The 69,740-nt window shown below is 49.5% G+C and overlaps 2 protein-coding genes and 1 long non-coding RNA gene across 24 annotated transcripts; 1 reads left to right on the forward strand and 2 right to left on the reverse strand.

The window, feature by feature from the left end:
- Positions 1–2,559: 2,559 nt before the first annotated feature.
- On the reverse strand, positions 2,560–16,039 carry LOC103788969 (uncharacterized). Its single transcript, XR_615052.5, has 3 exons — positions 15,686–16,039; positions 9,616–9,719; positions 2,560–2,982 (listed from the first exon to the last, which is right to left on the reverse strand). It is a non-coding gene; the product is annotated as an uncharacterized LOC103788969 (long non-coding RNA).
- On the forward strand, positions 15,672–25,525 carry ZNF687 (zinc finger protein 687). 8 transcript variants are annotated; one of them, XM_035279609.3, is made up of 10 exons: positions 15,917–16,222; positions 19,808–19,885; positions 19,986–22,114; positions 22,233–22,411; positions 22,790–22,966; positions 23,076–23,238; positions 23,369–23,698; positions 23,813–23,925; positions 24,118–24,259; positions 24,398–25,525. In XM_035279609.3, the coding sequence occupies exons 1-10, from the start codon at positions 16,213–16,215 to the stop codon at positions 24,890–24,892; spliced, it is 3,816 nt and encodes a 1,271-aa protein (XP_035135500.1). In that variant the 5' UTR covers positions 15,917–16,212; the 3' UTR covers positions 24,893–25,525. The 8 variants fall into 8 exon arrangements, with proteins under 8 accessions (XP_017821750.1, XP_035135500.1, XP_035135502.1 ...); XM_035279611.3 differs by lacking the exon at positions 15,917–16,222 and adding an exon at positions 16,435–16,556; XM_035279610.3 differs by lacking the exon at positions 15,917–16,222 and adding an exon at positions 16,670–17,265.
- Positions 25,526–25,746: 221 nt separating this feature from the next.
- Positions 25,747–59,369, reverse strand: PI4KB (phosphatidylinositol 4-kinase beta). Of its 15 annotated transcripts, XM_035279614.3 has the most exons (15): positions 59,204–59,369; positions 58,077–58,187; positions 56,346–56,524; positions 47,018–47,954; positions 41,363–41,407; positions 38,735–38,962; positions 37,606–37,833; positions 35,195–35,304; positions 34,503–34,607; positions 33,712–33,835; positions 31,631–31,896; positions 27,939–28,071; positions 27,559–27,679; positions 26,983–27,045; positions 25,747–26,614 (listed from the first exon to the last, which is right to left on the reverse strand). In XM_035279614.3, exons 4-15 carry the CDS (start codon positions 47,924–47,926, stop codon positions 26,433–26,435), a joined length of 2,514 nt encoding a protein of 837 aa, XP_035135505.1. In that variant the 5' UTR covers positions 47,927–47,954; positions 56,346–56,524; positions 58,077–58,187; positions 59,204–59,369; the 3' UTR covers positions 25,747–26,432. The 15 variants fall into 15 exon arrangements, with proteins under 15 accessions (XP_035135505.1, XP_035135504.1, XP_078211739.1 ...); XM_035279613.3 differs by lacking the exon at positions 58,077–58,187; XM_078355613.1 differs by lacking the exon at positions 41,363–41,407.
- Between the last annotated feature and the right edge of the window lie 10,371 nt (positions 59,370–69,740).

Consider the following 69,740-nt stretch of genomic DNA (forward strand, 5'->3'; position numbering starts at 1 on the left):
ATTTGGTTTTCCATTTATCAAACCAGATCTCTCATTTGCTCTCGTCTTCTCTTTGTCCTTTTGCTTTTTTATGTCTTTTTTTTTTTTTTTTTTTGAGACAGGGTCTCACTTTGTTGCCTAGGCTGGAGCACAGTTTCGTGATCATGGCTCACTGCAGCCCTGGCCTCCCAGGCTCAGGTGATCCTCCCACCGTAGCCTCCCCAGTAGCTGGGATTGTAGGCACGTGCCACCATGCCTGACCTTTTTCACTTCTTTACTCTCAATTTGATGTGGTTTCTAGGGTGAGCAGAGAGAAGCTCAATTCACTACCTGTAACTAGCAGCTCCTCTGTTAAGTTCAGTTACCTAATTCCTCTAACTCATAAGGTGGTTGTGGAAATCAAAGGTGGTATGTATGTGTAACAAGATGTTGAAAGGCTCTTCTGGTTGTGTTGGAGTTTGAGCTGAGTCTTAAGGACAGAAGTGCATACAGGTGCCCCCGCATTGTAGAAAAATACTTCTCTGGCCATGCAAAGGACAGCACAACTCTTCCAGCTGCCATGGCCCCCACTGCCACCTGCAGCCTCTGTGAGATGACACATTTGACACAGGAAAGAGCACTCTTATGGAACTGGAGCTGTTGTTGGTGCTGACCTGTCTGGAGTGCTTCGATATTCCTGCTTTCTCGTTCTTTAGGGATGAGGGGAAGTTGCAGGATAAGGTACGACTGTACCAGTAGATTGGTAGTGCCTGTAAGAAACTGAGATGGGCATCTGAGTCCTTGGCTGGATGTTTCCTGGGTGGCAGAACTCCTGACCCAGCATCGTCAAAGACCACAAACAAGTCACTGAACGAGCGTTCTGGAAGAGCCTGACATGAACTTACTGGTATTTGGGAGATGTAAGTGAACCTAGAGACAAATGTCTGCTGACAGCTTGGTGACTGTGGGAGGTTGGCTGGAGCCCAGACCTGGAATGGTGGCACTAGTGGGTAGGCTTTACTTTTAGCACCTGGCATGCTAAGAATGTGGGAGTTTCCCATGGGCCAAGAGGATAGCATGGAAAGTACCCAAGCTTGAGCCATCCAGATGGAACCTGCCCAAGAGGAGTTCCTGCAGGGCAAGAAGATGCCAATGGTAAGATGCCATGGGGCAAAAGGGCAGAGTACTGTGCAAGAGGTCGACTGGAGAGTGCACTGCAGATGCCAGAGAAAGGGGCAGTGGAGAGGTCCCTGTAGGAGACCTGGGGAACCTCAACTATGCCCCACCCAAGAGAAGGCCAGCATTTAGGTACCATGTCACACAGAGGGCTCCGTGAGCCCCTGTCATGTAAAATTGACTCCTTTCCTTCCTCGTACCATCTCAACTCTGGAGAAGCCAGAGGCAGGAGGGGAAGGGAGGGTGAAAGAAGAGCAACAGGCCGAATGCAGTGGCTCATGCCTGTAATCCTAGCACTTTGGGATGCCAAGGCGGGCAGATCATCTGAGGTCAGGAGTTCGAGGCCAGCCTGGCCAACATGGTGAAACCCCTTCTCTACTATAAATATAAAAATTAGTCAGGTTTGGTGGTGGGCACCTGTAGTCCCAGCTACTTGGGAGGGTGAGGCAGGAGAATTGCTTGAATCTGGGAGGCAGTGGTACAGTGAACCAAGATCACACCACCGCACTCCAGCCTGGGTGACAGGGAGATTCTGTCTCAAAAAAAAAAAAAAAGATAAGGATTCTTTTATTAAGGTGAAGCAAGAACGGCAGGGAACAAACCTCTTGAACACAAAACTGAGGAAGAAAGTGGCTTTTTATTTGGCTGGGAGCTGAGAGGGGCTACAGCCTCATTCACTGAGCTCCCCAAACTGTAGCTTCTCTCCCTTTTTTTTTTTTTTGAGATGGAGTTTCGCTCTTGTTACCCAGACTGGAGTGCAATGGCATGATCTCGGCTCACCACAACCTCCGCTAATTAGCTAACCATGCCCAGCTAATTTTTGTATTTTTAGTAGAGACGGGGTTTCACCATGTTGACCAGGATGGTCTCGATCTCTTGACCTCGTGATCCACCCACCTCGGCCTCCCAAAGTGCTGGGATTACAGGCATGAGCCACTGCGCCCGGCCTTCTCTCCCTTTTTATAGGCTTACAACGATAAAGGGGAAACTGAGGCAGAACTATGTCATTGTCCATTTGCTGGATGTCCAACCTCACAATCTTTGGCTTCATTGATTTGCTAATTCATATGCAGCATGAGCGGGGACCAGCAGTGGAGGGGGCTTATAGAGACAAGACAAAAGCAACAAGCTGTTTGTTGGCAGAGGTGTTTCCAGGAGGCAGCCTGGTCCGTGGAGACCCACCTGGGGGTGTGACCCAGTGCCGGGCTCCAGCCGGCAGGGATAACATTCATTTGCAGCTCTTCGAAGGTTAACAAATAGCAGAGACGCTGGGAACTGAAAAGGAGTTATTTTCCCAGCTCTTTGGTATTTTATTTTATTTATTTTTTCCTTTAGCCTCCTTCCCATCTGGAAGCCGGGGAGGGAGGAGGTGAAATAGAAGGAGGTGAGGAAGTCTCCCCTCTCAAAGGAAGAAGAGAATGGCTTTTCTTAGGTAACTACCAGACTCTGGAGCAGCACATCCCGTCAGCCACTCAAGGTCTCTCTATTAGTTCCTCACGCGGCTATTTGTGGTTCCGCAACCCATAAACCGAAGACACGTTATCAGCTCTCAGCACACCTGATGCACAGTAGGACGACCACAGTCCAAAGCACAGGAGACAGCCCATGGAGAGGTGGGGTCTGCGTTCCGTCCTTGGACCTCAAGGTGCCTGCAGTTGGTTGACCGAGTGTGGCAGAAGGGATGCTTTGTAACTTCTGAGGTTAGGGCCTGAAAGGTGATGCAGCTTCTGCCCTGTTTTCTGGAACAATTAGGACAGCTCAGCACTCCAGCTGCCCTAAAGCTATCATCTTGTGAGGAAGCCCAAATCAGCCGCATTCGGGGAACGGGGAAGTGGCCATTAAGTAGCCCTGAGAATATACAAAAAGAGTGAGATCCATTTGACAACAAACCAGTAAAAAAAAAGAAAAAATGCTAACACCTCTTTTGGCCTTAGCCCACTTGCACCTAGGTGAATGAGAAAAAAAAAAAATAAGATCCAGTCAGTCACTACCTGCTCCGGCTTCAGTCACTGCCTGCCTACGATCCCTGGGGCCAGATGCCTGGGGCCAGAGTGCCCAGTCAAGCCCTTTGGATCCATGGAAACAATAAGCATAATAAAATAATTGTTATTTAAGCCACCAAATTTTGGGGTGATGCATTACACAGCATTAGATCACCAGAACAACAGTTTGTAGCAAATCTGGGGGTGGGGGCGAGGATGACTTGCCCTGACAGAGGGGTGAATTGCTGGGTGAGTCTACCTGGTTTCCGCTGGTTCTACCCCTGGGAAAATCTCCGTTCTTCAGGGCCCTGGCTCTGCCCTCAGGTTGTTCCTTGTCCCTCAGCCCTCATGGCCCATCTGAGGAGGTTTCTGTGGTTAACACTTTCGTTAAAGGCTACACACTATTGGCAGCCACTTTAGAGGGATGCATTTGGAATCCAAAATGTTTTCGTTTTGTGTGACAGGTGTGGGGTTTTTTTTGTTAGTTTGTTTTGGTAACATAATTTCCTGAAATTGTAGCCATCCTGTCAACTCTCAAGCATGAGTTACTATAGCCAAAGGTCTTACATATATTATTAAGCCTAAAAACTCTCATATTTTGCATATTGGCCTCTGTGTTCTGATGATCGCCCCCTAAATCTCGGATTAAGGTAGATTGAAGGGGAAAACGACCGTGTTAATCTGATCTTTGCTGGTTGACTTGCACCATCGCAGTGACAAAACTTTTTAAAAATATTTGAGGTGGGGTCTTGCTTTGCTGCCCAGACTGGCCATGAACTCAAGGAGATTGGAATAATCTTCCCATCTCAGCATCAGCTACTAGCCACCATGCCCATCAGTCACAATGCTCTGAACAGAAGCAGCTTGAGAACTGTTTGGGACCACAGTGTTATCTCCTGCTGTTCAGCAGTTACCATCTTAATCGCTTCAGTTCCAGTTAAACAGTTGGCTTTTTCAAGCCAGCAGTCTCCAAATAATCAAACTCTCAGTCAGCTTTTCTATTATTGCTTTTTTGGGGTCTGGACCCTAGGCAGAGAGTGTATTCTTTGCTAGAGTCATATGTGTTATTTCCTCTTTTTTTTTTTGAGACAGGGTCTGGAGTGCAGTGGTGTGATCCTGGCTGACTCCAACCTCTGCCTTAGGGGTTCAAGTAATCCTCCCACCTCAGCCTCCTGAATAGCTGGGAGGACAGGCACGAGACACCACATCCAGCTAATTTTTGTGTTTTTTGTAGATATGGGGTTTGCCATGTTGCCCAGGCTGGTCTCAAACCCCTGGGTTCAAGTGATCTGCCTGCTTCAGCCTCCCAAAATTCTGGGATTACAGGCGTGAGCCACTGCGTCCAGCCTTAATGGCTTTCTGTGGCACAACAGGGAACTATCTGGCTAAGTGCCTCACAGGTACTAATGGTTACCAGCTTTCCAGCCTGCAGTGAGTATATCCTTCCTAATAACTGCCTAACCCACTTCTCCTAAGCCAATGCTACTTTTTTTTTTTTTTGAAACAGGGTCTCACTTTGTTGCCCAGGCTGGAAAGCAGTGGCACAATCCTGGCTTACTATATCCTCTGCCTCCCAGGTTCAAGTGATCCTCCTGCCTCAGCCACCCAAGTGGCTGGCATGTGTCACCATGGCCAGCTAATTTTTCTATTTTTTAGTAGAGACAGGGTTTCGCCACATTGCCCAGGCTGGTCTCGAACTCCTGAGCTCAAGTGATCCGCCCACCTCTGCCTCCCAAAGTGCTGGAATTACAGACATGAGCCACACGCCTGACCTCTATTTTATTTTTTTCAGATAGGGTCTCACTCTGCCCCGGGGCTGGAGTACAGTGGCATGATCACAGCTTACTGCAACCTTGACCTCCCGGGCTTAAGCAGTCCTCCTACCTCAGCCTCCCAAGTAGCTGAGACCCACAGGCATACACCACCATGCCTGGCTTATTGATTTCCTGTTTGTTTGCTTGCTTGATTGATTGACAGAATCTAGCTCTGTTGCCTAGGCTGGAGTGCAGAGGCGAGATCTCAGCTCACTGCAACCTTTGCCTCCCAGGTTCAAGAGATTCTCCTGCCTCAGCCTCCTGAGTAGCTGGGATTACAGTGCCTGCCACCACACCCAACTAATTTTTTTTTTTTTAGTAGAGATGGGGTTTCATTGTGTTAGGCAGTTAGGCAGGCTGGTCTTTAAATCCTCACTTGGTGATCTGGGCACCTTGGCATCTCAAAGTGCTAGGATTATAAGCATGAGCCACCATATCCAGCCTTTTTTTTTTTTTTTTTTTTTTTTGAGGCCGAGTCTCACTCTGTCACCCAGGCTGGAGTACAGTGGCCAATATCCACTCACTGCAACCTCTGGCTCCCAGGTTTAAGCCATTCTTCTGCTTCAACCTCCCAAGTAGCTGGGACTACCAGCATTCACCACCATGCCCAGCTAATTTTTGTGTTTTTAGTCAAGACGGGGTTTTACCACATTGGCCAAGATGGTCTCAATCTCTTGACCTTGTGATCCACCTGTCTTGGCCTCTCAAAGTGCTGGATTACAGGCAAGAGCCACTACGTCCAGCCTACTTTCTTGACTTCTTTTGAACTGTTTTAGTTTTTTTCCCCCCTTTCATTCCTTTTTTTTTCCTGTCTACGTGTTTGAAATTAACTTCTATTCTGTTAGTATTTAAACTAAAAATTTTAGCATGAACATTGAATTTATTTTTATTTTTAAAGTTTTAACTTTTTAAAAATTTGGCTGGGTATGGTGGCTCATGCCTGTAATCCCAGCACTTTGGGAGGCCAAGGCGGGTGGATCACTTGAGATTAGGAGTTCGAGACCAGCCTGGCCAAAATGGAGAAACTTTGTCTCTACTAAAAATACAAAAATTGGCCAGGTACAGTGGCTCACGCCTGTAATCCCAGCACTTTGGGAGGCTAAGGTAGGTGGATCACCTGAGGTGAGGAGTTTGAGACCAGCCTGAACACAGTGAAACCCCATCTCTACTTAAAATACAAAAAATTAGCTGGGCACGGTGGTGCGTGCCTGTAATCCCAGCTACTCGGGAGGCTGAGGCAAGAGAATTGCCTGAACCCAGGAGGCGGAGGTTGCGGTGAGCCGAGATCGCGCCATTGCACTCCAGCCTGGGTAACAAGAGCAAAACTCTGTCTCAAAAAAAAAAAAAAAAAAAAATAGGCTGGGCATGATGGCTCACACCTGTAATCCCAGCACTTTGGGAGGCTAAGGTGGGTGGATCGTGAGGTCAGGCGTTCAAGACCAGTCTGGCCAACATAGTGAAATCCCGTCTCTACTAAAAAATACAAAAAAATTAGCCGGGCATGGTAGCACATGCCTGTAGTCCTAGCTACTCGGGAGGCTGAGGCAGCAGAATTGCTTGGACCCGGAAGTGAAAGTTTCATCGAGCCAAGATTGCGCCACTGCACTCCAGCTTGGGCAACAGAGTGAGACTTTGTCTCAAAAACACAAAAACAAAAATTAGCCTGGTGGGCCGGGTGTGGTAGCTCACTCCTGTAATCCCAGCACTTTGGGAGGCAGAGGCAGGCAGATCACGAGGTCAAGAGATTGAGACCATCCTGGCCAACATAGTGAAACCCCGTCTCTACTAAAAATCTAAAAATTAGCTAGGTGTTGTGGCATGCACCTGTAGTCCCAGCTACTTGGGAGGCTGAGGCAGGGGAATCACTTGAACTTGGGAGGTGGAGGTTGCAGTGAGCCAAGATTACACCACTGTACTCAAGCCTGGCGACAGACTCCATCTCAAAAAAAAAGAAAATTAGCTTGGTGTGGTGTCGAATGCCTGTAATCCCATGGGAGGCTGAGGCAGGAGAATCACTTGAAACCAGGAGGCAGAGGTTGCAGTGAGCAGAGATCACACCATTGCACTCCAGCCTGGGCAACAAGAGCAAAATTCCATCTCAAAAACAAAAAAAAAACAAAGAAGGAACAAATAAATCTGTACCTGGTTGTAATCCATTGGTTGTAAACATTACTGCACTTGGACCAACCTTAACTTTTTACTTTATATCTTTTGCATTGATTTCTAGCAGTGGAATGGATATGAGGGCTCCCCTGCTCCATCTTCTCATTCTCCTTCACTCATTTCCCTCATATAATTATATGAAAATGTGGGTTAAGGGACTATTCAGAATTTACATTCTCTTGATTATATAAATGAGTCACAGATGAGTCACTATGATGCTTTTCCTTCCTTGAAATGCTTTTTTGGGCTGCGTGTGGTGGCTCAAGTCTGTAATCCCAGCACTTTGGGAGGCTGAGGCGAGTGGATCACTTGAGGGGAGTTTAAGACCAGCCTGGGAATGGGGAGGCGGGGGCGTAAAAAGACCAGCCTGGCCAACATGGTGAAACCCTGTCTCTACTAAAAATATAAAAACTAGCTGGGCGTGGTGGTGGGTGCCTCTGCCACCTCCGCCTCCCGGGTTCAAGTGATTCTCCTGCCTCAGTTTCAGGAGTAGCTGGGATTGCAGGCACGCACCACCACCATGCCAGCTAATTTTTGTATTTTTAGTAGAGATGGGGTTTCACCATATTGGTCAGGCTGGTCTCGAACTCCTGACCTTGTGATCTGCCTGCCTCGCCACCCAAAGTGCTGGATTACAGGCGTGAGCCACTGCTCCTGGCCATCCAAGCCTCTAATTTTCTTTGAGAAGGTTATTCTAGCCCAATCTGCCCAGCTAATTTTTGTATTTTTTAGTAGAGATGGGGTTTCACTCTATATTGGTCAGGCTGGTGTTGAACTCTTGACCTCAAGTAATCTCCCCAACTTGGCCTCCCAAAGTGTTGGGGTTACAGGTGTGAGCCACCAGGCCTGGCCAGATACTTTCACTAGTGTCTCATATAAGCAATGTTGATTTAGCTTTACCCACAAATTTGCTAATTTTCTTCACACCAATTATTGCCTCACAAACCTTCATTCTGGGATAATTTTATTTTTCTAGAAGTAAATCCTATAGTTCTTTTATAGTTTTTTGTTTTTGTTTTTATTTCTTTTTTTGAGACAGAGTCTGTCACCGGGGCTGGAGCACAGTGGCTCACTGTCATCTGCAACCTCCACCTCCTGGGTTCAAGCTATTCTCCTGCCTCAGTCTCCTGAGTAGTTGGGAACTACAAGTGTGCACCACCACACACAGCTAATTTTTTTTTGTATTTTTAGTAGAGATGGGGTTTCGCCATGTTGGCCAGGCTGGTCTCAGACTCCTGGCCTCTAGTGATCCACCTGCCTCAGCCTCCCAAAAGTGCTGGGATTACAGGTGTGAGCCACCACACCACGCCTAAATCCTATAGTTTTTTAAGTGAAGATATGCTGGTAGTAAACTTTCTCAGCTTTTGTTTGTGTAAAATCTCCTTGTTTCATCTTCATGTATAAATATACTAGATACGGAATTCTGAATTGGTGAATATATTCTCCTAGCACATTGATGATATCATTTTACTGTTGGTTTTTCACTGTTGCTGTACAGAAGTCAGATATCAACCTAACTGCTATTTCTTGTTTTTTTTTTTTTGAGATGGAGTCTCGCTGTGTCACCAGGCTGGAGTGCAGTGGCTTGATCTCAGCTCACTGCAACCTCCACTTCCCAGGTTCAAGCAATTTTCCTGCCTCAGCCTCCCGAGTAGGTGGGACTACAGGTGTGTGCCACCACGCCTGGCTAATTTTTGTATTTTTAGTAGAGATGAGGTTTCGCCATGTTGCCCCGGCTGGTCTCAAACTCCTAACCTCAGGTGATCCACCCACCTCAGCCTCCCAAAGTGCTGGGATTACAGGAGTGAGCCACCTTGCCCAGCCTCTAATTGCTATTTCTTTGTAAGTCTTTTTTTTCCCCAGATGACGGATGATTATAATATCTTATTTTTGTTTCTGATGTTCTACATTTTCAGTATAATGTGTCTGGGTATAGATTTCTTTTCTTTTCTTTTCTTTCTTTTTTTTTTTTTTTTTTGAGAGGGAGTTTCGCTCGTTACCCAGGCTGGAGTGCAATGGCGTGATCTCAGCTCACCACAACCTCCGCCTCCTGGGATCAGGCAATTCTCTTGCCTCAGCCTCCTGAGTAGCTGGGATTACAGGCACACGCCACCATGCCCAGCTAATTTTTTATCTTTTTAGTAGAGATGGGGTTTCACCATGTTGACCAGGATGGTCTCGATCTCTTGACCTCGTGATCCACCTGCCTCAGCCTCCCAAAGTGCTGGGATTACAGGCGTGAGCCACCAGGCTGGGCCTAGATTTATTTTCATATGTCATGCTTGGGCTTTGTTGGGATTCCTGAAACTGAGGATTAATGTCTCATCAATTTCAGAGTACCATTAGCCACTAACTCTTTTTTAAGAATTGGAGTCTCTATTGCCCAGGCTGGAGCACAGTGATGCCATCATGGTTCACTGCAGCCTCCAACTCCTGGGCTCAGCCTCTCGAGTAGCTGAGATTACAGGCATATGCCACTGTGCTCTCTGCCTTTTTCTCTTTTGAAGTAATGTCAAACTTACATAAAAGTTGCGAGTGTAGTCCAAAACACTTTTTTTCCCTGAATCATGAGGGTAAGTTGCCAACTTAATTGCTGGTTATCCCTGAATACTTTAGTGTACGTTTCCTAGAAAAAAAGACATTCCATTACATAACTAGAAGACAATCCTACAAATCAGAAAATTAACAGTTAATTTATTAACATCTAATCCTCAGATTTACCAACTAGAATCTCATGTTGCATTTAGTTGTCATGTCTTTCTAAGCTCCTTTAGCCCAGAAGAGTTTCTGATCTTTCCTTGATTTTTATGACCCTGACATTTTATTTATTTATTTATCTATCTATCTATTTATTTATTTATTTTTGAGACAGAGTCTTCCTCTGTTGCCCAGGCTGGAGAGCCCATCTCGGCTCACTGAAACCTCCTAGGTTCAAGCGATTCTCTTGCCACAGCCTCCCGAGTAGCTGGGATTAGAGGCACCTGCCATTATACAGGCTATTTTCTGTATTTTTAGCAGAGTCAGGGTTTCACCATGTTGGCCAGGCTGGTCTTGAACTCCTGACCTCGGGCAATCCACCTGTGTCAGCCTCCCAAGGTTCTGGGATTATAGGCATGAGCCACCTCGCCCAGCCAGACCCTGACACTTTAGAACATTACGGGCCAGTTATTTATGTATGTATTTGTTTGTTTGTTTACAACAGAGTCCTGCTCTGTGACCCAGACTGGAGTGTAGTGGCATCATCTTGGTTCACTGCAACCCCTGCCTCCTGGGTTCACACAATTCTCCTGGCTCAGCCTTTTGAATATCTGGGACTACAGGCGTGTGCCACCACGCTCATCTAATTTTTGTATTTTTAGTAAAGACGGGTTTTCACCATGTTGTTCAGGCTGGTCTCGAACTCCTGACCTCAAGTGATCTGCCTGCCTTGGCCTCCCAGAGTGCTGGGATTACAGGTATAAGTCACCATGGCTGGCCCAGGCCAGTTATTTTGAATTGCCCCTCAATCTGGATTTGTCTGATGTTGGATTCAGGTTATGCATCGTTGGCAGGGATAGCACAGTGATGCTGTGTGTTATTCTCGTTACGCTGTATCAGATGGCACACAGTTTTAATTTGCCTCATCTTTTCATAATAATAAGGGTTGAGTGGGCAGGGTACAGATAAAATAATATTGGCCCTGATTTGATCATTGCTGGAGCTGGCTGAGGATTACCTGGAGGTTCATTTTACTTTTCTGTTTATGTGTTTGAAATTTTTCAGAATATTGAAACATTTTTTTAAAATTGGAAGCAAAGATATTTAAAATATCTTACCTAGCATATTAAGACACACTGGTATAGGATAGAATATATTTGCTGGGAAGAAAGAAAAAAGAAAGACACATTGGTGCCAAGTGGGATTTCAATGATGTTCCAGTTACTGTAATGCTGGGAAGAGATGATTTTTTTTTGAGACAGAGTCTCACTCAGCTGCCAAGGTTGGAGTGCAATGGCGTATTCTCAGCTCACTGCAACCTCCACTTCTCAGGTTCAAGCGATTCTCCTGCCTCAGCCTCCTGAGTAGCTGGGATGACAAACTTGTGCACCACCGCGTCCGGCTAATTTTTTTTTGTATTTTTAGTAGAGACGGGGTTTCACAATATTGGCCAGGCTGGTCTTGAACTCCTGACCTCAGATGGTACGCCCACCTTGACCTCCCAAACTGTTGGGATTACAGGTGTGAGCCATTGCACCAGGCCAGGATAATCTTTAAAAAAAATTATATATATGTGTGTGTGTGTGTGTGTGTGGTCTAGGCTCAGCCCATGGCCCACAGTTTGTGGTTTTTGTCCTAGAAAATGAAAGAGTAAGGGTTGGGCACAGTGGCTCATTCCTTTAATCCTAGTGCTTTGGGATGCTGAGACAGGAGGATCGCTTGAGCTCAAGACCAGCCTGGGCAACATAGTGAGTCCTTAAGGGTCTCTACAAAAAAAAAAAAATACATATATACATATATCTGTATCTATCTATCTATATATATGTATGTGTGTGTGTTTTAAAATTATTTTATTTTATTTTAATTAATTAATTTATATTTTGAGGCAAAGTCTCACTCTGTTGCTTAGGCTGAAGTCCAGTGGTGCAATCTCGGCTCACTGCAACCTCCGCCTCCTGGGTTTAGGCAATTCTCCTGCCTCAGCCACCTGAGTAGCTGGGATTACAGGCACGCGCCACTGTGCCCAGCTAATTTTTTGTATTTTTAGTAGAGACGGGGTTTCACCATGTTGACCAAGATGGTCTTGATCTCTTGATCTTGTGATCCACCCGCCTTGGCCTCCCAAAGTGCTGGGATTACAGGCTTGAGCCACTGCACCCGGCCCCGGCCTATATTTTATTAATTAGTGGGTATAGGTCACACACACCTGTAGTCCCAGCTACTCCAAAGGCTGAGGTGGGAGGATTGCTTGAGCCCAGGAGTTCATTATAGTAAGCTATGATCACACCACTGAAATCCAGCCTGGGTGACAGAACAAGACCCTGTTGGTTAAATAAATTAAAAAATAGGCCAGGTGGGCTGGGCACAGTGTCTCATGCCTGTAATCCCAGCACTTTGGGAGGCCAAGGTGGGTGGATCACCTGAGGTCAGAAGTTCATGACCAGCCTAACCAATATAGTGAAACCCTGTCTCGATCAAAAATACAAAATTAGATAGGCATGGGGGTGCATGCCTGTAATCCCAGCTACTTGGGAGGCTGAGGCAGGAGAATCTTTTGAACCTGGGAGGCAGAGGTTGTAGTGAGCTGAGATCACACCATTGCACTTCAGCCTGGGCAACAAGAGTAAAACTCCATCTCAAAATAATAATAATAAATAAAAATAAAAATAGGCCAGGTGTGGTGGCTCACACCTGTAATTCTAGCACCTTGGGATGCAGTTGTGGGAAAATCACTTGAACCCAGGAGATTGAGAGCAACCTGGGCAATAGAGTGGGACCTCATCTCTATCAAAAACAAAAAAATTAGCTGGGCATGGTGGTGCATGCCTGTAGTCACAGCTACGTGGGAGGCTGAAGTGGGAGGATCACATGAGCCCAGGAGGTCAAGGCTGCTGTGAGCTGAGATTGCACCACTGCACACCAGCCTGAATGGCAGATCGAGACCCTGTCTCAAATAATAATCAGGAATGAGGATAGGAGTAGTATAGGACAGAGTGGGGTGAGGCAGAAGACGGCTGCCACAAGGAGAGGTGGTGGGTGCTATAAACAGAAGATGCTGCACCATGAATCTGTGGGTATGTGTGTCTGTGTGTGTATCTCCAAAGATTCCTCCTCCTTGCCAGGTGCAGTGGCTCACATCTGTATCCCCAGTTACTTGGGAGGCTGAGGTGGGTGGATCGCTTGAGCCCAAGAAGCTGAGGCTGCAGTCAGTCATGATTGCACCACTGCACTCCAGCCTGGGTGACAGAGCAAGATCTTGTTTTTAAAAAAAATGTGTGTGTGGGCCAGGCATGGTGGCTTACACCTGTAATCCCAGCACTTTGGGAGGCCAGGGTGGGTGGATCACAAGGTCAGGTATTTGAGACCAGTCTGGTTAACATGGTGAAACCCCATCTCTACTAAAACTACAAAAATTAGCTGGGAGTGGTGGTGTGCGCCTGTAATCCCAGCTACTCGGGAGGCTGAGGCAGGAGAATCGCTTGAACCCGGGAGGCAGAGATTGCGGTGAGCTGAGACTGCACCATTGCACTCGAACCTGGGTGACTGGGTGAGACTCCGTATCAAAATAACAAAAAACTAACAAAAATGCGTGTGTGTATGTATGTGTGTGTGTGTGTGTATATATATTCCTCTTATCCTCTCCAGGCAATGGCTACCATAATTCTACATCTATCACCATTGATTTACTTTGTCTGTTCTTTTCTTTTTTTTTTTTTTTTTTTGAGACGGAGTTTCGCTGTTACCCAGGCTGGAGTGCAATGGTGCGATCTCGGCTCACCTCAACCTCCGCCTCCTGGGTTCAGGCAATTCTCCTGCCTCAGCCTCCTGAGTAGCTGGGATTACAGGCACGCGCCACCATGCCCAGCTAATTTTTGTATTTTTAGTAGAGACGGGGTTTCACCATGTTGACCAGGATGGTCTCGATCTCTTGACCTCGTGTTCCACCTGCCTCGGCCTCCCAAAGTGCTGGGATTACAGGCTTGAGCCACTGTGCCCGGCCTATCTTTTTTTGTTTTTTTGAGACAGGGTCTCGCTCAGTCTCCCAGGCAGGAGTGCAGTGGTACGACCACGGCTCACTGCAGCTTTGACTTCACGGGCTCAAGCGATCCTTCCATCCCAGCCTCCCAAGCAGCTGGGATCACAGGGACCCGCCAACACCTCAGGCTAATTTTTTTTCCCAAATATTCTGTAGAGGCAGAGTCCTGCTATGTTGCACAGCCTGGTCTCCAGGCCTCAAACGAGCCACCCACCTAGGCCTCTCAAAGTGCTGGAATTACAGGCGTGAGCCACCCATAATATTATGTGTATATGAGTAGTAACTGTTCTTCTGTATAGGGAGACCAGAAGAAGAGGTAGAAATGTAATGCCTGTTGGTTCCATCGGGTTAGGGACCCTTAATTAGCTGTTCAGAGAAGGAAGAGCACCAAGCTGGAGCAATTGGGAGCAAATGCAGGTGGACTGAGCACGCAGGACACAAGGCTCCGGGAGAAAGGGCACACTAATCCCGACTGCCAATTACTTTACAAAGCACGTTTACATTCTAAGCTTTTTTTTTTTTTTTTTTTTTTGAGACAGAGTTTTCCTCTTGTTGCTCAGGCTAGAGTGCAATGGCACGATCTTGGCTCACTGCAACCTCTGCCTCCCAGGTTTGCCCAGGCACGGTGGCTCACGCCTGTAATCCCAGCACTTTGGGAGGTTGAGGCGGGTGGATCATTTGAGGTCAGGAGTTTGAGACCAGCCTGGCTAACATGGTGAAACCTTATCTCTACTAAAAGTACAAAAATTAGCTGGGCAGGTAGTGGCATGCACTTGTAATTCCAGCAATTCGGGAGGCTGAGGCAGGAGAATCGCTTGAGCCTGGGAGGCGGAGGTTGCCGTGAGCCGAGATCATGCCACTGCACTCCAGTCTGGGCAACAGAATGAGACCCTGTTACAAAACAACAACAAAAAAAACCTCGCCAAGGTAGGGAGCAGTGGCTTACATCTCTAGGATTGCTTGAGACCAGCCTGAGCAACATGGTGAAATCCTGTCTACACAAAAAATTTAAAAATTAAGGCCAGGCGCAGTGGCTCATGCCTGTAATCCCAGCACTTTAGGAGGCCAAGGCAGGCGGATCTCCTGAGGTCAGGAGTTCAAGACCAGCCTGACCAACATGGAGAAACTCTGTCTCTACTAAAATACAAAATTAGCCGGGCTAAGTAGCACATGCCTGTAATCCCAGCTACTCGTGAGGCTGAGGCAGGAGAATTGTTTGAACCCAAAAGGAGGAGGTTGTGGTGAGCAGAGACTGTGCCATTGCACTCTAGACTGGGCAACAAGAGCGAAACTCGTCAAAATAAAATAAAATAAAATAAAAAATTAGCCGGACATGATGGCGTTCACGTGTAGTCCCAGCTACTCAGAAGGCCGAGGCGGGAGGATCACTGGAGCCTGGGAGGTTGAGGCTGCAGCGAGACGTGATCACACCATTGTACTCCTGCCTGGGTGACAGAGCGAGGCCCTGCCTCAAAAAAAGAAATTGAAAAAAATAAAAACCACACTGCTAAGGACTGCGTGCGCGAGGTGGCACACTGGGCTTGCAGATGAATTCTGCCAGTGAGTGCTACTAGAGCATCAAAAAGACTGATTTTCTGAGCGACTCCTCCCTTTCCCCCGCCTCCAAGGGGTGGGGCAACAAAGCGCGGGAAAACGCGACCTTGACCCCACCCCCTACTCCGTGCTGGGGGCGGGGAAAAGGGGCGCTCTTAAATGGGAAATGGAGCCGAGGGTCCCCTCCAGCCCATGTTTAGGACTCCTATCAGTTGCCCCTTTAAGGCCTCTTTGGCAGTAGCCCAGGCCACGCCAGCACTCCTAACGTCACCTCCCCCGCTTCCGGTCCGCAAGCCTTTCGCAACCTTTAGGTCCAGGTTCCTTCCACGCTCCAAATCTCGTGCCCCGTCCAGGCCCTCCCGTAGAGGGAGGAGCGACGGGTTACGCTGTCGCCCAGGAGCTGGCCTGCGCGAGGATCCCATCCATCCGATTATATGGCGATTTAGACGGTGGGAAGACCGCGAGGAAATGGTCAGCGGATGACGTAATGTTTGGGGTGGCGTCCCATTCTGTGACTTCAGCACGGCTTCAATGACAAGGGTTTAGTTTGAAACAGCGCAAACGGACCTACACCTCCACGCTCCACTCCGGGTCAATGCGGTTCTGCTCAAAGAGCCCACCATACAGAAGCTGGGTTCCTTAGATTCGCGAAAGTGAACATCAGCTTCAAGCTTCGAGCGGCCAATAGGGAGCCAGGGGCGGAGACGCACCTGGGGGCTCCCCCCTTCAGCAGGAGAGCGGGGCAGCTGGCTGGCTTCTTTCTAAGCGACAGTGGCGGAGGCCAATCGCTTTCGAGACCTGCAGATGGGGCAGACGGACCCCGGCGCAGCCAATGGGGAGAGGTATCTTCAGAGGGCCTCGGCCCCTTGCCCAATGAGCATAAGAGGACTGTACAGGGCTAGTTCCGAGCGGCAGTACTTAAGGCCAACCCAGTGCCGGGCTAGGAGGGGCGCAGGGCTGAGCGACGGAGGCAAGGGCCAATGGCGAGTGCGAAAGCGGGCAGCCCAGACCCGGAGCGCGGAGGGAGGAGAGGGAGTGGGGAGGCTGAACCGGAGAGAAGCAGGAAGTAGCGGCGGCCGCGGGGAGGGCGGCGGTGGCGGCGGTGGCGGCGGTGGCGGCGGTGGCTGGAGTGGGGTAGAGACCGCCGGGTCTCGGCCCGCACGAGGAGCGGAACAAGTAAGCGTGCCTGGGGTAAATACCCGCCCGTGGCTCCGCCCCCTGGGGGGGCGGGTAAATACCCCCGCCCCTCCCCCACTTGGTCAACTACCCCCTTCTCCGCGCCGCCCCCTGGGGCGGCTTCTAGGAAGGCCCAGACACCGCCTCCGTCCATTGGGACGGATGGGCGAAACTCCCGGCCTGTTGAAACCACAGCCCCTAGCCGGGTAAACCCCCAGGAGAGTCCTGTACCCCAAGTCCTGGCGCTCCCAGCTCGAGAGGCACCCGAAGTGCGGCCCGGAGACTGGAGGCTGCGGGATGTCGCGACCTAAAATGGTGTCCGTTCCCGGGGATGGGGGCGGGGGAACTGGGCCAGGCGGGAGCGGAACCTGCACCCTGACTGGGCGCGGGTCAGCCTCCAGGCCCGGGCAAGATTCAGGCTTGCGCCCCTGGCTCCCTGCGCACCCTCCGATAAGTCTCCAGTCTGGGGAGAGCCTCCGGGAGTCCGCGGCGTGAGGAGGCTCCGCTGCGCCAGGAGGGGAGGGGACGATGTCCGAGTTGGGACCGACCCCAGCTGAAGAGCTGAGAGTCGCTCAGAGACCGCCCCCTCTCACATCCCCTGGTTCCCACCTCCCCACCCGCTCCTGTGTAGTCCTTGGCCCCCAGGTGCTGCGTAGCAGTTCCCAAAGGGCCTGGCCTGGCTGAGGCCAGGCCTTCGCCTCGCACGCAGGTGAGAGTAAGGAGCGTCGCACGCCTCAGTTTACCCTGTAGTTTCTCTTGTGTACACCCCGCCCCCTCTTCGCAACCCAGGACTTGCTCCCCGCGCTGGCCGTCGGCAGATGGCAGGGACTTAATTCCGCCCGCTGCCCAGCTTGCCGCAACCTAATCGCTGCCAGCCCCTTACCCTCCTCTGCGCTGCAGGCCCTGGGCCCGGGCAAAGGCCAATGGAGCCCCCACTCGACCTGGGCCTGTTCAGCCTCTTCCTGTTAGCCTCTTTGGCTTTTGGGGAAGCACAGAGGGAAAGGGGGCGGGGGAGATGGGAGCCCTAGAGACAGGCGCAGCAGTCGCAGGAAGGCCTGATCCTCCTTGGCCTTGAGCTCAGCGGCTTGCTTGGTCAACTGTCTGCTCAGGGTGGGTGGCCATCAGATGACCTCTAAGTCACTGGAACACCCAAGAGGGAGGTGGCTGGGGGGGTGGCGGTTGAGTTCGCAGGTGTGTTCTAGTCCCCGCTGCTCTTTGCTGTACCAGTCCGCTTTTCTGAGGACCTGAGTGGAAGGTAACTCAGGCCTCTGGTCAGGAGGGAGCCCGGCTTAGGGGGGTGTAGAGACAAGGGGCTTTGTTTAAACCCGGAGTCTGCAGAATTAAATGGAGGGGTGGGTGAGGGAAGACCTTCCCCCTTCTCTGGTTGTATCCCTTGCCCCCCACCCCCACCTTGGTCCCAGCAGTCCCAGCTGCCACATGCTGGTACTGTCTCCAGTTACAGGCTGAAGGCTGGAGAGAGGTGGGAGAACGGGCCCTGGGAAGTAGCCTGCAACCTGGGTAGGGAATAGACTAGTTGTCTCTTCCTAGATACAGAAACACTCATGGGGAGACGCTGGGAGGGGACGGGCCTGGGTCTTCCACAGACTCTGAGCTGGCCTCCTTGCTGGTTTAGTGCATCCTTGTGGGATTTTTAATTTTATTTTTTGCACTTGGCCAGGTTGAGGTTAGGTGAGACTTCCTAGGCTGCTGTTGCCATGGACAATTGAAGGGTGAGGAGTTTGTTAGGGGATGGAGCAGGGTGAGGAGCTCAGAGCAGAAATGATGAGGGGTGAGGGAGCCTGGCTTTCCCCCACCATGGCAGCTGTGCTGGATAAGCTTGTACTCTGGGAGTTTTAGCCTCCAGAGAGGAAGATGGGGAGGGGTGGAGAAGGAGGGGCTGGCTAGGGGAGCGCCAGGCACTCTGGGGAAGGTAGTGAGCGAGCAGCAGGTGTTTATGACAAGAAAGGTCTAGGCTGGGGCCCTTGTGACCATGCTGCCATCACCATTTTCCCCTCTGTCTCTTCTCTTTGTCTCTTTCTGTTCCTGTGTCGTATTCTTGGTCTCTTGGGTAATTTCTTTGAGTCCATTTCTTCCTACTGACCAAGCTAGATCTCCAGGTGCCAGTGATGGCCCCAGGTCCCTAGACGTGATCCTGTGTGAACCCGACTCTTGCCTCTGACCCCAGCCCTAGAGTTCCGATGCTTATTCCTTTCCAACTCCTCCTTGACCTGACATATTCTTGCTCGGCCCAGCTGGAACAGTAAATTGTATTCTTAGTGTGATTCTTGCATTAGCAATTTCGTATCATGCTCAGAATAACCCTATGATATATAGATACTTGTGTCCTCTGTCTTTTCTTATTTTTTGAGACAGGGTATCACTGTCACCCAGGCTGGAGTGCAGGGGCAAGATCATGGCCCACTACAGCCTCGACCTCCCTGTCTCCGGGGATCCTCCCGTGTCAGCTGGGAGGCATAGCTGGGACAACAGGCACTCGCCATCATGCCTGGGGGTTTTTGCCATGTTGTCCAGGCTGGTCTTGAACTCCTGGGCTCAAGTGATGGCCTCCCAAAGTGCTGGGATTATAGGTGTGAGCCACTGCACCTGGCCATTCGTGTCTTCTTTCAAACAGCAAAACAAAAGCCACTGAAGAAACTTGCTTGTACCGCAGGCCCCTGATAAAGTTGAATGAGGATCATTTCTTGTCTCAGTGTACGGCATTGCCCCTTTGCACACATGGCCTTTCAGATCTCTGTGGGCCCTGGAAGACCTATGAAGAATCTGAATTGATTCCATGCTGACATGAATGAGCCCTAAACCTAGAGCGTTGTGTACATCATCCTTCTTAACAGTAGTATGGATGATTCCATTCTGTGCTGGGCACAGAAGTTGTTGCTGGGGTGCCCTTCTTTAAACAGTCCCCAGGGCACCAGAGCCCTCTTGTCTCCCCAAAAGTGCCCATCTGTCAGCTCTTGAAAGAAGAAATTGTTTCCACCAAGATGCTCACTGAGCTCTGTAACCCTTCCCTGTTCCCTTTAGTTTATTTTGAGATGGGGTCTTGCTCCGTCCAGGCTGGAGTGCAATGGCGAGATCTCAGCTCACTGCAACCTCAACCTCAAGGGTCCAAGTGATTCTCCTGCCTCATTCTCCTGAGAATCCCTTTCCCTGTATTTCTGAGAACTTTTTTCCCCTGCTTTCTGTGGATTTTTGTGCCTGACAAGTTATGGACACTAACCCTCTTCTGATTTTAGGGTTTGGCAAACTCGTCATCTCTAGCAGCTTTGTAGGATTGGATGCCGTGGTGGAGGTGTACCCGAGCTGGAGTGCATGTGGGTTCTGAGAGGATAAATATGGACACGCTGAGGGAAGGGCTCCAGGATCTCTCTTCCAGATGTCTCAGTTTCTCCTCTTGATTGTGGTTTTCATCAGGTCTGGGACCTGCCGATATGGGGGACATGAAGACCCCTGATTTTGATGACCTCCTTGCTGCCTTTGACATCCCTGACATTGATGCGAATGAAGCCATCCATTCTGGGCCAGAAGAAAGCGAGGGGCCAGCAGGACCAGGGAAGCCAGAACCCAGCGTGGGAGGTGAATCTGGAGACACAGCAGCAGCCTCTGCCGGGGACGACTCTGGAGTTCCAGCCCCGGCCTCTGACCATGGCCTGCCACCGACAGACATTTCTGTAGTCAGTGTCATTGTCAAGAACACTGTGTGTCCCGAGCAGTCTGAGGCCCTGGCTGGAGGCTCAGCAGGAGATGGGGCCCGGGCTGTGGGGGTAACTAAGGAAGGGCCTGTGGGGCCTCATCTAATGCAGAATGGTTTTGGGGACCCTGAACCTTCCCTCCCAGGAACCCCCCACTCTCCTGTTCCTCCCAGTGGGGGCACTTGGAAAGAAAAAGGCATGGAAGGCAAAGCTCCCTTGGACCTGTTTGCTCATTTTGGGCCTGAGCCAGGGGAGCACCCAGATCCCCTGCCTCCCTCTGCACCCTCTCCGCCTCGGGAAGGGGCTATGACTCCACCTCCTTTCCCCTCTCCCTTTGAGCTGGTCCAGGAGAATGGCCCAGGCATGCAGCCCCCTGTTTCTTCCCCACCACTGGGGGCCTTGAAGCAGGAGAGCTGCAGTCCCAGTCATCCCCAGGGCCTAGCCCGGCAAGGCTCAGGCTCTAGCCCCGACGCCACGGGCATCCCTGGTAGCACCTCGCCTCCCCGAGTTGCTGGGGTGCCCTTCTTCAAGCAGTCTCCAGGGCACCAGAGCCCTCTTGCGTCCCCCAAAGTGCCCATCTGTCAGCTCTTGAAGGAAGAAGATGATGAGGGGCCAGTGGACAAGTCTTCCCCAGGAAGTCCCCAGAGTCCCTCTAGTGGGGCTGAGGCTGCAGATGAGGACAGCAATGACTCCCCTGCCTCTTCCAGCTCCTCTAGGCCTCTTAAGGTGCGGATCAAGACCATCAAAACATCCTGTGGGAATATCACGAGGACTGTAACTCGGGTCCCCTCAGATCCTGATCCACCTGCTCCCTTGTCTGAGGGGGCCTTCTTGGCCGAGGCTAGCCTCTTGAAGCTGTCCCCTGTAACACCGACCCCTGAGGGTCCAAAGGTAGTGAGTGTCCAGCTGGGTGATGGTACAAGGCTGAAAGGCACTGTGCTGCCTGTGGCCACCATCCAAAACGCCAGTACTGCCATGCTGATGGCAGCCAGTGTGGCCCGCAAGGCTGTGGTGCTGCCTGGGGCCGGCACCAGCCCTAAGATGATTGCAAAGAATGTGCTAAGCCTGGTGCCCCAAGCCCTGCCTAAGGCAGAGGGGCGGGCAGGGCTGGGGACTGGGGGACAGAAGGTGAATGGTGCCTCGGTGGTGATGGTGCAGCCTTCAAAGACAGCCACTGGGCCAAGTGCAGGGGGCGGCACGGTGATCTCACGGACCCAGTCCAGCCTGGTGGAGGCCTTCAACAAGATTCTCAACAGTAAGAACCTGCTCCCTGCCTATAGGCCAAACCTGAGCCCACCAGCTGAGGCTGGGCTGGCCCTGCCTCCCACGGGCTACCGCTGCCTGGAGTGTGGGGATGCCTTCTCGTTGGAGAAGAGCCTGGCACGGCACTATGACCGCCGGAGCATGCGTATCGAGGTCACCTGCAACCACTGCGCCCGCCGCCTGGTCTTCTTCAACAAGTGCAGCCTGCTCCTGCACGCACGTGAACACAAGGACAAGGGGCTTGTCATGCAGTGCTCACACTTGGTCATGAGGCCTGTAGCCCTTGACCAGATGGTGGGGCAGCCAGACATCACACCCCTGCTGCCTGTAGCTGTCCCAACTGTCTCTGGACCTCTGGCCTTGCCTGCCTTGGGCAAGAGTGAGGGGGCCGTCACCTCCTCTGCCATTACCACAGTTGCTGCTGAGGCCCCTGTCCTGCCGCTCTCCACAGAGCCGCCCGCTGCCCCTGCCACCTCTGCTTACACGTGCTTTCGCTGTCTGGAGTGCAAGGAACAGTGCCGGGACAAGGCTGGCATGGCAGCTCACTTCCAGCAGCTCGGGCCCCCTGCCCCTGGGGCCACCAGCAATGTGAGTCACCTTTCACAGTCCTATGGGGACAGGATCTAGGAAGGCATTGGGGGCTTGGTTAGAAGTAATGGGGACAGGCTACTCCTCACCGACTTACCTTGTTTAACCCACTCGACAGGTGTGCCCAAACTGCCCCATGATGCTCCCCAATCGCTGCAGCTTCAGCGCCCACCAGCGCATGCATAAGAATCGACCCCCCCACGTCTGTCCCGAGTGTGGGGGCAACTTCCTGCAAGCCAATTTTCAGACCCATCTCCGGGAGGCCTGTCTGCATGTCTCTCGCCGTGTAGGATACAGGTGCCTTGGACCCTTCCTCCAGAGTGTAGGGTTTCATGTGTCCTGGCCTCAACCTTCGACAGCCTTTTGACACCCCCGTCTCCCCTGCTGTATCCCTCAGCCCTGTCGTTTTGGGGAACTCAACCCTGAGAATAGTACATCTTGCCTTCCTGACATAGAGATGGGGGGAAGGAGGGCCACCTCTGGAGCTTCAGCTCTGCCTCGGCAGCCTCCCTTGGGGAATGGCCTTTGCACCTCCCCCCGTTCTCCACCCTGCTCATGTTCCACTGCTGATTTCCTTCTTGGAGTCTACCCAGTCCTGGAGAAAAAGTGTGGGGTGCTGGGATGGGCATGGAGATGCCTCCCTCATTACCACAGGGCCTCCTGCTTCCTCCCCAGGTGCCCCAGCTGTTCAGTTGTGTTTGGGGGTGTGAACTCCATCAAGTCCCACATCCAGACGTCGCACTGCGAGGTTTTCCACAAGTGCCCCATCTGCCCTATGGCCTTCAAGTCTGGGCCCAGCGCCCACGCCCATCTCTACTCCCAGCATCCCAGCTTCCAAACGCAGCAGGCCAAGTGAGGCCTAGGGAGGGGCAGGCTGGGATGGGATGGGGAGGGCGGGTTGGGGGCAGAGGGGAGGGGCTGCACCCACCGTGGCCTGACGTTTGTGTTGTGCTCACCTTAGGCTGATCTACAAGTGCGCCATGTGTGACACAGTCTTCACTCACAAACCCCTCCTCTCCTCACACTTCGACCAGCACCTGCTGCCCCAGCGTGTCAGTGTCTTTAAGTGCCCGTCTTGTCCTCTGCTCTTTGCCCAAAAAAGGACCATGCTAGAACATCTCAAGGTACAGGAGCAGAGCAGTGGGGAATGGGTGCTTAGCTGTACTGACATGGGGCTGGGGCCACGTAAGTGGGGGGCTTTGGCACAGCCAGGGCCTTCCCCACAGCAGCCACCTCCCTTGTCTCCTCTAACAGAACACCCATCAGTCTGGGCGCTTGGAGGAGACTGCTGGGAAAGGGGCCGGGGGTGCCCTGCTGACCCCCAAGGCTGAGCCCGAGGAGCTGGCTGTTTCTCAGGGAGGGGCAGCCCCTGCTACCGAGGAGTCATCTACATCTTCTGAAGAGGAGGAAGTACCCAGCTCCCCTGAGCCCCCCCGTCCAGCCAAACGGCCCCGGCGGGAACTAGGGAGCAAAGGCCTCAAGGGTGGGGGTGGGGGGCCTGGAGGCTGGACCTGTGGCCTGTGTCACTCCTGGTTCCCTGAGCGTGACGAGTATGTGAGCCACATGAAGAAGGAGCATGGCAAGGTGAGTGGGCCTCGAGGGGAGTACCATGGGCCGGGGGTGGCACTGGGACTGCCGGTGTGACAGTGGGGACGGGGTCCTGGAGCCTGGCTCTGACATCTACCCCTGCTCTCCTAGTCAGTGAAAAAGTTTCCCTGTCGTCTGTGTGAGCGCTCCTTCTGCTCTGCCCCCAGCCTGAGGCGCCATGTCAGGGTCAATCACGAGGGCATCAAGCGAGTTTACCCCTGCAGGTAACTCCTACTCCCCACTTCCTCTTCCTGCCCAGCACATGACCCCCTGCATATGCCAGAGTACCTTCGAACCCGCAGTTGGTCTCAGTGGCCTGACCAGGTCTCCCTCTGCTCCAGCAGCCCCTCCTCAGGAGCAAGGGCCCTGGCCTTCGGGCTATGCCCCTGCTGCCATCCTGCCCTCTCCCATTTCAGGTATTGCACAGAGGGAAAACGCACCTTCAGCAGCCGCCTGATCCTGGAGAAACATGTCCAGGTCCGGCACGGCTTGCCACCTGGGGCCCAGTCCCCTGGCCGGGGGAGCACCCTGGCTCGGGGTCCCAGTGCCAGAGCCCAGGTAGGCAGGGGCCTGGCCTGTTGTGTTAGGGCTTTGAGTAGGAAACTGGAAGGTAGAATCTGTGGCCGCAGGAAGTGAGGGAGGGGTACCAGGGGCAGTGGGAGTGGTGGTGAGACCGTTTCTTCCACTTTTCTTCAGGGACCAGGTCGGAAACGCCGCCAGTCTTCTGACTCTTGCAGTGAAGAGCCTGACAGCACAACACCGCCCGCCAAGACCCCCAGGGGTGGACCTGGATCTGGAGGCCATGGCCCCCTGCGCTACCGGAGCAGTGGCTCCATGGAACAGAGCCTTCTGGTGGGGTTGAGGGTGGAGGGTGGCGCCCAGCAGTGCCTCGACTGTGGCTTGTGCTTTGCCTCCCCTGGCTCCCTGAACCGGCACCGTTTCATCAGCCACAAGAAGAGACGGGGTGTGGGTAAAGCCAGTGCCCTGGGGCTGGGGGATGGGGAGGACGAGGCCCCTCCATCAAGGTCTGACCCCGATGGTGGAGACTCACCCCTGCCAGCTTCGGGAGGCCCACTGACCTGTAAGGTCTGTGGCAAAAGCTGCGACAGCCCTCTCAACCTCAAGACCCACTTCCGCACGCATGGCATGGCGTTCATCAGGGCTCGGCAGGGGGCTGTCGGGGACAACTAGGCCCAAGCCTGGGACTTACCTCTGGGAGCCTGGCTTTCCCTGCTGCTGCCTGGTCCCTGGGCTGGGGAGTTTCATTAACATTTTTGTTAATTTCTCTCCAACCTGAAGGAAAGCTTTTGAGGATTATTCTAGTTAACTTGCAACCTCCCTTTGGGTTTGGCCCTGGAGTCCTAGTAGCGTGGACCCTCCGTTCCTCCTTTCTGAGCCTAACACTAATTATGCTCCTGCTGCAGAATCCCCAGTGCGGGCCTGGGGGTGGGAGGATGGGACTTAGGTGTGCCTGCTAGACAGGTTCGGGGAAGGATTGATGGGGGTGTCACGGAGGGACACACCCCTCCACAATTCCTTCAGGCACGGACTGGAACTTTCCTCCTCTGGGCCAGGCCCTGCCCTAGTGCCCCCTCCCTATCAATTTGCTGGCACTCAAGCCCCCCACCCCTGCAGTGCCTTTCACTTCTTTTTTTTTCCCCAGAAATCGGGGGGGGGGGGGTTGGTGGGGATGAGTCCTGTCAAGGGGGCCACAGGACAGGAGAGGACAGGCTCTCAGGAATCCTTTATTCTTATAGTAATAATACTAACTGGGGGAACTAGGGAGAAAACCAGACCATTAAACTGCTTGTGGTCTCATCTCCATTCAGGCCTCTCTCTGTGACTTGGAGACAGGAAGCGGGTGAGAGTCAGAGCATGGGAGGCCTTTCCTTCTCAGAGAAGCGGTGGTGGTGACCAAGCCAGGCAGGGAAAAGCAAGCCTCTTTCTATGTGGTACCTTCTGCATCTTGGACACTCGGGCATCCGTTCACGCCTCATCACCCATCTCCCGCCCCACTCCCCCAAAACACCTGGAAATGACACAAGTGGCTAACTAAGGACTTTATTTCAAACAAAAATTAAAAATAAAAAATTGAGAGCTCTTTTCCCTGGACTTGGGGAAGGAGTCAGGGTAGGGAATTCCCCATGGCTAGGCCAGTACCCTCAGTACACTGGAGGGCTGTGGGAATTCCCTTCCTTGTCCATGATGGGGAACCTCAGCAAGTGCAGGGCCCACGCAGCGCCCACCAGCAAGGGGAGCTTGGGCCAAGGGTCCGTCCCTGGGAGGGATAGAGCTGGGCAGCAGCATGGCCAGTGGCCAACCACAGGATCAAGTCCTAAGTACCGAGAACCTACTCTTCCCTGCTTCCTGGGCCCCAGAACGGAATAAGAGGATGGCCTGTGGAAAGAACCCTTCAGACCCCTACGAGGAGGATAAAGGCCCCAGCGTCCCTCACGTTCATCGCCTCTGTTCTCTGGAGGGCAGTGAGTCCCGGAGTCTGTCTGGTGGTAATACTGACACAGAGCAGGGGGGCAGGTCTGGACCCCACAGCTGGCTCTCCTACCCCTGGCAAGCTCTCGCAGTTACCACATGATCTTTCGGGTTTCTTGCCTTCCATTTCTCCTAGGTGGATGGTTGGGTAGGTGGGGTTTCCTGGTTTGGGGTTTCTCAGAAAAGGGCCCTCTAGGGAGGGTGCCCTGGACCCCCCACCACTCCTGGCCTGAGGAGCGTGTCACATGATGCCGTTGGTGAGGTACTGGAAGCCGTCATAGAGTTTGGTGGTGATAGAGCGCATACTGCCATCCACCATCTGCTCCACCAGCAGCTGCAGCTGCTCCTCAGTCATGCTCATGTGGAACCTCTCTTTGAGGTTTCGAATGGTGCTGGAACCATGGAAGCAAGGAAGCTGAGAACCTGGGGAAAGCAGTGGGGGTTCAGGGTCATGGACAGGAAGGAGGGGCAATGGTGCCAGCCACAGCAAATACAGAGCTGGGACACCTGAAGTGCCCTTTCCCTCCCACCTCAGGTCCCTGATGGTGTGGGTGCACTTCTGCTTGGGTAGAGAGAAGGAACCAGCAGGAGCCCCTCATCATCCCACACCTAAGCCCCTCTGTAGGTGAACGTATGTGGGCAGAGGAGGGAAGAGGACCAACACCATGTCTCCCTCTCAGCAAGGGCGGAGGGGCCCGGAGGGCAGGCTGGGAGGAGGCTGGAGGGAGTGGGCCCTGAGTTGGGCACTTATCTGGTTGCAGGCCTCTGCCTATGCTACGTCTGACACTCACAGATGACCTGGGCCACCGTCATCATGGGGCCAGATGGGGATGATCCTGAACAACGGCGACAACCTGTGGGGTAGGGGCAGGGACGGGGAGGGGAGACTGGCAGCTCAGACCTGGGGTACAACTGGAGCCTTGAGGAGGGGGATGAGGACAGAAAGGGGTCTTGGGTAAAAGATTGTAGATGGCAAGACTAGCGGAAGGAGACAAAGAAGAGGGGAAATACTTAAGAGTTGAAGGGTGGTGGAGGACAGGGCAATTGGGGGTCACAGTGGAATGGGGAAGAGAGATGAAAGGAGATTGAGAAACAGCGCTGGATGTGGGTGGGGAGGTGAGGAGGGACCAGGAGGCTGTAAATGGGCCTGATTTCTCCCTAAAGAGGAGGAGGAAGCAGGTGCTGCTATCTGCTCCCCCCACCCCCTGGACTTCGCCCTACCAGGGTCAAGAGGAATATCCTAAAGGACAAACAAGGCACTAGGCCCGAGCCAGAAACCCTCTGGGGAACCCTCCTCCCTCCTTCAAGGGGGGATCAGCTTTCTTCCACTGCAGGCACTATGGCGCCTGCCCTCACCCCAGCCCCACCTTGCTGCATGATCTCCACGATCTGCACCACCTTGTCCATGTGTTTCCGAGCAGCAATCAGCCCCTGCAGCATCAGCATCTTATAGTAGTTGAACATGTCGCCGTCCAGGCCGCCCATCACCTGGGAAGAGAGGAGAGCACTGCATGCACAAGGGGACTTACGCCGGGGATGGTTCCTGTCCCGACTGGCCTACCAGAACTCTTCTGGGGCCCTGTTATTTCCCCATGTGCTTATCGGGCAGGCAGCTCCCAGGAATTCTGGCCTTACCCCAGTTTACTGCCTGTTCTGTTCATCCCTAATTTGCAGGGAGCCCATCCGCTCCTCATCCCACGACAGAGAAAGAATACAGTGACCCCAGAGGCACTTCTCCTTGACTCACATCCACAAACTCTGTGGTCAGCTTAAAGGCTGACGTCTCAAAGCCCAGATTTCGGGGTGAGCTGGACAGGATGAAGCCAAAGTCGATGTGGATGATGTGGCCTTCTGCGTCCAAAAGGATATTCCCATTGTGTCTGAGGAGGGGGAGTGGAGGAGAGGAAGAGGCTAGTCAGTCTGACTGAGGCTGGAACCTCAAACAGCAATACACTGGCCACATGACACCAGGCAGGGGGGTCCCCTGCTGTGTTTCCTGCTGCCCGTAACTCCAGTCTCCTGTCCAATCTCCTAGGACCTAAAGCTATCAATGGAAAGGAAATCAGAAAAGAAAACTGCTTACAAAGGCTATGGGGTCTGAAATTGCTATTAACAATTTAATAAAAATAGTTTAAGATTCTCCCAATTTCCCAGAAATTGCACTTCTTGCACCCAAACTGATCCCATTCTAGTAGAGAATCCAGCAGTAAGGAAAGAAGGCCTCTGAGGCTCCAGCCAGCTGTCACAGAGGCCAAGCGCTCTGCCTGGGGGAAGCGCCATTCCGAGCCTATTTACCTGTGGGTTGTTTGTAACTCCTGTCAGGCCACTGCAGGTCAGAGGCCTCACCAGAAGGGAGCAACAACAGAGGCAAGCAGGCTCTGAGGTGGAGCTGAAATGTAAAATAGTGTGGGGGCTTCAAGGGGTACATTTACACTTATGTAAAAGGTCTCAGGAGGCAGTACTGCAGGGCAGCTGTAGGAGTGCTCAAGGGGGATAATCCCAGGTCTTTGTGATTCCCACATGAATGGCCAGTAGCAGAAGGAACAATTAACATGCTAAGCATGTGAGGCCTGGCTGACTCAGCATAACCGGCCTCCTCAGTGTCAATAGCCGCTTTGTTAGGCTAAGAGCTCATGGTCGGAGGGCCACCTTCCCTGGGGTTGGTTTGACTGGCCAAAAGAGGAGGGACAAAGGAAGAACCTAGTCCCACCTGATTCCACCTGGGTTCTTCCCCACTCTGGGAAAACACTAAAGATGTGGCAACCCAGGCACAATCTTGTGAGCCAGAATGGTTCCAGGAGTTGTCATGGTTCAACCTCTCATTTTGTAGGTAAGGAAACAGAGGCCCTGAGAGAGGAAGTGACTTATGTGCCAAGGTCCCAAAGCCTCTCTTTTCACTAACAGTTAGCCCCAGTTGGAGAGCTGCTGTGGGCTACTTCTGAAGCAGAGAGATCCTGAACCCTGACTCCAGTGCGGGCCTCATTCACTGCTCACTTCTCTCCAGCGGTTGATGCCGTTCATGGCTTGACTACATCTGTTCTTTTCTGAGATACTCTGAATGCCTTATCACCTACCTGCCCCCTCTGCCCCTCCTTTTTTAAGAGGACGCTCTCATCCTTCAAACATACTAGTTTCCTAAAGGAAAGCCCTGGGGCCTGACTAGTACAGCTTCCCTGCCACCCATTTACTCAGTCCCAGGACTGAGCTCTAGGCTCCCTGGGCCCTGCGTTCAAAATCCTGACACTTCGAGACTGTCTGAAGCTTGCAATCAAATTCCTTGTAAATAATTACATTCTCTTACAGCTCTCAAATGCAGAGCCTATGCTGGGTCCATTTGTAGGGCTGGCAGGGTGGAATGAGCACAGGTTCTAGAAGCGACCTGATTGTTATTTCCCTCATAAGGAAACACATGTCTGACAGGGTTTTCATCTGGTTTAAATATAAGAATGTCAGGCCATGGCAGGCACTTAACAGATGCTAGATTTCTAATAAGCCGCTCCGCTAGCTAGATTGTTTTGTTTAGACAGAGTCTTGCTCTGTTGCCCTCAAATGATCCTTGCACTTCAGCCTGCGAAGTAGCTGGGACCACAGCTGCGCACCACCGTGCTCGGCTAATTTTTATTTTTTGTATAGATGGGATCTCACTATGCTGCTTAGGATGGTCTCAAATTCCTGGGCTCAAGCAATCCTGCTGCCTCAGTCTTGTTAACTACATCTTCTTTTTGAGACAGAGTCTCCCTCTGTTGCCCAGGCTGAAGCACAGTGGCACAATCTCGGCTCACTGCCACCTCTGCCTCCTGAGTTCAAGCAATTCTCCTGCCTTGGCCTCTTGAGTAGCTGGGATTACAGGTCTGTATCATCATGCCTGGCTAATTTATATATATATATCTATATATATAAATTTATTTTTTTTTGAGTTCTGCTCATCGCCCTGTCTGGAGTCCAATGGTATGATCTTGGTTCACTGCAACCTCTTCCAGCTTTAAGTGATTCTCTTGCCTCAGCTTCCCAAGTAGCTGGGATTACAGGTGCCTGCCACCATGCCCAGCTAATTTTTTTTTTGTTTTGTATTTTTAGTAGAGATGGGGTTTCACCATGTTGGCCAGGCTGGTGTCGAACTCCTGACCTCAAGTGATCTGCCCACCTCGGTCTCCCAAAGTGCTGGGATTATAGGATGAGCCACCTCGCCCAGCCATCATTAGCTAGATTGTAATGGGCCAGCATATTACTGTAAGCCCCAGCAGCACTGGCCATTGCATTTCTGCCTTCCCAGGACGGCTGCCCTATGCCAAGGCAGAGATGGAACTCACAGGAGCATTTAGGGAAGAGACCCTGGGTCACTGTTGGGAGACACTCTTAGAAGGCAGGCTCTAGATAATGTAATTATCTTTGGACATTTTGTGCCTCACCTATATGTGTAGTTAGGGCTCATCAAGGTCATGTGACACTGAAAAAAGATGATAGCTCTGGGCAAAACAACAGATACTAAAAGGCTGTAGAAATCATATGCTGGAATAAGAAGTGAGGAAAGTGGCCGGGCGCAGTGGCTCACGCCTATAATCCCAGCACTTTGGGAGGCCGAGGCGGGTGGATCACGAGGTCAAGAGATCGAGACCATCCTGGTCAACATGGTGAAACCCCGTCTCTACTAAAAATACAAAAATTAGCTGGGCATGGTGGTGCGCGCCTGTAATCCCAGCTACTCAGGAGGCTGAGGCAGAAGAATTGCTTGAACCCAGAAGGCAGAGGTTGCGGTGAGCCGAGATCGCGCCATTGCACTCCAGCCTGGGTAACGAGAGCAAAACTCTGTCTCAAAAAAAAAAAAGTGAGGAAAGTTCATGGCTGAGAGTTTCAACTTCATCTCCATCATGTTTCTCCTTTCTGCTCTCAGTCACTAACCCAATACCCTTAGTGCCAGGCCCTATTACCTCTCGCTTTGTCGCTAAGCGCCCAGTTACATCCCCCTTTACCCACAGTGCCACAGGGCATTCACTCAACACAGACTGGATTATGCCATTCCTCTGCCTGCAAAGTAAAACACCTAAGCTTCATGATGAAGGCCCTTCTTCAACTGGCCTCAATTTACCTGTCTGAGGGTCCCACCTGCTACTCTCCTGCCATGCAGTGCAGTCCATGCTTTAATCACATTCAGTTACTTCTTCCAGCTCGGACGTACCTCCCCGCAGCTTCCTCTGTCATCATTCTCCCTTGTCCTTGAAGACCCTGCACATCCTTCATTTCTGTGCCCTTTTACCCTAGCTCTTGTCAGTCTACCTCCTGACTTAATACCATGTGAACACGTCAGTCTCTGCTTAAAATACGTTGTTTCATTTTTCACATCTTTGCCATGGAGGGCAGTAGTAAGTACTTGAGAGCTACACGTGAAGGGACAGAGAGAATCCTGGAGAAAGGTTAGGATGAGCAGCAGAAGTCACCTACCTGTCCTTGACTTGCAGCAGGTAGCAGACCAAGCAGTAGCCAGCACAACTTTGCACAAAATTGCGCTGGGCACTGAGGAATGCCTCAGTGGTGTAACTGCCATGCTCCTGTAGGAAGTAATCGAGCAAGGAGAGCTGTGACTGTTTCTTCACCTGATGGATGGACACAGCATTGACCACTGGTTCAATCATGCCACTGTCGGCTGAAATCACAAGAATCTTGTATGGCTTGATCCAGAGGGGCACTCGCTCCTGTTCCCAAATGGACTGTGAGGAGACATGGGGGATACAGGACTCTTATCTTTCTCCAGACTAGAGAAGGAGGCTAAAACGTCCCCTTTTCTCCAACCTCTCTCCTTGGTGGCATTGGATTCTAAGCCATCAAGTGAGTAAGGCTCTCTTAATCCAGCGAGGACCAGCGAGTTTCGAAAGGAGTCTAGGGACTGACAAAGTCAGGAAGCTACACTCAGTGGGAAAAGGTATCACGTGATACCTCCAAAAGAGGCAGGGAGAACCGGACACTGCACTATCCCTTCTCAAGCAGGGACAATGGGAGCCATAAGTTCAAACAAGAAGAAAGAGGCCACGTGCGGTGGCTTATGCTTATAATCCCAGCACTTTGGGAGGCTGAGGCAGGTGGGTCACCTGAGGTCAGTTCAAGACCAGCCTGGCCAACATGGCGAAACCTTGTTTCTACTAAAAATACAAAAATTTGCCGGGTATAGTGGTGCATGCCTGTAAGTCCAGCTACTCAGGAGGCTAAGGCAGGAGAATTTCTTGAACCCAGAAGGTGGAGGTTGCAGTGAGTCAAGATTGCACCACTGCGCTCTAGCCTGAGTGACAGAGCAAGACGCTCTCAAAAAATAAAAAAAAAGAAAGAAAAAGAAAAAGGAAAGGAAAGGATTTAGGTCCAGAGAAGATGTCTCTGGAAAACGAAAATATTTACACGCTATAACGAACAGTATTAAACAGATTAAGTGGCTTGCAGGTGACCAACCCAGAGGGATCAGATCAATACCTCAGCACACTATAACCCACCTGCTACAGACCACTTGGGAAGGTTTTTATGTTTTGTTTTTTTTTTTAAAGGGAGGAGGACCAAATTATTATTTTAAAATTTGATTACAACCAACTGTGTTGGCATTAAAATTAGAGGCATTAAGTTTGAATAATGGCTATCTTATACCAAAAACCAGATATTTGAGTTTGCAAAAATGGGAAAAGAAGTTTTCTAGTCATTTCAGATTAGAAATCAATTTAGAGAAATGAGCCCCATGTTTACAATGATTGTGCCACAGATTTAAACTTCAGTAGTGCATTAGTAAACTGTTCACATTTTGATCTTCCCCTTGAGATGTGACAGCTATTTCTTGAAAATAATCTCAGTACCTTGTACAAATAAATTGGTCTTAACACTAGGAGAAAGTGGGTCACTAAACTTTGTCCCAGCAAAATTTTCTTTTTGGCTTGCTTCGGTTTAGAAATGCTGATTTCTTCAAACGTGTATTTTTCTTAGAGACAGGGTCTGTTGCCCAAGCTGGAGTGCAGTGGCTATTCACGGTCTGGATGCTGCTACTGATCAGCATGGGAGTTCTGAACTGCTCTGTTTCTGACCTGTGCCAGTTTGCCCCTCCCTTAGGCAACCTGGTGGTCCTCTGTTCCCAGGAGGTCACCATACTGATGCTGAACTTAGTGCAGACACCCAACTGGCATAGCACACTACAGCCCAGAATTCCTGGGCTCAAGCCACCCTCCCGCCTCAGTCTCCTGACTAGCTGAAACTACAGGCCTGAGCCAGGGTGCCAGGACATTTTGGAAGTTTTCATCTAAAAGGCAAACCTAGCACTCTAAAGTTCAGACTTGGAACAGGGTAGGTGCAGGTCTCAAAAGGGCCAAAAGAGGCCGCTGTGGAGCTGTTCCTATGGCCAAGCTTCCTAGGGAAAAGGAGCACTAGCTTTTCTTTACCCTGCCTTTGTTTTAGACCTGGGCAGGAAGTGGTCCCCAGAAGAATAATCTGTGTAGTCACCTCAGGTGGGCTGGTGTTGGGCTGAGTTCCCCTTCTCTCTCCTTCTCTTCTCTTACCTGCAGTTGCTTCAACACCTGAAAGGCCAGCAGCTCTTGCCGAAGGTCATCCCCACACTTGACAATGACCGACAGGAGCCGCCAATTGGGGAGATGCCCGTAGGGGGAGCCCTCTCTGATCCGCCTGTGAAGACAGAAGTAAACGGTGCCAAAGGTCGATGCCAGAGTGAGGACAAGAAACGTGGCTTCCACCTAAAATCCAAAGCAAATGCCCCGTAGGGCAAGGACCCACACAGCCTGGGAGTCTGACAGCCTTTTTTGGAGGCTGACAGACAGTAAAGTTGGTGCAGTGAGCACCTGCAACTGCCTCTGAGCTCTGAGAGGGGTTCAGAGACCCCACCACCCAACTCACCGCACTTTCTCCTGCCAGGGCTCTCTGAGAGGGGTTCAGAGACCCCACCACCCAACTCACCGCACTTTCTCCTGCCAGGGCTCTCTGAGAGGGGTTCAGAGACCCACCACCCAACTCACCGCACTTTCTCCTGCCAGGGCTCTCTCTCTGAGAGGGGTTCAGAGACCCCACCACCCAACTCACCGCACTTTCTCCTGCCAGGGCTCTCTGAGAGGGAGGGGTTCAGAGACCCCACCACCCAACTCACCGCACTTTCTCCTGCCAGGGCTCTCTCTCTGAGAGGGGTTCAGAGACCCCACCAGCCAACTCACCGCACTTTCTCCTGCCAGGGCTCTCTCTCTGAGAGGGGTTCAGAGACCCCACCACCCAACTCACCGCACTTTCTCCTGCCAGGGCTCTCTCTCTGAGAGGGGTTCAGAGACCCCACCACCCAACTCACCGCACTTTCTCCTGCCAGGGCTCTTTGAGAGCAACTGCAGAAGGATCTTCTGGGTCTCGTTTGAAGGCTGTTGGGGTGTGAGCCAGCTGTTCCGAAAGGCGCCGGCTGGCAAGAAGAAAATACATCATTTGCTTGAGGACGTGTCCCCAACCTCATGCCCATCTATACTGACATTTCCTGCACTGTGTCCTGGATTCTGGGCACACGAAGACAGCAACCCAGGCTGAAAGGGACTCACAGAAGGAAAGATAACCAGTGACACCTTTTTGCTAACTTAGTGACTGTAATCATGTTAAAATTAAGATTACCAGGCCCTCCATATTCCACTACCAACACTGATTCAGAACAGGGCGTGACTCTAGAATCTGCATTTTCAACAAGGCCTCCTTCCTCTCCCCGGATTCTGACACACGTCGCTTTGAGACGCACTGCTTGAGTTCCTTCCTCTGGTGCTTTCATCCCTTTGGAATCCTTTTAAAATTTAATTTCCTTCTTTGGTAGCCCAAGTAATTTTTCAACCTATACACACCTTCATTGCCTCAAGTTTGGTGGCCCCAAATAAGGACAGAATGATAGAAGAGGGAAAGACACAGGCCAACAATAGATGACTGAGACGGATAAGAAGGTAACAAAGAGACGGGAAGTGCCTGAAAGAGGGAGGAAAAACGAGGGGCAGTGTGATCTGGCCATACCGGATGTCCCCTGCTGCAATGAACACAGGCTCCTTGCTCTCCTGGCTGGTGATGCTGTCCACAGAGAACTGGGAGATGTTGTCACAGCTGTTGGTGTGCACCTCAGGGAGCTGGGAGGGCAGGGGAGTGCTGGTCAGAGTGCTAAGTACAGGTCTCCTTTCTTGCCCTTCCTGCTTGTTTGCTGTCACTGCAGCATGCTCACCCCTCCCTTCCAAACTCACTTACACACCATGCTGATCACCTGGACCCCAGGCTGCCCAGAGCAGCGTTTCTCAACATGTGAACTACCTGTATCTGAATTACCCAGAATGCAGATTCCCAGGCCCCACCATCAATCTGAATTAGAATTACTGGGAAAGGGATCTGAAAGTCTCAATTTTTAACAAGTTCTCCAGAAGACTTCCAATGTTAAGTTTGCAAACCACTGCCATGACCATCACAGGAGCCTGAAATTTCAGCCTTGCACTAAGAGTCCCCCAAGGCTAGGGATGCGTTCACCCCTGGGGTCCAAAGCAGACCCTCTTCAGACTAGCTTCTTCTGAGTTTTTTCAATGTAAGTCATTAAATTTTATCTTCTCATCTCTAACTACAGAATGTTCTACCAGACCCCAAGGCCCCTGTCAAATCTCTAGTCTAGTCTCTTCTCTCTATATACCAGAGCATTTCTTCTCAACTCCATCAGCAACCTAGCATACACCGCTTTGTTGTGTATCTGATTTTTTTTCTTAAATGTCTATGTCTAATTCCTCCAGTCGGACTGTAAGCTCAAAGACAGAGGTTCTATCTTTTGGCGAAGTGAAACCTTGAAACCTGGCTTTTTTTTTTTTTGAGACGGAGTTTCGCTCTTGTTACCCGGGCTGGAGTGCAATGGCACGATCTCAGCTCACCGCAACCTCCGCCTCCTGGGTTCAGGCAATTCTCCTGCCTCAGCCTCCTGAGTAGCTGTGACTACAGGCGTGTGCCACCATGCCCAGCTAATTTTTGTATTTTTAGTAGAGACGGGGTTTCACCATGTTGACCAGGATGATCTCGATCTCTTGACCTTGTGATCCACCCGCCTCGGCCTCCCAAAGTGCTGGGATTACAGGCATGAGCCACTGTGCCTGGCCAACCTGGCTTTTATTTTTACATCAGTCAGGGTCTCACTCTGTCGCCCAGGCTAGTGTGCAGTGTTGTGATCTCGGCTCCCTGCAGGCTCTACCTCCTGGGTTCAAGCGATTCTTGTGCTTTAGCCTCCTGAGGAGCTGGGATTACAGCCATGTGCCAGCACACTTGGCTTGTTTGTTTTTTTCTTTTGAGATGGAGTTTCGCTCGTCACCGAGGCTCAAGTGCAATGGCAAGATCTTGGCTCACTGCAACCTCCGCCTCCCGGGTTCAAGCAATTCTACTACCTCAGCCTCCTGAGTAGCTGGGATTACAGGCACCTACCACACCACCATACAAAAAAATAATTTTCGTATTTTTAGTAGAGACAAGGTTTTACCATATTGGCCAGGCTGGTCTTGAAATCCTGACCTCAAGCGATCCACTCACCTCAGCCACCACACCTGGCCAGCTGTGTTAATAGCCCTATGTAAAATTCTGCTCTGGCTCTTCATGCCCCAGAATAAAGTTCTCAAGTTTCCTTCCCCAGCTTACAGGGTCCTTCCTACAGTCTGGTCCGTGCCCATGTGTCCAGTCTTATTCCTCACCACTTCTTACCCACACCTGCACTTCTCAGTCAGACACAATTTCTTTCAGTTCCTATAATGGCCCAAGCTCCATCGTCTTCTGGCCTTTGCGCGTGGTTCCCTCTGTCCAGAATACTCTTTGTCCAGCTAATTCCTAGCCATGCTTCCAGCCTCAGCCGAGAGATACTTCCTCCAGGAGATCTTTTGTGACTCCCCCAAGTCTGGTGTTCCTGCAATGTCCTGTGCTCTCCGCCACGGCCCGGCTCACACTGCTTACTTGCTTACTGGCCTTGCTCTCTCCAGTTAGGTCATAAACTCCTTGCAGGCAGGGCCCAAGTCTTGCTCACTTGCACGCAGCACTCAGGTCTGGCACATAGAAGGCCCTCAATAAATATTTCTTGAATGAATATGGTATGACTTACCATCCTCTGCTATTCTATGACAACTTTATATAGCAGGTGCTCAATAAATATTTTCATTAAATATCCCTCACTCCCCTTGGCCTAGAAGTTCCTCTTTACATTTAAATCTGAATTCCTTCACCAGGAGAATGAGCTCCACTGAACCTATTTCCGACCAGGGTTGTTCAGAGCCTTCCCCTCTTACCCCTCGCCAACCACACCACTCATCTGGGTACTTGCCTCACCCCACCTTGGGGTACGCTGTCCTGTTTCAAGTATGTTGAAAGCTCCTGGAGAACAGGTGCTGTGACCCAGCATTACCTCCGTGAAGCTCCCTTACCTCCACTTGCAGCTCGCCTATGTCATCCACTGACCAGGCCTCATCATCATTGTCATAGTTGGGGACAGTGCTGAAGCTGCCAGCTCGCTGCTCATGGGTGATACCACATTCGGGCAAGTTCTCTACTGATCTTGTACTCCGGATTCTATTCTCGGGGATCCGGGCAGGGACACTGGTGGTGTCAAAGTTTTCACATTCGAGGACTTCCACGTAGATCAGGTAGGGAGCCTGGGGAAGAGTGAGAACAGGATGTGCAGCCTGCTTCCACCACTAACCCCCAGCTCTCAGCTCTGTTAGCGTGGGTCTTCCTGCTGCCCTAGCTCCTAGCTCCAGCCTTCATCCACTAGTCCCCTGAAACTATGAATATATTTAGGGCCTATTTAAGACAGACATTTGTCCTCTGATAACCTATGTCAAGAATGTGGGTGAGAGAACGCACAAGTCTTCAAAATGTTTCAACTGAGCTCCAAAACATACAGATGCTACATTTGGGCCAAACTATTCTAGACTATCAATTACAGCTTGTAAGGGAGGCCTGGATGCTTCTGTGGGCTTGTCTTGAAGACAGGGCCTGGGGCTACAGTGGACAGAGAGACTGGGACAAAGCTGGGCACTGTCCTAAGGAGCATCCCAAACTTCAGTATTTCCTTTGAAGGAAGAATCTGAACCATGAATACTCATTCCAGTCAGCACACAAATTCGATTAAGCGAATTGGGCATCATTCTCTCCTTCTGTCTGCTCATTCTGATCAGAAAAGGTCTTAGAAACAAAATCTTCCTATGCCCTCATGGCTGCTGTATCTAGAAAGTTCAAGAGTTATAGAAGGGCTGGAGAAGAGCTACCAAGGTGACCATAAAGTGGGGTGAAGAGCAATTATCCTAAGATACAGCAAGAAGAAAGCTGAAAAGATTAGGTTTCTTTGGTCCAGAAAAAGCCCAAGAAGGGAGACAGGAGGGCTCTCAAAATCACAACAGCACTGAGATAGAGTCGTGGTTGACACATGCATCATCAACCAGGAAGGGAGTCCAGGAAGTTGGTGGGGGCATCACTGGGCATGCACACAAACCCTGAACAACCATGGGTGTAGAGTCACGTCCAGGGTAGGGATTTGGGCCAGAACCCATCTACCTTGTCCTTGGAGTTGAGGACAACAGCCTGTGTGTGGGGTACACGGACCACGTGGTGGTCAAAGCCAGCAGTGGGCAGCCAGACTCGGGCAGGGAGCTTATGGTTGAGCAGGGAGAGCTCTGAGATCAGCCTCTGTGTTTTCTGCTCTTTGGTGGGGAGCGTGGCCAGCCGCTTGCCGATCGCCATCAGGGACTTGATGAATTCTCTCTCAGGAGCCAGTCGAACAGGCTACAGGGGTTTGGGGTAAGAAAAAAGATGGTGAAGAAACTGTAGAAAACAATGGCCCACCCACTCAGTCATTCCTGGCCATGCAGGCCAGGGACCCCAGTGTCTGAAGAACTCCAGAAAGGAACTGCTTTTTAGTCTTAGTAGGAGCTTCCACCCTCCCTTCACAGCTTGAATTGAGAACAGCCAGCACATTCCTTCTCTGTAGACTATCCCTGGAGGATAAGGGAGGCCATGAGTCCAGGTAACTGGGATGCAGCCATCTTCTCTTGGACTTGCATTTCTTAAGGACTGTCCTAAGGCTTCAGAGTGAGCAGGGGACAACATCTGGAGAGGTTAGCCAGGGCCACAGAGAGAAGAGCTGCTTATACCTGAAGTGTCTCACCCTTCTCAAGAATGGGGTTCTCTCCCCATCTGGATCCCTGGGGCACATCTCGGTCAAGGCCCGCAAGGCTAGAGAAGGGAGCCCCACCCACATCAACATTTTCACTTCCAAAGAGGGAAGATGCTCGTCATTCAAATTACTTCTGTTGATTTGCACGGTGGGTGTCCCCTGCCCTGTCCGCCCCACAAAGGCGTCAATGCACATGCAAGGGATGGAAAGAGGATGAGCCGATGAGCAGATTTTGCATTGATTAAGGAGAAAGAAAAAGCAGACAGAAGAAGGTAGGTGAATGGAGAACGCAACAGCTCCTCTTACTCTTGATGATGGCCCTGAAGGCCCGTCTCTTTTAGTGACTCCTCTTTGGGTCCTCTTCCCCGACCTCTCAGTGACTAGGTTCCCATATGAATTCCCTGCTATGATTCTGGCTCCTTGTGCTGGGCAATTCAGTCATTCTCAGAAAGGGCAAAGTTGGTCTGGGAAGTAAGGTGTAGGTGGGGAAAAAGAGGAACTCAGCTAGACAGGAAAGGCTCTCTTCCCAGTCAAAGCCCTTCTACCGTAAGGGACATTTTATCAAGATAGCCACCCAACTCCCCATCCCATCTCCCCTCAGCTGGACAAGAACAATCTCTCCTCCCCTTGTAGAAACAGCATTTGACTCACCAAGCCTTTTTCTCCCTTTCTGTGTGTCTTCCTTAGTTTCCTGATTGAGAATTTCTATCCTTGCTCCCTCATACTCTAAAAGAAGAGCTTCTTTGGAAAACTGGGGAGTACCAGGTCTACCTCTGCATGTGCAACACAGTCAGGATTCAAAGGAAGAGCTCACCCCGGCCTCTGCCCCTTGGGAGCTGGCTCAGAGTGCCACACAGGGAATGAAAGAGGGTGTCTGAATCCTTCAGGAATGCTTTAGGTGACATTATTGAAAAGAGATAAAGAAAAGGAACACAATGAATTGGCTTTCTAAGGTCCCTGGAAATGTCTTGGGGGTCTAATAGAGAAAGAAAAGAAAAGGAAATTTGAAGACTCACTTCTTCCTTCATCTCAGTCCACTCAGATGGCAACTGATAAGGACCCTCCACCCCAACCAATTCATAATCATCTCAGATTAGAAAAGGCAGAATTCCTTCCCGTTCTCAAATCAGCATTTGGGTCAGGGGCTCCTAAGTTACGTGTGCATGTTGGAAATGTGACCCCAGGCCTCAAGAGAGAGGCTCTGCCACATGGGAGGAGACAGGAATCATGACTGAAAGGGAATTCGCACAGAACATAGAAAACTGACTTGGTAGACAAATCAAATAGAAAATGTGAAAAAATCATCCAAACTCCCGGAGGTCCTGCATTTCCTCTCACGTCTTTGCCCAGCAACAAGGTCCAAGACCCTGTGGCACCAAAGGGTCAGGGGTTAGTCCAGAGGGAACAAGAAAGGACAAGGATCCAGAACATTCTGGGCAGTAAGCTGGGAAAAGGGAAGAACTCAGGCCTGGAAAAAACGTGGTTGGGGTTAAAAAACAAAACAAGTTGTGAGGAGGCAGAACTTTCCTTCAGGCCGAGCCCTGTTTGCTTCTGGAGTCAGCTCACCAGCACAGGGCCCAGCACTTAGAGGACTCGGAATAAATGTTTGCTAATCTCATGGCAAAACCCATGGGGAAAGGGTTCTCGGCGAGAGAAACAGGATCCTGGGAGTTTCTGCTGGGCAGTGCTTGGCTCCAATCCAGGAGTGAGTTCCACCTCTCTCCCAGCTGTTTGCTCCAGACCCTCAGGAGCTGGAGGCTGAGCAGCACTATACTCCAGCTGTCTCTGAGAGAAGGATAAGCTGAGCTCATCTCAGCCTGGGCTCAGGATTTCTACCGCAAAGATCAGGGGGGACTCCAGCAGATCTGGGAGGGAGAAGCTGATCTCCCAGGGAGAAAAAGGGCATTTTAACTCCAGCCTTGGCCTGGGGGCTCAGAAGACCTGGGGACGGAGAGGAAATGCGGCCATAGGGGGAGCCTGCCACCCAGTCCCAGCCTGGCCCCACTTACGGAACTGAATGAATTATCAATACTCTCGGTGCTGGAGGAGAGCTCCTGGGAAAGGGCCAGAGGACAAAGGGAGAAGGAGGGGGTGGGAAGGGAGGGGAGAGAGACAAAGGCAAAGAATTTAGCTCCAACTTGGATAAAAACTGCTTCTCTAGTGAAGCTCTACCTTTCTGCTTTAATAAAAGAAAGTCAACTCAGAAATGCTACTTGCCCAGATGGTTGACCACTTGTGGGAGATGCTTGAAGGTCAGAAGGACTGAAGAGACAAAGCAGCCTCTGCTTTTCACTTTTTTCCCCTCTGTTCTCAACTGAATGGATCTTCCTTCTAGGCCAGAGCTCTGAAGCTGGGTCCCTAGGGCAGTAACTGCACTGCCAAGCTTCCCTGCTCTTTTTCTTTACCCACTCACATGCTCTCAAACAAATCCTTTTCCGTGGATTTGTTCACCACAGGCCTGAACTTAAGAAGCTGCATGACTCCCATACTGGAAATCCCATTTCCTGCAGCTTTTTGGAAACCTTAGGGAGGAAGAAAAGCTAAATTTTCAGGGACAGGTATACCTCTTCTCTAATTAGCCTCATTATCGCCCTGGGAAGCTGAACTCCAACCTGGAACCTGTGTGACAAAGAGCATCCCAGACCTATGAGCCCCAAATCTCTGGGCTGGATGCTGCTGGGAGTAACGGATCAATCAGTCTTCTACCTACCAAACCTCCTTAGGCTTCCTATCATGCTATCCACATGACACTCAATATATTACAACTTTTGACATAAGTTGGGGGTTAGGTCCTAGCTATATCAATCTAGAAAGCTGACTAGCTGGATAGCAGCTGTCCTAGTCCCAGCCCAGAGGATTTATCTAAACATCAACCCATTCCTGGGTCATATGAGTGTCCACGTGCAAAACAGGGGAAAGAGAGGGTATCAAACTGTCACTCAGCAGCTATGAGGCAACGCTCATGCACAGGGCTCATCCTGGGTTCTGTCCAACATGGTCTCCCAGGGCAAGGAATGGGCAACACATGTGCACAAATCTAGGTTGGGGGGATATTGGGGGTGGGTTATGAGACAAAGTTCTAAGAGCTTCCAGGGCAGGAGGGCAGTGGTCAGCGAGTTTCTACTCTGGAATTTGCTGAGTATATTCAAGGATCCGCTTGAACTTGGTTCCATGGTTTCAGTTCTATTCTAGCTGGAGGGCCTATAAGTCAGGTCCTTCCTTGAAGTATCTGGGGACTGGCGCACTTTGAGGGAGAAGCCACTTGGAAACATGCCTCTAAGGCAACAACTCTTCCATTTTGGATAGAAGGTGGTGGGACAATTAAGGCAGTGAGGATGCCAGTCTATTATGACTTAGTGTTCAGATTCTACCTGTGAGCTGGTTGGAGTTCATAGTTCAATGTCTACCTAAGAGCTGGCTGGAAAAGGAACAACAGGGAGGATACTGGCTCCCTGAGCATCGCCCAGCAGATTCTGTCCGACAGGTCCTGTCTGACTCATTTAACAGCCTTGGGGGAAGGGAGGTGTATCATGACCTGCTCCTCTCCTCCTACTCCCTGGGCTTGTCACTCACACTGAGTCAGCAAGGATGAAGGGAGTAAGGATGAAGCAAGAAGTTGACATCACACTGTATCAAGCTGGAAGGCCCACTGGGGCTTCCAGCTGACATGCCATGTGGTAGATTTCTCTGTACAAAGGCTGCAGTCCTGAAAAGACAAAGCTAATCTCTAAGAGTGTAATTATTGGGGTAGGGTGTGGTATCTAAATCACTCTCTCCTCCCAGCTTCCTCATTCTATACCAAAACATTTGGCATTTGGTTAAGAATGGGAGGACAAACTCCATGAGCAGAGTTCTGGACTAGGCTGATAAAACGGCTTTGAAGGGGCAGGCTTTGAGAGCAATGGTGGAAAATGTGAAAAATCAGTGCAAAGCCTTCTGACTGTGGGAGAGAGTGTAAAGGATTCCTCATTGTAAGAAACAGAACACTCCGTGAGAGCTGAGCAGAGGACAGCTCTGCAGGGAGACCAGGGACAGGAAGAGAATGGTACAAGCTGCCCCTGAGCCTCTTCTTCCAGGCCTGATCTCACCTTTCGGAGCTCCTCTCTTGGTGGTGGGAGTAAGTGTTAAACTTAGAACCTAAAAGGAAAGCAAGAGATGTGAGCAGAGTTAGGGTCTACCTAGAGATTCTCCTAGAGTATGGCTGCTGAGGCCTTAACTAATTAGGTGCCTCCTTTTAGTAAGCTGTATACTTCCTACTTATGGCAGAAAACTTTTTCTTTCCTTTTTTAGATGGAGTTTTGCTCTTGTTTCCCAGAAAGCAATGGCACGATCTTGGCTCACTGTAACCTCCGCCTCCCAGGTTCAAGCAAGTCTCCTGCCTCAGCCTCCCCAGTAGCTGAGATTACAAGCATGAACCACACTGCCTGCTAATTGCTAATTCTGTACTTTTAGTAGAGACGGGGTTTCTCCATGTTGGTAGGCTGGTCTTGAACTCCCAACCTCAGGTGATCCGCCTGCCTCAGCCTCCCAAAGTGCTGGGATTATAGGTGTGAGCCACTGCTAAACAACTTTTTCAAGAGTGTCACAAACTAAACAGTTCCCTAGATACTGGGGTTTTCATTGTTACTTTACATGTTCCTAGAGGGAAGGATAACATTTTAACCCCATCCTCCACAACCTCCAGCACATGGCTTTGCATACTGTACAAGGTCAATAACTACATGTTGAGTGAATGAATGTTCCACGAAAGGGAAGAAGGGTGAGTAAAAGGAAAACCAATTCCTTTGGTGTTTAGGGGACAAAGGCCTTGACAGACATATCCTCAAAATGCCAAAGGGGCTGGGTCTAGTCACTCATGCCTATAATCCCAGTGACTTGGAAGGCTGAGGCGAGAGGATCACTTGAAGCCTGGGGTTTGAGACTAGCTTGGGCAACAGAGTAAGACCTCATTTCTACGAAAAAAAAATTTTAAGTTAGGCATGGTGGTACACAGCTGTAGTCCCAGGTACTTGGGAGGCTAAGGTGGGAGGACTGCTTGAGCCCTGGAGTTAAAGGCTGCAGTGAGTTATGACTGTGCCATTGCATACCAGCTTGGGTAACAGAGCAAGACCCTGTTGCAAGAAAAAGGATGGAAGGAAGGACGGACGGATGGACGGAAGGAAGCAAAAGGGTTGGGAGAGAACCCTGTGCTGAAGACGCTAATGCTTAGAAACCTAGTCATATTCATGTTTCTCTCTGCCTCTTTCTTGCTCTCCCATTTTCTGAGGAGCCACAGTGAATTCAGTTATTTCATTCTGCCAGTATCAGATAACGCAGGAGTGCTTGGGAACATAGTATCTCCTTCCTTTCCTGGACCTAGTGACTTAAGATAAGGAGTCAAATTGGGAAGAATGGCAGCTACAGAACCCACCCGAAATGATGTTAAGTGTTCATCTAATATCTGGCTCTCAGTGCCATCCATAATCTTACCTTGGAGTGGGACTCAGATGCAAGCAAAGAGGGACCAAGGATCAACACAGAGTAAGAAAAGTCCTGAGGCCTCAGCTTTTCTGGTCCTGAAATGAGCACTACAACGTGGATACAGTGGAAAGCCAAGCCTGACAAGAGGCACCAAGGAATTCACTTCCAGCTGCTCACCCTCTGCTACAGGTTTGACCCCAGGATGAAACGGCTATCCAGTCCTTCATGTTCCACCAGAATCTGGGTGACTCTTCTTGTTCTGCAACAACTTCCCTTCATGACCCAGGGCTCTGCTGCCAAAGCTCAACCAGAAAAGAAAAGGAACCATTCTAGTTCTGAGAACAGCTTGGGCTTTGCCTGGGCATGGATGTGGACGCTTAGATGGCCATAGCTGGGCCGTTCTTCCCTAGATGGCCTCTGACAGCTGGGGACCTTGGAAAGTAGACACTGAGAAATAACCAAGGCAGTTCGGCTGAATGATTCTGAGCACCAGCTGGAGATTTGAGTCTGACATTCACTAGTTGAGGGGCCTTGGGCAAATCATCTAATCTTTCTAAGCCTTGGTTTCCTTGTTGGTAAAATAATAGCTGTCTCTTGGCATCGTAGTGAGGATTAAGTGTGAAGTCCTTGGTAAGATGATAAGATGCCTGGCACATAAGTGCTGAATACATGTTAGCACTTTGAGCTTTACCATTATTAAATTCTCCTTAAAAAATTCCAAATTTCCAGAGAGCAGGCTCTATAGTCTCCCCTCCCTCCCTCTTCCTTTTCTCTAGTCATTCTGACTCCCTCTATTTGAAAGAAGTCTCATTGTATCAAAAACGTAGGTGGATTATGTGCCCCACAGAGGCAGATGCCAAGACCATAGCTATATGCATTTTTCAAAAAGTGCAAATTCCTAGTTTTTTTCTCCCTTCTTTTCTAGGCTGGGCTGGCAGCCAGGATGGGAGCCTGGCCAATGGTGAATCAGAAGGGAGGACTGGAGCACCACTGGCTGGGACACCAGGTCACCGACACTTGGTCGTCCACTGGGCAGCTTTACCTGCTATCTGTCCAGATGTGGAGTGAAGAGTGGGTATAACCTATTCATGCAGTCTTCTCCTCCCTGCTCTATATCCTAAATTACACCCCAGCTGCTGCTGGAGCTTCCTCTTCTTCCCAGCCTCCAGGTCCTTGACTAGGCACTAGATTTACTCTATACTAAGAGTGCTTTCTCTTTCCTTTGTGCTTCTCCCAGATGGTATGGGAAGGACACCCATCCATCCCATACCAAGGCCCTCTTCCCCACAAGGAAAGGCAGGCATGAAGGCATTCTGCAGATGCCTCAGTGATAGAGAATGAACCTTACACTTATGTCAACAAAAGGCAGGATCTTCAGGGGGTAGAGAAAAGGGATTCGATTATGAGGAGGAGTGACCAGGAGAATGAAGCTGATGTTCTATCTAACATCTCCCCTACCCCAGCACACACAAAGACATAGCACCTTTTCCTTTCCCAGGGATGCTGCTCTGAGAGGCTCTGGTAGTTATCTCAGGTCTCAGGTCAGGGTGTGGAGGGCTTCTGCCACAGTCCTCATTAACACAGTAGGTATTAATGGAATGGCAGTGCAGTTTAATTTTTTTGAGACGAAGTCTCACTCCGTCGCCCAGGATAGAGTAAAGTGGCACAATCTCTGCTCACTGCAACCTCCGCCTCCTGGGTTCAAGTGATTCTCCTGTCTCAGCCTCCCGAGTTGCTGGGACTATAGGCGCCTGCCACCACGCCCAGCTAATTTTTATATTTTTAGTAGAGACAGAGTTTCACCATGTTGGCCAGGCTGGTCTCAAATTCCTGACCTCAAGTGATCTGCCCACGTCAGCCTCCCAAGTGCTGGGATTACAGGCATGAGCCACCGTGCCCAGCCAGAGCAGTTTAATGAAAATTATTTGGGACACAAGTCGGGAGCATCAGCCTTGCCATGACCTATATGACCTGGGGCAAGTCATTTTATCTCTCTGGGTCTGAGTTCTTCCTTTGTAAAGTAAGGCGGTCGAAATACATGAATTCTAAGGTCTTTTTCCATTCTAATACTCCATGCTTTTATCAGTGAAATGAAATAGAGGGAGGACAGAAAGAACGGCGTAACCCTGTATGTGTACAGGAGGCGTCCTGTCTCCATGCAGCCCTCTGCCACCTTTCGTCTCTGGCACTCCCCAGAATTTTACCTCATCCTCATTCTCCACTTTAGGGTTGCTGGCTGTTCGTTTCAGGTTGCTGCTGAGACTTATGCTGGCGGTGGCATCTGACTTAGAGCGCTGGTGAGTCCTTTTAGAGGGAGACAGCCCTGTGTCAGGGGCCGGGCTCAAGGAGGGCAGCTCCCTCTTTCTGTGAGCTGGCTTCAGCTCATCTGAGAGGATCAGCTTCCGTAGCTTGGTCCCACGGGAGTGTCGCTGAGTGGAAATGTGCATGTCTGAAGAGTAGGCCCCAAGCAACAGGGCACACTGGAGGGAAAAGTTAATGCTCTGGCGGCAACGGTAGACTATGTAGGGCTTAATGGCATCACCCACGTCCTCATCCATGTGGATGTACATATTAAGCAACTGGGGTAGATAGAAGTCCACATCCTCATTGCGAAAGCAGAAGAGCCGGTTGCCGATGTAGGCTTGTACTCCGGGCTCCTTGGAGTTATACAGGTATGAAATGGCCATGGAGATGTCAAACAGTTTTGACTCAAACAGCCTCAGCAGCCAAGACTGCTTAGCTGAGTTGTTCTGCCGCCGTCTTCTTGCTCCTTTGGCTGTGCCTGAGGCTACAGAGGCCCCCATCTCATCTTCCTCCTCCCTGATCTGGGCAGGTGGATCATCTAGGCAACGGATCTCACTGTCCACACCATCCCCATTGACCAACTCCAGTGGGGCGCCTCTGCTAGAGACTGCCACGCCTCCATGCAAAAGCTTGACTTTCTCCAACACATCCTGGCAGGCCTTCTGGGCCACCTCAGGGTCAATGACTGATAGTTCCCCGACCCCCTCCGTGATGACACTTAGCAGGGACCCCCCATTATTCCCTGGTGGGCCAGAAGTGGGCTCGGAAGTTGGCTTCAGGGGGGCAGGCTCCACTACTGTATCTCCCATGGCCACAGCCAGACTTCGAGCTTTCAAGCTACGGGAAGAGGGAGGGAGAAAAGAACAGAAAGGTAGATACATACACACACTGATTAGTGGTGCCATCCTCAGGTCTTCCCTTTGCTATGACACCTTCCCAGGTACCTCCTCTTTTTGTCTTCCTGGACTCCTTCAAAATCACATGAGAAGACATCTCCCAGGAAGCTTTCCTGACTACCTCCACTTCTGATTACATTATTTGTCATTCCTCCTGTACTTAGTTACTCAGCTTAGCCTCTGTTCTTAGCTTATATATGTGAAATATTGTTTTTATATGTTGTATTTATATAGATTACAAATTTTCTTTTCTTTTTTTTTTTGAGACAAGGTCTTACTTTGTTACCCAGGCTGGAGTGCAGTGGTGAGATCTTGGCTCATTGTAACCTTGACCTCCTGAACTCAAGCAAGTCTCTCACCTCACCTCCCAAGTAGCTGGGACCACAGGTGCACACCACCAGGCCTGGATTATTTAAAAATTTTTATTCTTATTATTTTTGAGACAGAGTCTTGCTCTGGTGCCCAGGCTGGAGTGCAGTGGCACGATTAGAGCTCACTGTAGCCTTGATTTTCTGGGCTCAAGCAATCCTGCCAAGTCAGCTTCCCAAATATCTGGGACTACAGGCATGTGCCACCATGCCTGGTTAATTTTTAAAATTTTTCTGTACAGACGAAGTCTCACTATGTTGCCCAGGCTGGTCTTGAACTAAGCTCAAGCAACCTTCCCTCCTCAGACTCCAAAAGTGTTGAAATTACAGGCATGAGCCATCATGCCCCATGATTTACAGGTTCTTTGGGTAGACTGAGGAGCAATTCAGGTGTTATTCCCTTTTTCCCTAGCTCTTCAATTACTTGTCTATCCTCTTGCTCTTCCTGTTGCCCTTTAAATGCCTGCCATAACCTTTCTTTCCCCCCTCTTCACACTACATTTCCTTACTTATATAACATTCTAGACACAGATCCTGTGCATCTCACCTTCATTTTTATTTTTTAGAGACAAGTCTTGCTCTGTTGCCCAGATTGGAGTGCAGTGGCAAGATCATAGCTCACTGTAACCTTGAACTCCTAGGCTCAAGGTATCCTCTTGCCTCAGCCTCCCTTGTAGCTAGGACTACAGGTGTGTGCCACCATGCTCAGCTAATTTATATATATATATATATATTTTTTTTTTTTTTTTACAGATAGGGTCTTGCTGTGTTGCCCAAGCTGGCTTTGAACTCCTGGGCTCAAGTAATTCTCCTGCCTCAGCCTCCCAAAGCACTAGGATTACAGGTGTGAACCACCATGCCCAGCCACCTTTATTTAATATTAAAGTCTTGATATATTTTTCTAGTTACAGGTATTTCTTATCTTCCCTTTTAAACTCAAAGCCCCCAGAAAATAAAGGCCAGCAAATACCATGCCAGGCGTCACATAGAAGAAGGTAGCTTCAAAACAACCATCATCAGCCCCACCAAAGCTGTGCCATTTCTCTGGCTGTCTGACATCATGCCATTACACCCTCCTTCTTCAGTGCTGTGGCTGCTGACATATCATGGAAAGAGCTCTGGACTTGAAAGCAAATAGGCTGGGGTTCAAGATCCTCACTCAGCCTTTCAGCAATCTACAACTTATGCAAGCCATGTATCCTCAACTGCTAAATTTGGAGAAAACACTTACTTCTCATTGTTGCTGTGTGGAACAAATACCATCATGTGGATGAAACAATCTAGCACAGTCCCTGGTACATAATAGTACTCAAATGCTAGTTAAGGCTGGGCGTGGCAGCTCATGCCTGTGATCCCAGCACTTTGGGAGGCCAAGGTAGGCAGAACAGTTTGAGGTCAGAAGTTCAAGACCAGCATGGACAATATGGCAAAACCCCGTCTCTACTAAAAATATAAACATTAGCCGGGTATGGTGGTGCGTGCCTTGTAATCCCAGCTACTTAGGAGGCTGAGGAAGGAGAACTGCTGGCACCCAGGAGGCAGAGGCTGCAGTGATCCGAGATCACACCATTGCACCAGGCAGAGTGGCTCATGCCTATAATCCCAGCACTCTGGGAGGCCGAGGTGGGCGGATCTCTCGAGGTCAGGAGTTTGTGACAAGCCTGGCCACCATGGTGAACATGGCTTCGTTTCTACTAAAAATACAAAAATTAGCTGGGCGTGGTGGCACGCGCCTGTAATCCCAGCTACTCAGGAGGTTGAAGCACGAGAATCACTTGAACCCAGGAGATAGAGGTTGCAGTGAACAGAGATTGTGCCACGGCACTCCACCCTGGGCAACAGAGTGAAACTCCATCTCAAAAAAAAAAAAAAAAAAGAAAAGGAAATGCTAGTTAAATCCTAATCACCTAAAAGGTTACTTACCAGTGTGTGTGTAACATAAAACTTATATTGTTTTATAAGGGAAACAAAGAGTTCCAATTGTTTGAGAATCTTCCAAAAATACTTATGACGGCCTTCTCTACCCTAATACCACTCCCCACACTGTCATACACACACTCTAACAACTGGAGGGGCTGTGAAAAGGCAAAAAGAAATCAGGCTAGGACTCGTACATTTAGGCCTTTCAGAGAACAGAGGAATAGGAGCACAAAACAAAGAACACCTCTGGAGGGACTGTTGGAAGGAAGGAAGTTCGGTGAGAGAACGCTGCTGACCAAAGCCACTGCTCTGCAAGAGCAATTCTTCAGAGCCTCACCGAATCTGGAATCAGTGCAGAACAGGAAATTTCATCAGATCCACCTGGCTCCAGAATCTGACTACAGCTAACAAAGGACTCGGAGCCTCTTCACAAAAATGCTAATAGTGAGTCAAAGAAACACTCAAGAGCATGAGCAAGAGGAAGGATTTTGTAGAGCTGGAATCAGGTAATTTCCAAATATTAGTGCCATCACCTTCATCCCTGGTGACCTAGATGCATATACTTTGGGTAGGGGGAATAAGGAGGCCTATAGATTCTTCAGTCACTCTGGGAGGCTGTTTTCCACCACCACCCTTCCAATAGCTCTTCTTGTACCTCTGAGATGTTAAGGTTACTTTTAACTGCCCAATGTCATATAGTCCAGCCCCCTGCCTCCCAGAACTCACCACTAAAGGTTTGCAGAAAGACAGATGGGGAACTCCTCTGTTCTCAGAGATCACCAAAAAAGGCTACTTCTGTTTCTTTCTACCAACTCTGCCAAGCAAATTCATTCCTGAATTTCATATCCCTGATGCAGCTTGAGCTTGGTATTGGTAAGAAGGTGGCAACACTTTCACTATGCTCTCTCCCAAAATTAGGCAGTGCCCTCTGAGCAGTAGAACCAGCATGGCTGCCTATGTGGATCTGTCTCTACTCGCAACTGTGAGTTGCACAGGAATAAGAAGAAGGAAGCTTTAATCATTCCCTGCCACACCTTCGTAGGGCGCTCTCATCAGAAGGTCATTCAACCAGGACCACTACCTTTTAGGTCTGCTTAGAGACTCACATGATAGCCTTAATCATCTTAAACAGTCAACTGCTTTTTCTCCATCTCTCTCTGTTGGGTACATCCTTTCGTGTCCCTCTACTCCACAGACTCTAGAAGTCCACCTTTCAGAACTTTCAAGTGGAATGCAATTCAGACATTTTCCCACATATAGTGTCTCAGACCTCGCTAGGAAATTCAGCAGATCCCTGCTCCAGTTAATTACAATTGGGATTATTACTGGCACCAGGGAGGCAAATAAGGATACTATCACCTCTTTTATCTCACAGGCAAAAGAAAAACTTCCAGGCTTAGCCAAGAATCCCACATCACAGTAATCAGAGGATTTCGCTACTGAACAGACTCTCTCACTCAGATGCTTTTACTCCTCAGGGAGCCAGACAATATCGAGAGGTGCAGGAAAAACAGCCTCTTCTCCTATATAAGCAGCTCTACCACCAAACTGGAGCTGGGCCTATTCCCTGGCCTATCAGGAACCCAGACACAGCCTGCGTCTGAAGCAAGTCATATGGAGAAGGTGTTCAGGGGAATAGGGTTAGATTGCTTTAGTTATTTATTATTTTATTACTATTATTTTTATTTTACTTTATTATTTTTTGAGATGGAGTCTCGCTGTGTCACCCAGGCTGGAGTGGAGTGCAGTGGCGCAATGTCGGCTCACTGCAACCTCTGTCTCCTGGGTTCAAGTGATTCTCCTGCCTCAGCCTCTCAAGTAACTGGGATTACAGGCACCCATGACAGCGCCTGGCTAATTTTTGTATTTTCTGTAGAGACAGGGTTTCGTCATGTTGGCCAAGCTGGTCTCAAACTCCTGACTGACCTCAGGTGACCTGCTCGCCTCGGCCTCCCAAAGTGCTGGGATTACAGATGTGAGCCACCACACCCAGTCTTATTTTTATTTTATTTCATTTTTTTTTTTTTTTTTTAAGACAGGGTTTCACTCTGTTGCCCAGGCTGGAGTGCAGTGGTGTGATCTCAACTCAGGGCAAACTCCACCTCCCAGGCTGAAGCAAGTATCGTGCTTCAGCCTCCTGAGTAGCTGGGATTGCAGGCATGTACCACCATGCCCAACTTATTTTTGTTTTTGTTTTTGAGATGGAGTCTCGCTCTGTTGCCCAGGCTGGACTGCAGTAGTGTGATCTTGGCTCACTGCAACCTTCCGCCTCCCGGGTTCAAGCGATTCTCCTGCCTTACCTTCCCAAGTAGCTGGAATTACAGGCACACACCTCCACGCCTGGCTAATTTTTGTATTTTTTTTTCTTTTGAGACGGAGTTTCGCTCTTGTTACCCAGGCTGGAGTACAATGGCACAATTTCGGCTCACTGCAACCTCCGCCTCCTGGGTTCAGGCAATTTTCCTGCCTCGGCATCCTGAGTAGCTGGGATTACAGGCACGCGCCACCATGCCCGGCTAATTTTTTGTATTTTTAGTAGAGACGGGGTTTCACCATGTTGACCAGGTTGATCTCGATTTCTTGACTTCGTGATCTACCCGCCTCCGCCTCCCAAAGTACTGGGATTACAGGCGTGAGCCACCGCGCCCAGCAATTTTTGTATTTTTAGTAGAGATGGGGTTTCACCATGTTTGTCGGGCTGGCCTTGAACTCTTGACCTCATGATCTGCCCACCTTAGTCTCCCAAAGTGTTGGAATTACAGGTGTGAGTCACTGTGCCTGGCCTATTTTTGTATTTTTAGTAGAGATGGGGTTTCACCATGTTGGCCAGGCTGGTCTTGAAATCCCAACCTCAGGTGATCCACCCGCCTTGGCCTCCCAAAGTACTGAGATTACAGCCATCAGTCACTGCGCCTGGTCTTTTTTTTTTGAGACAAAATAATGCAGCCTTGACCTCCTGGGCTCAAGTGATCCTTCCACCTCAGCCTCCCAAGTAACTGGGACTACAGGCACGTACCACCACACCCAGCTAATTTTTGTAATTTTTTTTGGTAGAGATGAGGTCTTGCCATGTTGGCCACAAACTCCTGGGCTCAAGTGATCTTCCCATCTCAGCCTCCCAAAGTGCTAGGATGACAGGCATGACCTACCACACCCAGCCTGCTTTAGCAATTTAAATAACACAAAATAGGAAAGGGATTCTCCAAAACCTAAATCCAGATATGGTTCTCAACATTGGTTCATTCATTTTCTTTAATTTTTTAATCAAAAAATTTGTTTTATAGACACAGGGCCTCACTCTGTTGCTCAGGCTGGTCCTCAGATCTGGGCCTCAAGCAATTGGCCTCCCAAAGTGCTGGGATTTCAGGTGTGAGCCACCTTGCCCAGCCTGATTCATTTATTTTTGAATGCAAAGAAAACATGTCTTTGAGGGTAACTGTTCTAAAGAAAGTGAAAGGACTAGATAGCAAAAGTAAAAGTGAAGGAAAAAGTCCTGTATTCAACATCCTTCCCCTTCTAAGTCAGAGGAATAAGAAAAAAGTGACAGAAGGCAATCCAAATTTTTAATATTAAATGACTCCTATAGCCTTCAACAGGGTTCAGACAACTGAGGCTCTACACTTCACACTGGAAACCTAAATTATCCTTCCAGACAGACTCAAAGGGAAATGGAAGACGCCTCTCCTGTTCCATAGCCTAACTATCAGCTGGCCCCTAGGAAAGTGGGACGGAAGATGGGAGTGTTGACAACTGACGGGGTTCCACAGCTCCCATCTGGGCAAAGTAGAGAATTCTGGTCTGAGTGACAAGGAGTTGTTGCAGGTCAGGCAGAGCAGCAGCTGAAGAAGACAGAGAAGATATACACATATGTTCTGTGTGACTGAGCAGTTAAATACATGTCTGCAGAGGACTCTGTGAGAAGGAGATGCTATCCCTTAACCTAGCTTCCCATTTCTTATCACCTCAAAAGATTCCAGGCAAACAACCTTCCACTGGCCTCATTAAAGGACTTACTGGATTGGTCTCTGCTAGGACAGAATGGTAAAAAGCCCAAAATCAATCCCCTCTCACCATTCTCTTCTTCAAATCTTTTTCCATGGACTATATAAATATGGATTGGTTTGGGGCAATTCTGATATTTTTATGTTCCTGTATTTTCAAAGATCATTTGATCTAGTGCCCTGCCTCCAAGCAGGCAGGCAGGCTCAATTTTCCTCCTTTTAAAGAATCCTTTGCCAGGAGCTGTGATCCCAACACTTTGGGAGGCAGAGGCAGGCAGATCACTGGAGGTCAGGAGTTCAAGACCAGCCTGACCAACATGGAGAAACCCTGTCTCTACTAAAAATATAAAATTTGCCGGGCATGATGGCACATGCCTGTAATCCCAGCTACTCAGGAGGTTGAGGCAGGAGAATCACTTGAACCTGGGAGGTGGAGGTTGCTTTGTGGTGAGCCGAGATTGCACCATTGTGCTCCAGTATGGGCAACAAGAGCAAAACCGTGTCTCAAAAAAAAAAAAAAAAAGAATCCTTTATTTCCCTTACCCCTTGCCTTTTTTTTTTTTTTTTTTTAAGAGGCAAGCTCTTACTCTGTTGCCCACACTGGAGTGCAGTAGTGTAATCATGGCTCTCAACAGCCTCAAACACCTGAACTCAAGTGACCCTTCCACCTCAGCCTACAGAGGAACTGGGACTACAGATGTGTGCCATCATTCCTGTTTTATTTTATTTATTTATTTATTTATTTTGAGACGGAGTTTCGCTCTTGTTACCCAGGCTGGAGTGCAATGGCGCGATCTTGGTTCACCACAACCTCCGCCTCCTGGGTTCAGGCAATTCTCCTGCCTCAGCCTGCTGAGTAGCTGGAATTACTCACACGCCACCATGCCCAGCTAATTTTTATATTTTTAGTAGAGACGGGGTTTCACCATGTTGACCAGGATGGTCTCGCTCTCTTGACCTCGTGATCCACCTGCCTCAGCCTCCCAAAGTGCTGGGATTACAGGTGTGAGTCACCACCCCCGCCTGAGAGGTATATCTTCTAAAGATAAATCCTTGTTTACAACAGTAAGTAAATTAATAGAGGAACAAGCATTTTATCTGAAGCTATGGTGATAACCTTCAGAACTAAACACTGAGATAATTAAAGAGGTTAACTCTGAAAGAACAGGTGTAGGGAAGAATGGAAATAGGACTGTTGGTTTTCTTCATAAACTCTTTCAGTACTATTGGATTTGTTACCAAATGAATACATTCCTGCCAAAAAATTTTTTTGAGAAAGAGTCTCGCTTTGTCACTCAGGCTGGAGTGCAGTGGTGCCATCTCGGCTCACTGCAACTTCCACCTCCCGGGTTCAAGCAATTCTCTGCCTCAGCCTCCCAAGTAGCTGGGATTACAGGCACCTGCCACCACATCCAGCTAATTTTTGTATTTTTAGTAGAAACTGGGTTTCACCATGTTGGCCAGGCTGGTCTCGAATTCTTGACCTCAAGAGATCCACCTACCTCAGCCTCCTGAAGTATTGGGATTACAGGTGTGAGCCACGGCTCCCAGCCCAAAAATAATTTTTAAAGAGAGACTGCTCCTCAAGAGACTCCATATCATCTTTGGCTGCCTGTTCTGCTGTTGAGAAGTTCCTCCTCATGTCTTAAGGTCTAATTCAAACCTTTCTTTAAGGAAGTCTCAACTCATCTCTCCCCTTTGACCTCAATGGTAAAGGTAGAGATTGAGTACTCCTTTTTCCTTAAAGAAACTGAGGGCCAAGCAGTCAAGCCAGCTCCAGCCCTACCAGGATCCAGGTAAATGCTGAGACACAGGGCCCCAGAAGGTGGGGGCATTAGGGGAGAGGGCATTTTTAAGCTACCAGCAGGAGAGTAGGGAGGGCAGTGGTCTCATGATAGTTAAGTCAATATTGAATCAGGCTGAGAATTCCCTGTGTAAAGCAGTGGAGCTGGTATAAGCAGATTCCAGCCAGACAGCCCAGGCTAGCTCTGGGAGCCGCTACTGAAACAGACAGATGGCAAAGAAAGCAACCTGTGCACTCACCTCTCTCTGAATTGTTCCTCCCTACTGCGAGTCCCAAATACACTTGAACTGGGGCCCTTCTTGTCCCATGCCAATTATTGAAGGGTTCCTCCCGAACCTCTTCCCCACATCAAAGAATCTCAACTTGCTGCTTTGGATGGTGTTCAGCAAACTTATTCTCATGAAGTGTGGACCCAACTCTAGGAAGAAAGCAGGGAAATGAGAGGAAATATGATTTCTGGTTGGGGATGCTTCCAAGGAGGAAAGCTTCTTCTTCTGTTTTTTTTTTTGTTTGTTTGTTTTTTTTTGAGACAGACTCACTCTGTTGCCAGGGGAGTGCAGTGGTGCAATCTCGGCTCACCACAACTTCTGATTCCCTGGTTCAAGCATTTCTCCTGCCTCAGTCTCCTGGGTAGCTGGGAGTACAGGCATGTGCCACATGCCAAGCTAATTTTTTAATATTTTTAATAGAGGCGGGGCTTCACCATATTGGCCAGAATGGTCTCGATCTCCTGACCTTGTAATCTGCCCACCTCAGCCTCCCAAAGTGTTGGGATTACAGGCATGAGCCACTGCGCCCAGCCAGAAAGCTTCTTCTAATAAGGGGAATTATGAGGAGACTGCACCGTGGCTAATGACAAGAGAAGGGAGAAGTGGGATAAGATGACATAACTACTCCCAAACAGGCCTAGAATCAGAAAATGAATGGAATCTCACATGCCCTTTCGCCAACACAGGCAGAGAGAGACATAGCAGCAAGTAGCTGCCTAAGTCCTAGTTCATTCCAAGTTCTCTTTTCCAGCCAGCTTCCTCAAAGCACTTTCCCACAAACATACTTTCCACCTATAGAATCTGGAGTTATGGATCAAGTACATGAGGAACAGCAAAGAAAATCAGCCACTTAACACACTGGGGGGAAAAAGTAAAGCTGATGAAGGAAGCAGGCCTGGAGCTTGTCTTTCTAAATGACTTACACCCCTGGTTGTAGACTAGAAACATCCAACAGAAAGACCAAGTTGAAGGAAAATTCTGAGGATGACTAAACCACTACTAATAAATACCTTTTGCCTGAGGAACCCAAAATGTTTTGTAAACAAATAAACCAATTCTGATTTTTTCCCCCAACCCACATCCTGCTACCAATTTATTACTGTACTGATGCCTATATAGAGTGGGCCATTTTCCGAAAGGATCACTCTAGAGGTCAAGTGAGGAAGTCACATGCTGAAAGCAGGAGTCCTGATTCTGGATGTATAAGCTCTTTCCATTGTCTCATGTTCCTTTTTCCAGCTACACCCTTACCCCTCTCCAGGCCTGGGATCTTATGGAACCAACCAAAACTATTCTAGTAAACCACAGACATTAAACTGATTCCTCGTGGATCTGGACAGGGGTGGGATGGCACTCTATTCTGTAATTCCTTTAACAAACGCCTAAAATTAAATAATCTGCAACAAGATTCCTCATAATCTCATTCAGTTTCCAGGCAGGCCTGTTCATCCCTCCTAGTGGCTGCTCCTGAGTTAGTCAACCAAGTGTAATCTGATAGGGAAGGCTTCAAAACTTGCTCCAGCCTTCAGAAGCACCCTTCTGTTCTGAACAGCCTGAGGCAGCTGAGGCTCCCCCTGCTCCCAACACATTTTTCTTCTCAGTTCAAGGTTTAGTTGATCCTGAAATGAAGTATTATGTGGAGAGAAAGAGTGTAATAGAGGATGCATGGAGACCACAGGGAAATCAGAACCAAGTACACACCGATCAGCAAAATCCTTGAAACTCGAGGGAGGTGTCAAAGCTGGAAATCCCGAATGGGAAGGGCACTCAAATCTCTCCCCTACAGACAGAAATCTCCAGAAGGCTGGGAGACTGAGGAGGGAGAAAGAGAAGATGAAGAAAGTTATAGGGATCATAATGCATACCAGAGAATAGTGAGGACTAGGCTTGTAGTAAGAATGTAAATGGTGGGCCTGGCGCGGTGGCTCACGCCTATAATCCCAGCACTTTGGAAGGCCGAGGCAGGTGGATCACGAGGTCAAAAGATCGAGACCATCCTGGTCAACATGGTGAAACCCCGTCTCTACTAAAAATACAAAAATTAGCTGGGCATGGTGGCGCGCGCCTGTAGTCCCAGCTACTCGGGAGGCTGAGGCAGGAGAATTGCTTGAACCCAGAAGGCGGAGGTTGCGGTGAGCCGAGATCGTGCCATTGCACTCCAGCCTGGGTAACAACAGCAAAACTCCGTCTCAAAAAAAAAAAAAAGAATGTAAATGGTACTTTGGGACTGATGACAAGGGCCCGAGATCCCTTAAGGAGAAGGGAACAGGCAATTCTTGGAAGCCAGGAGCTGGCTGGGTGGGTGGGTGACGGTGAGGTAATGGAATCAGAAGCAGCACAGGAAGACAGGGATACAATCTTTAGCTCAGGGAAATGGGAACCCAGTGCTGGGGTTGCACAGGGACCTCGGAGGAAAAGGGCAAACTAGGAAAAGAGATAAAGGTGGAGTCCATGGAAGAGGTCTGGAGCAGGGGCAGAGACGACGAGGAAGGACAAGGATGGGCATTGTGGAAATCGTCTGATGTGGAAAGGGTTCATGACTTAAAAAAGAATAATTCCAGACGTAGGCAACAGGGATAAGAGTGAGGGAGGGGGGAAATCCCCGAGGCAGAGGGAGGAGCTAAACTGAAGAGGAAGCCAAAAAGCAGAGGAGGACCCCAGGCCTGAGAGGAGAGGGTGGAGAAGGAATCCGGAGTGCAGCTGACACCAAGAGGGCTGTTTCGTAGTCGAACTCAGGTGGGGAAGACTGTGGGGGACAGAGTGGGAGAGGGACACCCCCCCCCCCGCGCAACAGGGCAAAGGTGACTCATGGAGGAGAACTAGCTTACCTCTGGGGGACCCCCGCGGAGGGGGTGCGGGCAGTCGGGGTCGGACTGCCGACACCGCCGCCTCAGCAGCAGCGACCGCTCCCGGGTTCCATTGGCCGCCTGCGCTTCCCTGACAGCGGCCGCGGCGGCTGCACCAGGCCCCGGCTGCGGGGCTGCCCGCGGCGCCGCCTGAGGGGGCCTTCAGGCTGCCACAAGTTCGACCGGGCGACACAATCTCCTCTTCCTCCCTCAGTACAACCAAGACCAAAACAATAATAAAATAATATAAAATAAAATTCCCCAGAAGGTCTCGATGTACGATTCTTCTCCTGAGTCCAATCCCTTCTTCCCAGGATATGCTTTCCTGCTTCCCCAACGCTCAGGACCCTACCGATCCCATAGTAATCTAAGGAGTCGGGTGAGCTGCCCGGAACATGCCTGTTCAAAAATAGAAAAGGGGGCGTGGAAAAGATGTTTGGAAGCTCGCGAGGGAGAGCGAAGGGAGGAGCTTATGGGTGGGAGGCGGGGCCGATCTTTAAGAAGAGGACCTAACAGCTAGCGTTTGCGAGGCTGCAGAAGCCGAGAGAGAAGTAGAATTTGCTGCATAAGTAGGGTGAGCAGGCGGGCGTGGGTGCCCTGTTAGAGAAGCATGGACATATTGCATACTTCCAGAAGTACATTAACATTCAAATTTTATGTAAATGACCGTTTGAGTTACCAACCGAGTTACCGTAATTACAATCAATGACTTCCCCATCCCCGATGCAACAACACTCCCTTAGCAAATCAGGCCGTGGGATAGACGCTGGGTTCCCAGAAGGCCGCAGAAAGAGAGACGGCGGACGGGGAAGATATTCGCCCTCACTGCCCTTTTCCTACTCATCTTCGAGGGCGATGAGGAGATTACGCCCCTTAACGCTTCGGGAATGGCGCGGTCCAACCGTGTCAATCTCTCGCCGTCAGAGGCCCGACTCGAGGGCGTGGTTCTGCCTCCTAGGTCACCACCTGCCGGGGCAGCCGGTGGCCTCCAGCATCCACACGCCGAGCCCTCCAGGGAGGGGCCGGACAGGGCCAGGTTGGGAGAGGTGAGTGAAATGACAAAGGCTTGGAGGGCACAATCCCTTCTTCCAGACAAAACGAAACTGTGTTAGACCAAACAAATAAACAAAAACACGCCATGCAAATGGGCCTCTGGTGTTGCTTTTGTGTATTTTGTGTTTGTTTGTCTTGTAAATGTTGCCTTGCTATGTTGCCCACGCTGGTCTCGAACTGCTAGCCCCAAGCAATCTGCCGGCCTCAGGTACCAAAGTGCTGGGATTATAGGCCTGAGCCACCTCGCCCAGCCAGTTTTGTGTAATTTTCGCTTAACATTGTTGATTTAGAGCCCTCTTTGTCTTCAGAACCTCTATCTCAACGCCTTTCCTAGAGCTTTACTTAATATGCAATTCAGGCCCCCTCGTTAGGGCCTTACATAATACAATGAGGCTAGTTATTTGAGCCCAGGTTGTGAATGCCATCTTCCCTGCCACTTACAAGCTGTTTGATTTGGAATAACTAATGTAACCTCTTTGAACCTCAGTTTCTATGTCTACAAATAAAACATATGAAGTAATATTAATACAAGGGGGGAGGACCAAGAGGGCACAAGTTACTACTATAGTACTTTGTTATGAATTGTTGTGACAATAGTGTAGGATAGATGATGAAAGAGTCATTGCTACAATGTTTAATTGGGAGGCAGAATAAAGTATAATAGCTTGAAAATGCCTGTGTAAAATATGCAGTATGTACAACTGTAGAACAAATGGGGTACCTAACCTAATTGCTGAAGGAACATAGTAGAGTTTGATTAAACTAATTTGGAAGGCCTTTGTATGTACTTATATATTAAAATAATTTGGAAGGATATATATATATATTATATATACATATATGTGTGTGTGTATATATATATATTATATATACATATATGTGTGTGTGTGTGTGTATATATATATATATACACACACACATCAGTATATGGTGAATGAATGAATGAATGGAAGGTTTCTTATAAACATTGTGACTTAGGTCTTAGAATAGATATTGGATATAACCCAGCAAAATAAAAGAGGAGCGAGCATCCTGAAAGCTAAAAAATTGTATGTTGAAGTATAGAAATGGGAATTTGCTCATATTTTGAGGAGGAGAGGGCAAGCAGACAAGCTAGGTTAAAGCAGGAGTACAGTAACAAAAGATGAACAGAGAAAGGGGACAAGAGTGCCAAAGGCAGTTTCAGTTTGTCGGCTGGGAGCAATGGCTCACACCTGTAATCCCAGCACTTGGGAGGCTGACGTGGGTGGATTGCTTGAGCTCAGGGATTCAAGACCAGCCCGGGCAACGTGGTGAAACCAGGTCTCTACAAAAATACAAAAATTAGCCGGGCTGCCATGGTGGCATGTACCTGTAGTCCTAGCTACTTAGGTGGCTGAGGCAGGAAGATTACTTGATCCTGGGAGACAGAGGCTGCAGTGAACTGAGATCATGCCACTGCACTCCAGCCTTTACAACAGAGTGAGACCCTATCTCAAAAAACAAAACAACAATTCTCAGCCTGGCATGGTGGCTCACACCTGTAATCCCAGCAGATCACCTGAGGTCAGGAGTTAAGAGACCAGCCTGACCAACATGGTGAAGCCCTGTCTCTACTAAAAATACAAAAATTAGCTAGGTGTGGTGGTGGGCACCTGTAATCCCAGCTACCAGGGAGACTGAGGCAGGAAATTGCTTAAACTCGGGAGGCAGAGGTTGCAGTGAGCGGAGGTCGAGCCACTGCACCCCAGCCCGTTGCACTCCAGCCCAGTGAGCCTGGGCAACAGAGTGAGACTCAATCTCAAAAAAGAAAAGAAATTCTCAGCACTGGTCTGGAATGGAGGGGAATCACCAGTCCACACGTCAGGCCCACCAGCTCTTGGCCAGCTTCCAGTCAGCTGTCCCACAGACATCATGAGGCCATGACCCTACTTTAAAGTTTAAAATGTCATGTATCCCCTCAAGGGATAGAGTTGTAAATAGCCACAAGACTAGCCTTTTGAAACATTGTAGGAAGAAATGTGACAACCTTTTTTATAGTAGAAAGTTTTCTTATTTTCCAATGACAGAAAACATTTCAGGAACATCTCTGTGCAAATTTGAAGCAGGAACTTTTTATAGCTACAGTCAGTTATAGACCACTCCACTAAATACACACACACACACCTCAGTAGAAGAGTTTATGTTTTCTATTTATATAGCTCTAAGGGTTATGTGTAAATTTTTTTGCATCCCTTTATGACTGTCTTTCCGCCTTTTTCTGGAGGTTTTTAAAAAAATCATCTTCTTTTTTTGTGTTTTCGGTTTTTTGAGACAGGATCTTGCTCTGTTGCCCAGGCCGGAGTGCAATGGCATGATCTCTGCTCACTGAACCTCCACATCCTTAGTTCAAGCAATTGTCCTGCTTAGTCTCCCAAGTAGCTGAGATTACAGGCAGCTGGATAATTTTTGGATTTTTAGTAGAGACAGGGTTTCACCATGTTGGCCAGGCTGGTCTCAAACTCCTAACCTCAAGTGATCCACCCACTTCGTCCTCTCAAGTGCTAGGATTAACTGACATAAGCCACCACGCCCAGCCAAAAAAAAAATTTTTTTTTTGAGATGAAGTCTTGCTCTGTCGCCAGGCTGGAGTGCAGTGATGCGGCTCACTACAACCTCCACCTCCTGGGTTCAAGCGATTCTTCCACCTCATCCTTCCAAGTAGCTGGGACCACAGGCGCACGCCACCATGCCCAGCTGATTTTTGTATTTTTAGTAGAGATGGGGTTTCACCATATTGGCCAGGATGGTCTCGATATCTTGACCTCGTGATCCGCCCGCCTTGGCCTCCCAAAGTGCTGGGATTACAGGTGTGAGCCACCGTGCCCAGCCCAAAAATATTCTCAAAATAAATATTTTGACTTAAGTTATGTTTTCCTCCCCACATTTGTCTTTGTTCTTCTCAGTCCCCTTAGTTGTCGGATTGTAAAATTGTTCTTTTTTTTTTTTTAGACGGAGTTTCACTGTTGTTACCTAGGCTGGAGTGCAATGGCACGATCTCAGCTCACCGTAATCTCCATCTTCTAGGTTCAAGCAATTCTCCTGCCTCAGCCTCCCGAGTAGCTGGGACTACAGGCATGCACCACCATGCCCAGCTAATTTTTGTATTTTTAGTAGAGACAGGGTTTCACCTCATTGACCAGGATGGTCTTGATCTCTTGACCTCGTGATCCGCCCACTTCGGCCTCCCAAAGTGCTGGGATTATAGGCGTGAGCCACCGCACCCGGCCGGGATTGTAACATTGAATGCTATTCTTCCATATTAAATTTAACATTTGTGGTTGGGCACAGTGGCTGACTCCTGCAATTCCAGCACATTGGGAAGCTGAGGCGGGTGGATCACCTGAGGTCAGGAGTAGGAGACCAGCCTGGCCGACATGGCAAAACCCTGTCTCTGTTTAAAAAAAAAAAAAAAAGATTGGCTGGGTATGGTGGTGGGCGCCTGTAATCCCAGCTACTCGGGAGGTTTAGGCACGGAGAATTGTTTAAAACTGGGAGATGGAAGTTGCAGTGAGCTGAGATTGCATGCCTGCACTCCAGGCGAGACTCTGTCTCAAAATAAAATAAGATAAAATAAAAAAGCATAACATTTGTGATATGCTCTAAAATTCTTCACTTCACTGAATTTTTTTTTTTTTTTTTAATTCTCTTTTGATTAAAAAAAAATCACTCACCTTTATGTTAGATCCCAAGGAGCCACTGCAGGTGTAGATGGTTGCACTCGGATGATGGGTGAAGGTGAACCTGTGGGAACCCATGCTGTCCTGTGTACACATGAAACCTCTTGCTTTGGTAGGAAAGTATGTATATGTTTTGCATATTGAGGTGTGGGGAGGGCAGGAAATTACCAACAGAGTAAGATAATGTCTTGTTTAAATTTAATCAAACTGGGGAAAGAAGTTGGCTTAATATTCAAAAGTCAGTAAAAACAAAAGATCTATGTCATAATACAACTCCAGTTATATCTTTTGTTTGTTTGTTTGTTTTGAGTCACAGTCTCTGTTGCCCAGGCTGGAGTGCAATGGCACTGGCTCACTGCAACCTCCACCTACTGTGTTCAAGCAGTTCTTTTGCCTCAGCCTCTGGAGTAGCTGCAATTACAGGCACGAGCCACCACGCCCAGCTAATTTTTGTATTTTTAGTAGAGACGGGGTTTCACCATGTTGGTCAGGCTGGTCTCAAACTCCTAGCCTAAAGAGATGAGTCCGCCTCGACCTCCCAAAATGCTGGGATTACAGGCGTGAGCCACCGTGTCCAGCCTCCAGTTATACCTTAAACATCCTTGTAGTTAAACTTTTATGCCAGACTCGGTGGCTCATGCCTGTAATCCCAGCACTTTAGGAGGCCGAGGTGGGCGGATCACCTGAGGTCAAGAGTTCGAGACCAACCTGACCAACCTGGAGAAACTCCGTCTCTACTAAAAATATAAAAATTGGCCAAGCATGGTGGCACATGTCTGTAATCCCAGCTACTTGGGAGGCTGAGGCAGGAGAATTGCTTGAACCTGGAAGGTGGAGGTTACAGTGAGCCAAGATAGCACCATTGCACACTCTAGCCTGGGCAACAAGAACAAGACTCATCTCAAAAAAAAGAAAAAAGGAACTTTTATAAGAGAGTGAATTTTTTTTCCTGAACAATACATAGGTATTTAGATACACAGGCTCTTTTTCAGAGTAATGAAAAAGAAGTTAGGAGTTATTGCTTGAGCCCTATACTATGTATGAATACAAACATTAACTCATATATTTCTCATTACAAGCAAACGAAACAGGTTTTATTCCTTATGTTTGTTTGTTTGTTTGAGGCAGAGTCTTGCTTTGTCATACCCAGGCTGGAGTGCAGTGACGTGATCTCTGCTTACTACAACCTCCACTTCCCGGGTTCAAGTGATTCTTCTGCCTCAGCCTCCCAAGGAGCTGGGACTACAGGCATGTGCCAGCAAGTCCGACTAATTTTTGTATTTTTAGTAGAGATGGGTTTCACCATATTGGTCAGGCTGGAATAAAACTGCGCCCGACCAATTTTATTCCATTTTATGGAAACTGAGCTTCAGAATGGTTAGGTCATTGTGGATTTGCTGCTGTTGAGACAGGGTCTCACTCTGTCACCCAGGCTGCAGTGTAATGGTGCCATATCAGCTCACTGCACTCTGGACCTCCCAGGCTTAAGTGATCCTTCCACCTTAGCATCCTGAGTAGCTGGAACTACTGAGTGCACAGTACCACACCCAGCTGATTTTTTTAATTTTTTTTTGTAGAGATGAGATCTTGCCATGTTGCCAAGGCTGGTCTCGAACTCCTGGGCTCAAGCAATCCTCTACCTCCCAAAGTGCTAGAATACAGGTACGAGCCACGGATCCCAGCCTGATTATTCCAGTAAACAAGTACCTCCCTATGACCTTTTTTTTTTTTTTTTTTTAGACAGAGTCTTGCTCTGTTGTCAGGCGTCAGGCTGGAGTGCAGTGGCACAATCTCGGCTCACTGCAACCTCTGCCTCCTGGGTTCAAGCAATTCTCCTGCCTCAGCCTCCCAAGTAGCTGGGACTACAGGCGCGTGCCACCACACCCAGCTAATTTTTTTATTTTTAGTAGAGACAGGGTTTCACCATGTTGGCCAGAATGATCTCGATCTCTTGACCTCGTGATCCGCCTGCCTTGGCCTCCCAAAGTGCTGGGATTACAGGTACGAGCCACTGTGCCCAGCCAACTTTTTTTTTTTTTTTTTAAGAGATTAGGTCTTGCTTTAAGCCTGGGGTGCAGTGGCACCACCATCGTTCACTGCAGCCTGGAACTCCTGGGCTCAGGCAGTCCTACCTCAGCCTCCTAAGTACCTAGGACTACAGGTGCACCGCCCATTGCCTGGCTTTCTGAACATTTCATTTCTTTTGAGACAGGCTCTTGCTCCTCTGTCACCCAGGTTGGAGTGCAGTGGTGTCATCTTGGCTCACTGTAGCCTCCACCTCCTGGGCTCAAGCAATCCTACTTTAGCCTCCCAAGTAGCTGGGACTACAGGTGTGTGCCACTACACCTGGCTAATTTTTTTGTATTTTTTTTAGAGATGGGATTTTGCCATGTTGCCCAGGCTGGTCTTGAACTCCTAGGCTCAAGCAATCCTCCCACCTCAGCCTCCCAAGTAGCTGGAATTACAGGCCTGGCTCCACACTGCCCAGCCTGAGCATTTTTTTTTTTTTTGACACAGAGTCTCCCTCTGTCACCCAGGCTGGAGTGCAGTGGCGTGATCTCAGCTGACTGTAACTTCCGCCTCCCAAGTTCAAGCAATTCTTGTGCCTCAGCCTCCCGAGTAGCTGGAATTACAAGCGTGCACTAGCACGCCTGGCTAATTTTTTTGTATTTTTATCAGAGACGGGGTTTTACAATGTTAGTCAGGCTGGTCTTGAACTTCTGATCTCAGGTGATAAGCTCACCTTGGCTTCCCAGAGTGCTGAGATTACAGGTATGAGTCACTGTGCCCGGCCAACATTAGCATTTCTTTCTTTTTTTTTTTTTTAAGATGGGGTTTCACCATGATGGCCAGGCTGGTCTTGAACTCCTGACCTCAGGTGATCCACCCACCTCGGCTTCCCAAAGTGCTAGGATTACAGGCGCGGGCCCGGCAACATTAGCATTAATTAAGAAATACTGCGAGATATACGTGTCTGTGTCCAGCCATCTCTCCGTATAAAATGCTTAGCATAGGGCCGGGCGCGGTGGCTCAAGCCTGTAATCCCAGCACTTTGGGAGGCCGAGGCGGGTGGATCACGAGGTCAAGACATCGAGACCATCCTGGTCAACATGGTGAAACCTCGTCTCTACTAAAAATACAAAAAATTAGCTGGGCATGGTGGCGCACGCCTGTAATCCCAGCGACTCAGGAGGCCGAGGCAGGAGAATTGCCTGAACCCAGGAGGCAGAGGTGGCGGTGAGCCGAAATCGTGCCATTGCACTCCAGCCTGGGTAACAAGAGCGAAACTCCGTCTCAAAAAAAAAACACTTAGATATACAGTGACATTAATTCCCCCATTTATTATACTTTATGAATGCAGCATTTGCTTTAATTTCTAAAGAAAGCTGATTATTAGCTACAAAAATAAGCAATAGATTCATGTATTTGGGGCCATATACTACACATGTAGTTTGTCTTGGTTTAATAGCAAAAGCTTATTTCAAATTTTAGTAAATTTATGATAGAACTAAAATGAATGATAGAACTGGAAAAGGTAATGGGAGTGGAGAACAGGAAATTGTGGAGAAGGGGAAGAGCGAGGAGTGGTAGGGAGGAAGCGGTAGGTACTTTCCCAAATCTTAGTTTAGGCCTTTGTCTAAAAACCTGAAGATTGCTTGACCAGAAGAATAACTTGTTTCATGTTACATTTTTAAAAGTTAGGTGGACGAGGTTACTTTAAAACCCTGTAACGCTAATTAAAATCTCAAAATCATTCAGTGCTGTGGTATTCCAAAGTGAACAGATTCATCCTCAATCTCAGTCACAGTGAGGACAATATTTCTTTGGATGCGTCTATCTATTTTAATTTTATTTTATAATTTTGTTTTTTGAGACGGGGTCTCGCACTGTTGCCCAGGCTGTAGTGCAGTGCCGAGATCTCAGCTCATTGCAACCTCCACCTCCTGGGTTCAAGCAATTCTCCTGCCTCAGCCTCCCAAGTAGCTGGGACTACCACCATGCCCAGCTAATTTTAGTCTATCTATTCTATCACCAGCGGTTTATTTTACCATATGCCTGTTACCTCTCATCTGTCTGCATCCTGGTCCAGTCCTTCATCTCCTTCCGCATGGATGATGGCAACAGCTGCCTGGCTCGTTCCTTTAACTCCAGTTCCTCCATCCTCTAATGCAAACTTCATGCCTTTCATTCATTTATTTATTCAATCAACAGATAACTATAATGGTTGTTTATTCTTAGTTTATTTTACTTTAATTAATTATTGAGACAGGGTCTTGCTGTGTCACCTAGGCTGGAGTGTGGTGGCACCATCTGGGCTCACTGCAGTTTTTTTTTTTTTTTGAGATGGAGTTTTGCTCTTGTTACCCAGGCTGGAGCACAACGGCGCGATATCGGCTCACCGCAACCTCTGCCTCCTGGGTTCAGGCAATTCTCCTGCCTCGGCCTCCTGAGTAGCTGGGATTACAGGCATGTGCCACCATGCCCAGCTAATTTTTTGTATTTTTAGTAGAGACAGGGTTTCACCTTGTTGACCAGGATGGTCTCGATCTCTTGACCTCGTGATCCACCCGCCTTGGCTCATCAAACTGCTGGGATTACAGGCATGAGCCACTGCGCCCGGCCTTTTTTTTTAAACAAACAAACAAACAAACAAACACAAACAAAAGAGTTTCACTCATCACCCAGGCTGGAGTGCAATGGCACAATCTCGGCTCACTGCAACCTCCACCTCCTCGGTTCAAGTGATTCTCCTGCCTCAGCCTTCCGAGTAGCTGGGATTACAGCGGCCCCCCCACCACGCCAGGCTAATTTTTTGTGTGTTTTAAATAGAGACAGGGTTTTACCATGTTGGCCAGGCTGGTTTTGAACTCCTGACCTCAAGTGATCTGCCTGCCACGGCCTCCCAAATTGCTGTGATTAGAAGTATGAGCCACTATGCCCAGCCTCATTACAGTCTTGACCTCCCAGGCAATAGAGATCCTCCCACCTCAGCCTGCTGAGTACCTGGGACTGCAGACATGTACCACAAGGCCTGGCTAATTTTAAAAAGCTTTTTGATCAGGCGTGGTGGCTCACACCTGTAATCCCAGCACTTTGGGAAGCCGAGGTGGGTGGATCACGGCGTCAAGAGTTTGAGACCATCCTGGCCAATATAGTGAAATCACGTCTCTACTAAAAAATATAAAAATTAGCTGGGTGTGGTGATGCGTGCTTGTAGTCCCAGCTACTCGGGCGGCTGAGGCAGGAGAATTGCTTGAACCCTGGAGGCGGAGGTTGCAGTGAGCCGAGATTGTGCCACTGCACTCTAGCCTGGTGCCTGGCAACAGAGCGAGACTCTGTCTCAAAAAAAAAAAAAAGAAAAAAAGTTTTTTGTAGAGACGGGGTCTATGTTTTTTTTTTTCTTCCTGAGACAGAGTTTCGCTCTTGTTACCCAGGCTGGAGTGCAATGGTGCGATCTCGGCTCACTGCAACCTCCGCCTCCTGGGTTCAGGCAATTCTCCTGCCTCAGCCTCCTGAGTAGCTGGGATTACAGGCACGTGCCACTATGCCCAGCTAATTTTTTTGTATTTTTAGTAGAGACGGGGTTTCACCATGCTGACAGGATGGGCTCAATCTCTTGGGGATCTCACTATGTTGCTTTAACTCCGGGATTCAAGTGATTCTCCTGCCTTGGCCTCCCAACTACTGGAATTAGAGGGATGAACCACCACGCCCAGCCTTCTGGTTTATTTCTCACTATTGTTCATACACATCAGGTCTGCCTGACA

The sequence above is a fragment of the Callithrix jacchus genome, chromosome 18 (assembly GCF_049354715.1).
Source record: "Callithrix jacchus isolate 240 chromosome 18, calJac240_pri, whole genome shotgun sequence".
Classification (NCBI taxonomy): domain Eukaryota; kingdom Metazoa; phylum Chordata; class Mammalia; order Primates; family Cebidae; genus Callithrix; species Callithrix jacchus.

Coding starts and splice junctions, on each gene's coding strand:
- ZNF687 (XM_035279609.3), top strand. Junction 19,886..19,985: donor GTACCCGAGCTGGAGTGCAT/GTGGGTTCTGAG, acceptor GGTTTTCATCAG/GTCTGGGACCTGCCGATATG. Junction 22,115..22,232: donor CCCCTGGGGCCACCAGCAAT/GTGAGTCACCTT, acceptor CCCACTCGACAG/GTGTGCCCAAACTGCCCCAT.
- PI4KB (XM_078355611.1), bottom strand. CDS start 47,926: ATGGGAGATACAGTAGTGGAGCCTGCCCCCCTGAAGCCAACTTCCGAG. Junction 41,408..47,017: donor AAGTGGAGAATGAGGATGAG/GTAAAATTCTGG, acceptor GCCCTTTCCCAG/GAGCTCTCCTCCAGCACCGA. Junction 33,836..34,502: donor CCCTGGCAGGAGAAAGTGCG/GTGAGTTGGGTG, acceptor CTGTCTTCACAG/GCGGATCAGAGAGGGCTCCC.